The sequence below is a fragment of the Candoia aspera genome, chromosome 1, assembly GCF_035149785.1.
Source record: "Candoia aspera isolate rCanAsp1 chromosome 1, rCanAsp1.hap2, whole genome shotgun sequence".
NCBI classification, from domain to species: Eukaryota; Metazoa; Chordata; class Lepidosauria; order Squamata; family Boidae; genus Candoia; species Candoia aspera.
Window position 1 is genome coordinate 319,356,010 of NC_086153.1, and position 72,089 is coordinate 319,428,098.

A 72,089-nucleotide genomic window follows, 5' to 3' on the forward strand; every position below is an offset into this window, starting at 1 on the left:
TGAGATTGTTAATGTTTCTTCCAGCGATTTTAACTCCAGCCTTGGATTCCTCAAGCCCAGCATGTTGCATGATGTGTTCTGCGTACAAGTTGAATAGGTAGGGTGAGAGTATACAGCCCTGCCATACTCCTTTCCCAATCTTAAACCAGTCCGTTGTTCCGTGGCCTGTTCTTACTGTTGCTACTTGGTCGTTATACAGATTCTTCAGGAGGCAGACAAGATGACTTGGTATCCCCATACCACTAAGAACTTGCCACAATTTGTTATGGTCCACACAGTCAAAGGCTTTAGAATAGTCAATAAAACAGAAATAGATGTTTTTCTGAAACTCCCTGGCTTTTTCCATTATCCAGCGGATATTGGCAATTTGGTCCCGAGTTCCTCTGCCTTTTCTAAACCCAGCTTGTACATCTGGCAATTCTCACTCCATGAATTGTTGAAGTCTACCTTGCAGGATCTTGAGCATTACCTTACTGGCATGTGAAATGAGTGCCACTGTTCGATAGTTTGAACATTCTTTAGTGTTCCCCTTTTTTCGTATGGGGATATAAGTTGATTTTTTCCTATCGGATGGCCATTCTTGTGTTTTCCAAATTTGCTGGCATATAGCATGCATTACCTTGACAGCATCATCTTGCAAGATTTTGAACAGTTCAGCTGGGATGCCATCATCTCCTGCTGCCTTGTTATTAGCAATGCTTCTTAAGGCCCATTCAACCTCACTCTTCAGGATGTCTGGCTCTAGCTCACTGACCACACCGTCAAAGCTATCCTTGATATTGTTATCCTTCCTATACAGGTCTTCTTATATTCTTGCCACCTTTTCTTGATCTCTTCTTCTTCTGTTAGGTCCTTGCCATCTTTGTTTTTGATCATACCCATTTTGGCCTGGAATTTACCTCCAAGGTTTCTAATTTTCTGGAAGAGGTCTCTTGTCCTTCTTATTCTATTGTCTTCTTCCACTTCCGCACACTGCTTGTTTAAAAATAATTCCTTATCTCTTCTGGCTAACCTCTGGAATTTTGCATTTAATTGGGCATATCTCCCCCTATCACTGTTGCCTTTTGCTTTCCTTCTTTCTTGGGCTACTTCTAGTGTCTCAGCAGACAGCCATTTTGCCTTCTTGGTTTTCTCTTTCTTTGGGATGGATGTATTTTGTTGCCGCCTCCTGAACAATGTTGCGAACTTCTGTCCAGAGTTCTTCCGGGACCCTATCTACTAAGTCCAGTCCCTTAAATTTATTCTTCACCTCCACTGCATATTCCTTAGGAATATTAGTGAGCTCATATCCAGCTGATCTGTGGGTCTTCCCTAATCTCTTTAGTCTGATCCTAAATTGTGCCATAAGAAGTTCGTGATCTGAACTACAGTCAGCTCCAGGTCTTGTTTTTACCGACTGTATAGATGCCCGCCACCTTTGGCTGCAAAGGATGTAGTCAATCTGATTTCGGTGTTGTCCATCTGGTGAAGTCCATGTATAAAGCCGTCTCTTAGGTTGTTGGAAGAGATGTTTGTTATGCAGAGTGAGTTGTCTTGGCAAAATTCTATCAGCCTATGTCCTGCTTCGTTTTGTTCTCCCAGGCCATGCTTACCTGTAATTCCAGGTGTCATTTGACTGCCCACCTTAGCATTCCAGTCTCCCGTGATGAAAATAACATCTCTTTTAGGTGTGTTGTCCAGTAGGTGCTGCAGGTCCTCATAGAACTGCTCTACTTCAGCTTCTTCAGCATCTGTGGTTGGGGCGTATATTTGGATCACTGTGATGTTAGATGGCTTGCCCTGAATTCGAATTGAGATCATTCTGTCGTTTTTTGGATTGTATCCGAGCACTGCTTTAGCCACTTTACTATTAATTATGGAGGCTACTCCATTTCTTCTGTGGTCTTCTTGTCCACAGTCATAGATCTGGTGGTCATGTGATGTGAAGTGGCCCATTCCAGTCCATTTCAGTTCACTGACGCCCAAAATGTCTATCTTTAATCTTGACATCTCACCAATAACCACATCCAATTTGCCCTGGCTCATAGTTCTTACATTCCAGATTACAATGGTGTGTTGATCCTTAGAACATCGGATTCGCCGTTCACCACCAGCACCGTCGGCCGCTAGCCGTCCTTTTGGCTTTGAGCTAGCTGCGTCATCATGTCTGGGGCTAGTTGAACTCCTCCTCTCTTCCTCCCCAGTAGCATTTTGACCATCTTCCGACCTGGGGGTCTCATCTTCCGATGGTATACCGACATATCTCTGGTTGTACTGATCCATTTAGTTTTCACGGCAAGAATACTGGGGTGGGTTGCCATTACCTTCCCCAGGGATCGCATTTAGTCTGACCTCTCTGTCATGACCTTCCTGTCTTGGGTGGCCCTTCACGGTTTAGCTCATGGCATCATTGAGGTGCTCAAGCTCCAGCACCACGACAAGGAAACGATCCTTTGCTGAAGGACAATTGCATGCAGGTATTCTATTTCTCCATGCAGAAGGTTTCCTTAACCTGGCATTGTCCAGTTATATTATCTTCAAATCCTAGAATTCTCAAGTATTCTGGTCATTTGACTGATGGGAATTAAAGTTCAAGATATCTGGAAGACAACAATTTGGGGAATCTGGCCTCAGTGTGTAGAAGACAAAAATGAAATTCAGTAAAAAAAAAAAATCTGCCCTGTGTAAAATACTTGTGCTAACATTATTACATTTTAAGAAAGGCACATTTCTCAAGTCTGATGTTTAATGTTTAATGTTAGCAAAGTACAAGTGTCTGTGGCCATGTTAACCAACTGGTCCTTCCATCCGGGAGCCTCTTTTACAGCCATATTGTCCACATAAGGCATGAGACAAACATGCAGAATGGATTGATTGCATTTTTATTCTGTAATTCCAAAATCATGATAGATTCAAGAAAGTTTCAAAGAAGAACTTCATGTTCTCTTAAAGCACCTTAAGAAGAACATTGTTTTTCCTAGTTGAGATGCAAAAACATTAGTTCCAAATACTGCAGGGATGGGGCAGAAAATGTCTGGCTTGTGGCTGACTTTATTTACTTATTTATTTGGCAGTTTTATATACTGTTATAATTACATTACTGGTAGTTAACTATAAAAATATAAAACATAGCAAAAAAACAATAACATAAAAATTGATGATTGACAGCTTAAGCCACCAAGTCAAGAGCATCCACTCCCTCATTCCCCAAAAGAATAATTTTTAATGCGCACTCTGAGTGGGAGGCTATTCAGTGAGGATAGTAGACATCACTGGAAAACATTGCACCTGAGCCCCTGCCCCCTCACCACCTCAAATAATTTCTCCTGTGACAAGCATGTTGGATGGGTTGATTTCATTTCAAAGAAGAGGTCCTGCTAGTATCTGGGAGTCAATCCACATAGGATTTTATAACCAGTGCTTTAAATTGCATCTGAAACCTACTGGAAACAAATGCAAAGGCTACAGCATAGATGTAATGCACCCATAGTGGCTTTCACCAACCAACAAGTGAGCTGTTGCATCCTGCACCAACTGCAATTTCCAAGTGATCTTCCAATACAGCCCCATGTACAGTGCACTGCAGTCATTTAGACACTTGGTAATGGGGACAAATCACCATTTCCAGGGCCTCCCAAGTAGGGCCACAATGGAGTGAGTCCCCCCCAGCCACAGCCCCTACCTACCTATGCAGAAGTAACGGTGAGTCTAGAAGTTTTCCCAGGTTGCAGAGCTGCTCCTTCATGGGGAATGTCTCCCCATCTATAGTTAAAACTGGAGATGTCAGAGAACTTCAGTGGACAAATTGCAGCTCTGTCTTGCTAGGGTTCAACTTCAATTTGTTTTATCCTACCGAACTCCAAACATACTGATGATAACTCACCCCAGACTGACAGATTACCTCTTCCAAGGGTTTCATGTAGGTGTTAAAAAGGAGGAGAAGAGGAATGAACTGTGTAGCACTCCTAATTTCATGCAGAGTGATAGCAAAGAGGGCGGGGGGAGGTGTGGAGAGATGACATAGCACTGAGGGGGAAAGAGCTATTAAGACCTGCAAGCTCTGTCCACTTCTTGACGTTCCCTAGATCTAAATCTATGCCCAACACTTTAGGCACAAGTCTAGCTTGTTCAGCTAAAGATAGCCAAGGCTGTATGTCAAAGTACCCTCAGATAGTTAACCTGTTGAACTCCTTGGATGTCACCCAAGCTAAGTTCTTCATCTATACAGACTTGCTCAATTGTAGTGAAGTGGAATGCAGTACTGGATCAATGCGGGAGGGGTAGTATCATGTGTTTACCCCATCAACCCTTGGGGGGTTTATTTAACCTAAACAGACCCAACACATATGGAGTTAAACTAAATCCAGTCATTCAGTTGTGCTGTGCAAACTTTTAAATCCAGTCAGCCAACCTATTCTGCCTACATGGTTGCCCAAGAAACAGCCTGAAGAGAAAGGGTGGTTGGAAAAGCAAGCCTCCTGATTACAGAGCTGACACTGAAGAACTTGCTTCTCAAACACTGATTGACTGCAGTGGCAGCCACACCTGCCTGGTTAAGGTGGAAAGGCTAGTGATGCCCTGCCAGTTCTTTCCTCATTCAAGGACTCATGGAATACTAGGCCCTTCCTGGAGAAAGTGAGTAGGGAACTGCTTTCTCAAAAGGGTGGTTTTGATCCTGTTAGTGTGATTGTGTGCTACTAGAACCACCTGACTAGAAATCTGACTGGGTTAAACATAGAACCAGTGCCCTTATAAATCACTCTGTAAACTAAGAAGGGCTGCAGAAATTATTTCTAAAAACTATATGGCCAATTCTTTGATATTATCTTTAGTATGCAGAGTCCTCTGAGGTGTAGCCACCTATAATTCTATGAGCAGGCAGTATACAAACATCTGTAATAAATAAATGAAGATCCATGGGAGGGATTATGCAGTGGATGAGCACTCAGTAACTCCCATTAAGTTTTATCAGATAATTAGAAGGAAGGCAATTTAAAGCAAAAGGAAGAACAGACCACACTCTAAACCGCTTTCTCTGATGCCAGGGTGTATGCTTTCTCCCATAACACAGAATAGCTGCTCTTTCTTACTATGGTAAAAGCTAAGGGCCTCTACCTATGAAATTGCATCACTACCACCTCCACTGACAACACTCTTCTGGTTGTAAGCCTGGTTTCAGGTTTGAAGAGACATCCCATAATGAGTCCTCTAGTCTTACCCTTTCTATAGGCTATGCTGAGGGCATGATTGAAATCTGTGCCAGGTGGCATTAACAAATTTAGAAGTGAAAACTATGGGAACTAGTAGGAAGAAACCTAGCTGTTTCAAAAAAAAAAAAAAAAGTACCCTGAAAACAAGCTGGCTGTGCTTCTTTATTCCTTTAAACCCTGAGCATTGTTTTCAGGTACACACGAAGAGTAGATAAGCTACTCCCAGCAACACACACTCAGCAATGTGCAACATCCAAGACTATTTCAGCTGCTCCAGGAAACAATATTTCACAAGGAATATTAAGTCTGCATAATGAGAAGAAAGGCTATTTGGCCTATCACAAAGAACCAAGTTGTTTGGATAAAAGACTCATCCTATTTAGTCTTGGCCAAGATACAAGGAAAATGTCACCTTGGGGTTTCAGCAGACACTGCCTAAAGGACAGGTGCAAATAGCAACATGTTTAAAACTTCTGAACCAAAAGGAGATGGAGTGGGCAAAGACAGCCAAGCAGATATTGAAGGCTGCAGTCCCCTTGCTTTAAACCTGTAAAGTCTACTGAATCCAGGAGGACTTCATTTCTGAATAAACCTGCAAGGGATTGGGTTGTTCAATGAATGGCCACCAGAAAAAAAAGACCAGAGAGAAGTTGGCTAAAAAAACCCGGTTGTCCTGTGTCCTACTTTACAGTGGGTTGGCTTCTTAGCCTGTAGGATTTGGCTAAAATTAAGAGCAGGCAGCTGTGGTCCAGTGGTTTTCAATAATGGTTTCCCTCATAATTACAAACAATGCGTTCAACTGCTGTTGTCCAAATGTCACTTAGCCTGGTAAAAATGAGAGTCCGTGTGGTATAGTAGTTAAGGTACTGGATTATAAATGAGGAGGTGAAGGTTCTAGTCCTTCCTTCAGCATGGAAGCCAGCTGTGGGACCTTGGGGCCAGTCACTGCCTCTCAGTCCTAACCAGTATCAGACTCTGCAGCAAGCTGACTGATAGACAGAATCCCTTGTTGCATCACACATTGATAGCTTTGCTGTATGAACTAGACAAGTGCAATGCAAACACAGGCAAACCCTGCAGTCATGTGGGACAAGGGCTAAGAAAAACAACCCGGCTTGCTAAAATGCAGTTTATTCCATTGTGCTGAAATCTGAAAGAGCAGCTCTAGTAATGCACCATAACATAGCAAACATCCATCTTGATTTCCTCTCTCAGTTCATTTCTTTGCTCTGCTTTTAGAAAATGAAAAAAACAAAATGCCTGTTAATTTGTGCCAACATTCAGTGATTCCCAAAGGCAAAATGAAAAACTGGTTGCAGGCAAAGGCACTGGCCACTATATTCTGCAAGGCCCTTAACAGAAATCTCACATTCAGATCCTGAATCCTAACATTCGTGCCATCTCTTGCTAATGATGTATGAATATTGGGACTGTCAGTTGTTGCCTAAAGGGCTAGTAGTGGGGGAATTGCCCAAGCTTTCTCTCCCTCAGGGCCATTTATTTATTTATTTTTATTTTTATCCTCCCTTTATTATTTTTATAAATAACTCAAGGCAGCGAACATACCAATTACTCCTTCCTCCTCCTGTTTTCCCCACAACAACAACCCTGTGAGGTGAGTTGGGCTGAGAGAGAGTGACTGGTCCAAGGTCACCCAGTGGGCTTTCATGCCTAAGGTGGGACTAGAACTCTCAGTCTCCTGGTTTCTAGCCCAGCACCTTAACCACTAGACCTGCTACCTGAAGAAGTCCTCTTTAGACATTCTCCAATAGGCTCCTGAGTCTTAGATATTAAATCAGAGGAAGAGCTTAGGCCAGTGTTTCTCAGCCTTGGTCACTGGGAGATGTATGGACTTCAACTCCCAAAATTCCCCAGCCAGCCAGAATTCTGGGAGTTGAAGTCCACACATCTTCCAGTGGCCAAAGGTGAGAACCACTGACCTAGGAGCAAAGGGAACAGACTTTTTTAAGCCAGGGGTTGGAATCTAATTTAATTGGGGCCAAGATTAGTGGGTCCTGATAGCAGTAGAGGATGACACTCAGTTACCTGAATAAAGAGCCTAGCTGTGGAATTTGCTGAACATTGGAAGGACTGGTTTCTTGGTCCAGCCCTCCCTTTGGATTGCTCCTTTTGGCCTCAAGGTCAAATTCCAAGATATGGAAAGTGTAGGACCAACACCTTCAGAACATAAACATGTCTGATGCCTCCCTGCAATTACTTCTGCATCTCTTCTTATGACCTTCAGTCCTGTGGGATCAATAACAGCCCCTTTCTCTCTTCCTCCTAAGAGCTCAGAGTCTTTCACAGCTTTGAAAGCCAGAAATCTATGCCTGCACAACAGATCAATACCGTCATGGATATGTGCACAGAATACCAGCCAGACTGAGTGGTAACAAAGTCACAGGGGTGGGAGGCAGGGAGGAAGATCTTTGAAGGTTGTCTGCCACTCAGGATGTTAAAAAAGAAAAAAACCTACATCCCCCAAAGCATGATGGCCAAGAACAAATCTTGTGTGAATCTGCTGTTTCCTTTACTTTAGGACTGAAGAATGATTGCAAGGCTTGATTTTACAAGTAGCAGCCATTACCAGTTTCAAAAGAGATGTACAATTTCTAGGAGAGGCAGGTGGTAGGATGCAGCTGTTGAATAATCACACACACATACTCACCCCAAAAAGCCCTCATCAATAGTCAATTGGGTGAAGCGAAACATTGCAAGCAGGGAAAATACTGGTAATGACACAGATGAAAAGAAACATAAACAGAGGGGATTGAAATTGCTTGAGGAATCAAGCAAATTTCCTCTTCAATTCTATTTGATACTTTAAAAAACATTAAAATGGTGTAGTTTCAGAATGAGAGACGATATTCACTGGGAAAACTAGTATCATTCTCACAGATTTATCTGACTGCTGAACAGCTTGATTTTTATTTGTATTTATTTTTATGTTCTGTATCTCTTCTTTTTGCGCATACTAAAAAGCAGAATACATCAAACCAGAGGCTCAAACCAACGAAACGCCACAGAACAGCCATATATAAGGAAGCCTAATCTGTGACTGAGAAGTTTAAATCGTCCTTGCTCTGGAGGGGCTGTTGGTCCCTCCATATCTACATTTGTAGCAATCCAGGAGAAGCCCCTTGCCCATGTCCTCGCGGGGTCCTGGGGTGTCTGTAGCTGTTCTGCAGCTAAGCCAATTAAGTTCCAGCTCATCTGCAGTTCAGGGGGAAATGCTGGGGAAATAGTTCTGCAGCATCATGTTCTGAGCTAAGTAAGAGGTGGTTTCTCCATGGAAAGATCACTTGCTCCATCTTTGATCCTTAGGTCTCCAACTTCTCCTTGCCCCATGCCAAAGACGTTTTGCCACTGTTTCACCAGGTTTCATTTCTACTGCTTGAAATAGTAATTGAGGTGCCATTTCACCAACACTCAAATTTAGCAGAAATCCAGCCTTTTCTTTCTTGCCATTCTTCTTTCCTCATAGTGGAAACAAAGACAGCAAGGAAAGGATGAAGAGGAGGGGTGAAACGGATTGACTGTTTAGGCACTCTCCCATCAGTTAGCAGGGAGGTGCTTTGGTGGATTTGTGGAAGTATTGGTGTCTCGAGGGTGGCAAGAGTGAGGGCACAAACTTAGTGCTGTAAGGATGTTTCTAAGGGTTTGGGGAACAAAATAGGTGGCTCTATAGAAGAGCCCCTTTCTTTTACTTTCCCAGCTAAAAATAAGGTAGTTACATTTTTGGTCCATCTCTTGTCTGTTGAGCTTGTGGCCTACTGCAGTCTTCAAAAAGTTAATGGACCTGTCCTACTGGCCCTATTTCCCTATTTCCTGAGCTGCCTCGCATTCTGCATAGCTTTACCATATCCACCCTCCTATCATGTTGTCAGCTCCCATTCCTGCTGATTCTTAGGAGATAATCTTGCATTCCCTTTAAGCAAGGAACACTGAGGATATGCATAAATATGTGCTTTCCCCAATTCTTTTGCAGCTTGTCTTTGAATTTTATTAAACAGCGATGAATCACCTGGGAGATCAAACCAGAGGTCTATTTAGTCAGGAATTCTATTTCCACACCTAGAAGAAAACAGTAGGCCTGCTTTATGCCAATTGCTTGGCCTGAACACCCAAAAACATACCTATTTGTAATTACCATCTGAATACCATTGCTCTAACGGCTTTTGACAACTCTCTCCCCCTAAATTGATGCTTGGAACAGCATATAAGCCTGCCTGCCTAAAAGCCATTTAACCAAAGTGTCATTGTTACATTTTTGGTAATAAATTCTGGTCATTAATTATGTACTATGTGGATCAATTCTCAATAAGTTATTGGGTATCCCACCAATCTCATATTATGTGAATGGGTTAAATATATTTTTATTCATATTTTTCAAATGTGTATTAAAATTCCAGCATAGTTCAGTAGAACATCACCTGCTTTACATGCAAGACACCCCAAATTCAGTCCTTGATATCAAGAAACAATTAATGGGAAACATTTATTTCTGAGAGTCCATTAGTCAGATTACACAATTTTGGCTCAGCTATACAGACAAGTATATTCCTACCACCCCTTCCTCTCTCCCATTTTTATTCTAATATTAAAAGTTGAAACATGATGCAAAATGTATACGATTATGAATTAAACAGAGAAAATGAAAAAAAGAGGAAATTTCTTGCCTGCAGAATATTGTACTTCAATTCTGTGCATCAGAACCAGGACTGTTATTTATTTTCCCATTTTGTTTCAAATGCACTAAGCAGGGAGCAGGAAGGATCATGGTCAAGTGGCCCAACATAATGAGAGTACTGTATTTTAGAAAGGGAACAACACAAGGGTTGTTTCTTGCTTTGTACTATAAAAAGCAGATTGGTCAAGTCCAGGGTCAGCCAGTTAACTTTGACATCAACTATGAGGGCACTGTCATTCTCTCCTTGCTTAATCATCTGTGGATGTATGGGAATATTATTTGTGAGATGCCACCATCACCTCTGCAGCACAGCCCAATATGAGGTCCTGGCCCAACTATTTTTGCTTTATGCAGCATATGCCCTCTGGAGTGAAGACCACCCCCCAGGTTTGAACACCCCCTCCCCCCAGTATTTTGAAGGGGTCTACAGACCTGTCTCTTCACCCAGGCCTTTAGCAAGGACAATTCACACCCTTTCCTCCTTTTTGCTTCCCATCCAGGTTTGTTTTCTTTGCCATGGTTGTTCTTTTTTCTTGTGCTTTTTTTTTGGGGGGGGGGTTGTATTGCTCTTTGTTTTTAAATATTTTTAACAACTGTAAACCACCCAGAGTCGCTGGGAGTCAGGTGGCATATAATGTTAATAAATTATTATTACTAAGATACGCGGAAGTATATTGTGAGCTTCCTAGACTCATCATATGGGATAGGTGGCCATATAAATCCTGTAAATAAATAAGTAGTAAGTAAGTAGAAGTGGGTCTTTCTCCTAAGGCTTGGTGTGGTCATCACCCCAATAACTCATCACCCCAGTTATTAACCTACAGAGTTTTTCTATCCACTGGAATGAAATTTTAAGCTGCAGGTACCAATTCAGAGTCAGTATTACTTGCCTGGAAACATTTCTGTTTTTTCTACAATGTCTAGTAACATGTACAGTGATAAACAGACTGAAGTCAAGGGTCTCCTCCCATTGAACCAATATTAGTGTGACATTCTTGCTGATCAGATCATCATCGCTATTATATGGAGGGCCAAAATGTTTTGCAATTCTAGTGAATTTCCAAACTTTACAGCATTTTATGAAGGTTTGAGAATTGTGTAACACATAAAAAGCGGCATTCCACTAGACAATTAACACAAATGTTGTAAGTTTAATATTGCACATTTAGATACATCTTTCACAAAACAAAAATTTGAAAAACATCAAGATGTACATTTAGTTTTCATCTGTAAAAAGTAATATAACATTTAATCAAGGATATTTGTATATACCAGAACACAAGTACATTTTGGTTTTTTTTAAAAAATGTATATTGCCAATAAACTGTGCTTTTTTAATCTTGAAGAAATTATCTTTTAATAATTCAGGCTTCTATTCTTATCAATCCACTGCTCAGCTGTACTTGAATGAATGTACTTTAAAAAACTTGAATGAGAAGAGGTTGAATCCATACATGGTCTGCTTGGACCACTCTGCATGGGAGTCAGCAGAAGCATGAAGGATATTTAAGTAAAAGCCTTTGCAGGCATCCAACATCCCCCTTACTCTCACTCTACCTGAGTTGAGGATAGTACCATATAGAGCAGTGTTTCTCAACCTGAGCGATTTCAAGATGGACTTCAACTCCCAGAATTCCACAGCCAACCCACACATCTTGAAGTTGCTCAGGTTGAGAAACACTGTTAGAGAGACTTACATGGGACCCAATATTTATGTAATATACTTCAACCTTCAACATGCTGTTACACCCTTCATATATAGAGTACACAGTACACTGGGAGATCTGTTTCCAAAATTTTCTACACATTTGGTCTTGAAAAAAGAGTGTGAAATCTAAAGCCTTTTTGGCACAGACAGGAATATGATACCTAAAGAATGCCTCCACTCAGGCCTCCCCCAAATGACAGAAGTAGTTGTTCAGCATAATCTTATGCAGGTGTTCTCAGGAACACATCTTAAGATGCTGAAGGACTGGGGCTTATTCCTAAGTAAGTAGGTAAAGAACTGCTGCCCTAAGCAGCAGCAAAGGGGGTTATAAGGGACTGTAGAATGTAGGCACAAAGGTGAGCTCAACATCTTTTTTGGTATGGTCAAGGCTGGGTTTTCTGTTATGCTAAGAGATTCACACAGAGTTTCCACCTAGCAGAACAGAGCCTCTTACTCTCAGATGGTTTACCTGGGAACAAAACAGGACAGTTCCTTTGAACCCCACAAAATAAGGAGGAGGGCCAAGATACAATTGCCTGGAAAACCTTTCTCTAGAATAAGAATAGCATGGCAAGGTGGCATGCCAGTCCTCTGAGAAGGCCATTAACTATTTTTCTGCTGTTCGCTGAGCTGGTACGCAGTCTGAGTTAAGCTCAAATAACTATTTTTAATAGTGTTTGAATTCTGGAAATCTAAGACTGACTGTCTCTGACTGCCTTTAAATTTTTTTGCTCAAAACTCATTTGCAAAACCTTTAAGTCTTGAGTGCTCATCCAAGCAACTTAATAGAAGTATAAAAAGTATTGTTTTAAAAAACTGTCCATCCTTTTTTATCTCTATAGTGCTTAATTTGAGACTCAAGACACTTTGTAGAAAGAATCTGCAGTTTGTCTATTACAAATCCCATGTAAACTGATGGTAATATATAAAGATATGTCTCCTTCAAGTTGAATTCCTGTTGATAATACAAAAACATCCATATACTCTTGGCAACAGTACTGAAATCAGTTTGCCAACCCCTTCTTCCTAGATGTTTTTTTCAAGTTTCTATTGACCTACAGCCCAGGGATTTCCTGGGGTGGTCTCTCATACAAGTACTAACCAGAATCAGTCCTGCCTAGTTTTCTGAGATCAACCAAAGTCAGCTTGGTGGTTCCATGAGCTTAAACAAGTACAGTTTTCCCCCATGCTTTTAGGTAACTCAATTGCCCGGCAATCTCTTCCAAAATTTCCATCTCTGCCCCTCCTTCCTTTTATTTCAGATCTTTCTGTGGGTCAAAATGAGCAAGATGGCAAATGAAATGTCATAATGCAAGTCCCACCCCTTTTGTAGGGGTGTGCCTAATGTCAATGCAAGTACAAACAGGGTGGGGTTTGCATTGCAATGCTACAATCACCATCTTGCTCATTTTGAACCCCACCCCAAGAGATGCCACTGCTTATATTTATCTTTCCTGATAAAGACTGGCAAACCCACAACAACCGCTGTTCATTAAGTCCCAGTTTCTGTCATAGCACAGAATTTAAGTTAGTTTCTGTTTCTGGACCAAGTTACTTCCTATGCAGCTCCAAACCAAAGTCATTTCACTGGCTACACTCAAACACTATGTTTGTCCATGGTTTCTTAGGTCATAATTGGCTGGGTTTATACTAAAGCCACAAATGATGGTTTACACACCTCAGTTGTCTGGCTTTCTACAACACACTAAAGCCAAAATTAATTAGTGTGATACATAGCCATTATGTATGGCCAAAGATGCATTTGAAGGATCTTACTGAAGGCCTATGTCCTTTTACATGGATCCATCATTGAATGAAAAGGTGTGCTTTTGGCATTACAAATTAGCAAGGCTTCAGAATGTGTTCCAACAGAAGCCCCCTTCATTATTTGTTGTATCCACCCTGGCTTTGGCACTCTCCCTAGTGAATCTGGCAAGCAAATAAAACAGGAGGTCTATGGAGATGGGTTGCACAAGCTGTTTCCGTGAGATGGATGCCAAACAGGAACCTTCTCATGCAACCTTTTGAACAATTCAGGAAAAGAAAAGCTGCCTTAACATGCTGTATCTGCTGTTGTTAAAAGAGGGGCTCTTTGCTGCTTTGGGATACATTATTATTTCCTATTTAATAGAGCGTGTCACAGATTATTCATAGCCGATGGGCCCTTGGTAATTTCCAGAGGAAAAAAATGCAGCCTATAACTTTTTAGCATGCAACCTGCAAAGGAAGTCATGTTGGTGAGATGTCCTCTCTGACCCCTAATCTGGAATGGTAGCAAGCTATTTTTTTTCCACAGAAGAAACAGATTTTTAAAAAGAAAAAACAGATGAGCAGCATGTAGTGCTAGACTAATGATCTCATCTGCATAATCAAGAAAACTTGATCCCTCTTCTCTCAGAAGTAAAAAAAAAAAAAGCAAGCAGATCTTTGGACCCTCAGGAAAAAAGGAGTATTAAAAACTACTTCAAAGCAATGAGACTCTAGAAATACATGCGTGGTATTAGAGATGTTAGAAATCTTAGGTAATTGATTATATGAGTTTCAGCCTATAAAATCTGCATACGTTTCCATATAAGGAAAAAAATAATTCTGAAGCAAAGAAGCATTCTTAATTTCTAGATAATAAAAGGATAATCCATGGTATAAATTGTATTTCAAACGGGAATCCTCTATTCTCATATATAGAGATGTAGTTTTTCAACCAACCTGTTTTAATTTTCATTGTTGTTGTTGTTAGAGAAACCAGCAAATGATATATCTCTTTATAAAATGTTTGAGCAAAAACTTAAAAGGGACATTCCTCTAGAAAGGCCATCACTTAGTTGCAGTGTATATACTTTCCAAGCAGAAGGTCCTTCACTCTTCTCCAGCACTTTAGAAAAGAGCTTTGAGCCTGGAGAGGAAGGCTTTAGGTACAGACAACAGCCTACTGACTGATGCCTAAGGGGCTCCAGTGTACTCACAGACACTTCACTTCCCTTGGCATCTCCCAGGCTCCCTGCCCCATTTGACCTTTTTTTTTTTTTTACATTTAAGAACAAATATTTTATGTAAAATACGGGAACAATATACAATGCATGAAAATAAAAATACGGGGGAAGTGTGAAAAGATACGCTATTAAACCAAGTCCCAGCCTCCAGCCTAATTTCTATTTTCTAGCATGTCTCTGAAATTCAAATGGTCCCTGTAGGCATTCTTAGAATGTAGAAACAATAAGCAGCTGCACAACTGTGCAGCAGAAAGTGTGCCAATCTGATCCTCAAAAGGACAAAGATAAGCAGGACACTATATGGTGTCCTGCAGGATGGGATGCCTAGAAGAACAGGCAGGCAGTATTATGGTAAATTGGTGTTCTGTAACAAGTTTTGTCCCCCATGGTGGTAATCTTGTAAATAAGGAAGCCCCCATCACTAGCACCATATTATAAATGTACTCTCTGGCCATTTTCTAACATAGCTTTGAGGTTCATTTCCAAATTATTTAAAAGCATGTGTTTCTCAAAACATTCCATATAAAGTTGCGCACATTTAGATGGCGCCAGATTAGGGAAAGCTGCTATCAATACTGCAGGCATCCAATCTCATAATTTCTTTTACAGAACTCACACAGTACAGCTAGAATTGCTAAGGAGATCCATGGCTCCCATGGCGATAACTTTAATAATGCATGCATGACTGTGGAGGACCTAATGTAAAACACAAGTGTTTGGCTGCACCTAAGTGAAATGAACATTATATATTAAAAGACATAGAGGGAGCCCAGATCCACATGTTGTCTCCTTGCTGTCATGGAAAGCTTGGAAGACACACCAGCCAGCAGCTAGGCTAAAATATAGCTATCTTCTTCCAGAACGAGCCAAATAAATGCAGGACACTCAACACTCCGAGTTCAGTGCCATCTAATGATTAAGTCACATAATGATATTATACACGTATCTGCTGTTTTCTGGATACATGTGTACAAGGTTCAAACTAAGCCTTTTGGAAGTCTATATCTGTAAAGAGAAAAATTTAATTGACCATTTGTCAGGAATCAAATTTTAACTTATTTCTTGCAGTCAGAGAATTAGGGCTGAGCCAAATATTCTTAAGTGATGTTTCTGCTGTGAAAAAGTGGATTAGGGCCCCAAAGCGTCCCAGAAAACTATACCATTTTCACAATCACTATTTCATGATCACTATTTGAGCCTTTCCTCACAACAATGGCGCATACCTTGGCTCACCCAACCAAATCTGGCTCTACAGTAACATAGCCAAGAGCAAACAAAGTCCCATAATCAGTGAAGACACCAGGATAATATTGAACAGTCAATATAAATTCTTGATTGGCACAGGGAGAGCACCGGATTCTAACCCAATTTGCCTACCTGTTAATTCAAGCAATTTCCTGTAGCTAAAAATAAAAGGACAATAACTTAACAGACTAATTGCATTAGTAAAGCTCATTAGAAGTCCAATTGTAATAGACACCAATGGTCCTTTATATGTTAAATGCTGGGAAGACGAATGCCCTGCACGTATGCTATTGGAACTGAGATTTCCATTAGGCCTCTAGGAGCATATGCCACCTACACACTTGCTGCATTTTAGATTCTTTCATCTCCTGCCAATGACTTAACTCTTCTTCTCCACTACTGTTCTGACCCATAGAAAGCCAGCCAATCATCTCCTTGCGCTTTATGCTGCGGCGATTGTAAATGGAGATCATCAGTGTGACATCTGAGAGCTGGAACAAGGCAACTTGGAAGATGAATGTCTCTTTGTAGACTGGATTTGGCTGTCCTCGTCGGACAGATGTCTTGCAACGAGACATTTCTTGACCAACTGAGTTCAGAAGGCAGAGTTTCCCATAAGTATCTGCAGGCAAGATTAAAATTGTAAAAATATTATTTAAGGAAAAGTATGCTTGCTCCTTTCTCTTTCTATCACACATATAAGCCACCAGGTTGCTTAAAGCATATGGCTTTAGCTGGTTGAAATCATGGCATAATACAAAAAGCAAATAAATCAAACAATGTTTAGGAATACGCAACAATGTTCCTACAAGCATTTCCTAGGATGTCCTCTATAACATGCAGCCTGTAGGCTTCTCATTACAGCATATGGCTCTTTTAATTTATGGATGTCTTTTTTTAGTATTGTGCTCTGCTGAACAGAAGGCATGAAATTTCATTTCAGGTATGAACAGGCAGGCACAGTTTAAAAGCAAGGACGTTTAGGACACAAATGAAGTACCTAAGTAGAACAAATACAGATGTTTGATAATAATAATAATAGCACCAGGTGAACTTTCTCAGGGAGAACTTCCAGAAGCATCGTAGCACAAAAGAGTGTTAGTCCCAGGGAGCCAAAGGAGGTAAGCCTGGTCTAAAAAAACCTGGGATCTTCTACGTTCCAGTAGGAAGTTTAACCAAAAATAATGTATAGACCAACTCCATGGAATCTATTCTGTGCAGGACTAATTTTTCCATATGGAAAATTAAGAAACAGATGCTCCCTGGCTAGAAATTCCAGTCTGAATATGCTTGCAATATACCAAGATGGGGGTTGATCTTCCTCACAGGGAGTGAAGCAGAAATCTTCAGCTGGGGCTCAGCAGAACACCCACTGCTTGCTTAGTGAACACAAGAACTTAGGCCCTCACACTGCTGACTCAGTCAGCTCCTCAGAGCATCACATGCCCTGACAAAAAGCAAACAGAACAGAAGCTAAACAGAGGAAATAAAGCACCCATATATGATATACTGAGGAAACTGAATTTGCTTTGCAGGGCTGAACCGATAAGTGTTGTTAAATCCATCTCACTATCTCAGTACTTGGGGCAGGGCGTTGGTCCTTATTTTCCATGCTCTACCTAATGTACCAGGAAACCTTGTCAGAAATCAAAAAACAGCCATCCGTCCACCACAATTTTACTCCATACTGAAATATATACTCTCTGTATTATTCAAACCCAGCACACACAGAATCCATCAAGTGGTGGGAAACAGATTCCAGCTGCAAATCTCCTCAAAGTACCAGGGTGTAAGGTAAGTCCTAGAAATTGTATCAGGACATAACTTACAGCAGACCCTGAAGCTTAGGATTCACCCTTGACAAGGTATGGCAACAATGACAGGTTGATTCCCTTTGTAAGTCCTGCAACAATATTTATCCTGGCACTTCCATTCAGGCTGCCTTTCCTGTGACAACCATGGAAATTTAGGCCACTGGTCTCCTAGCAAGACTGTAAGAAGCAACTACTGTCCTCTAAGCCAACTAAGGGAGAATCTTTCTCAACCAGCACAGTACACTTGCCAATTTTGAATTCCTTCTAACCTATGGCAACCAGACAAGTAGTTAAACACAAAGCTGGACTGAGTTAGCCTTTATTCCATGGCAATGCTACCAAATTTTCAAGAAAAGGCCATCATCTAATCCAAAAATCTACTTGTGGCAGGCAGACTTTATTCTGACTTCTAAAAATGTGGACTACTGCCCTTACAAAGAAAATGAAACAAGAGCTCAGCTGGAAGGCTGCAAGTCAGTCTGATATGGTTCAAACCAGCTTGTTTATCTTCCTGTTGTTCACATTCCAGAAGACAGTTGCTTTACTGCAACAAACTACTGGCTGCAATGGAAGTTTGGCTCATTGAATCTCCCACACATCCAACCTTGTGATGACTTTGCCAGGTGGAACATGTCTAATCATGCCTTCTGCAGTCAAGGGTCACATCTCAGTTATACTCTGTTTCTTTCAGAGGTAGTCCCATCCTTAGCCCAAATCAGCATTCCAGATTTGTTTGTCACCGCACAAATGCGCTCTTTTGTTTATTATTGTTGTTGTTGTTGTTATATTTGTGTAGTGGAGGTAATAAGCTGGGGATATCATCATGAGCAAGCAAGGCTCTCACTGTCATATGAAACCTGTTCTTTTCTTTCTGAAGAGTTGTGAAGCCTGGGGCTTGGTTTTCTCCCCCTCTTTTGGCAGAAATTTATTTTTTCCCTTAATCAGTGTCTTGTTGCACTGTTAGGCATGCACCTTTTTTGTTGTCTCTTGTTTGTTTTTTTCCTAATTAAGCCCACATTTTTAAATAAAGCATTTTCACAGTACATTTCCATATGCATTAATAAGAATTTAGCAATGCAGGAAATCATCTCATTTCAAACCTATATTGTGCACTATTTTGCATTCTTTTGAGGGGAAACAGAATAATAAAAAATACAAGCTGAAACAAATACTAGGTTGTGGGGAAACTGAAGTTATACTAAGGAAAATAAACCTGCTCCTACATTTGTGTGTATTCCTTAGGAAAAGTGGAAGAGGAGAGATGGGATTGACTGGAGAGCAGTCAGCTGAGGTTGAGAAACTCTGTCCTAGAGCCTTCAGCCCAGTAGGATCAGGTAAGTTGAGGGGCCAGAAAATTCCCACCTGATCTAATGTAACAACCAATTCTGGTCTAGCTCTTTAGCTACCTAAACAAATCATTACTCAGGAATGTCAGAAATACCCCAGAAACCCAACCTAACTCTACTGAAACATAAGCAGCTTTGAATGACTACAGCTGGAACCTACATTTCTCAAAGATCCTGCAGTGAAATGCCAACAGAAGAGCCCAAAAGGCAGCAAAGAAGGGGATTTGTGGTTCTGGAAGAATATAGATGACTAGGTCCTCGAAAACGAAAAGATTTTATGCATACAACAGCAGATGTTGTGTCCTCCTTCCTTTCTGGGCCTGAACTGGTCTTGGGGAGCAGAGCAAACACAATCCTAAGTTTTTCAAGCCAGAGGCCAGGAAAAAAAAGAGTTTGCTTCCCACAAGTAGATGTATTTCTATTATTTCCAATTAAACATTTCAGGTTTTTCAGACCCCCTCCCAACAACCTGTTTGGATTCACAAATGGAACACGCACACCCCAAGGTTAGGCCTTTCTTTCAAAATGCCTTCAAGTATTTGTAGGCAGGTGATTTTTCATATCAAACAACCAAGGCATTGATAGCCCAAGTTCTACATCCACAAGACCAGGAGGTCAGATTTTTATGTACCTGGTGGTCTGTTAATGGCAAGGTTCCGGAAGTGGCTGCCTTTGATCATCTCAACTGACAACCTGCCTGTTGTAGCATTGTAGGACAGTCCCACCAGCAGTTCTGGGACCCCTCCATGTGACAGGGACTGGGTTGAAGAAGCACTGTCACTGTGAGAGATGGCCGAGAGACTCATTTGGGAGCCTCCACTCTGTGGATGGGGAGAGAGAGAAAAGCCAACAACAACAGACTGTTAATTAGAAGGAAAGGTTCTTCAGTATTATATACAGCATTCCATTTAAACAGGCAGGTAAAGTTCAAAATATAGAAGACTAGCCAGGTTATTCTATTGCAGCTATGATAAGTATGTCTTGCATGAACTTAAGAACAGGGAAAAATGGCAGCATGAGCTTTCACAGGTAAATACCTCTATTCTCAGATGCCTTCTACCAGGTTGCAGTTACTTGTTCATTTAGCTAGTGAGGTGCACACATTACTTTATTACAACCTAATGCATGTTTTATAAATTGCAATAGCTGGATTCACACAGCATGCCAGACCACAAACAAGCAAACTATATGATGACTTAGCATGATGTGTGAGGCAGTCCAGTACAAATCAGTTTTCTACATCTTCAAATCTGCTCTTTGACCTTTTAAACAAGAAAGGCCAAGCAGATAACATTATGGTGAATCAGCGCTTTGTAGCTGGTTCTATTTGCCATAGGAACCATGTAGTTCCCCATAGCCACCTTGCAAGTATACCCCCAACATGTTCTCAACATTCGTAATATGCCTCCAAAGAGTGGAGTTTCCTAGACTAGGATGCTGGTGTGGAACTGGAACACAGCCTGGAAGGGGGAAGAGAATGGATTGAATAGAATAGCAAATAAGAATATTGTAATATTTTGTTGTAAGTTCCATTTATTGAAGAGAAGAAGTGATAATGATAATCCACTGAACTGTACCCGGGGGAGGCGGGGGAGGGTCATACTATTTCATAACTGATCTTGGTTTTTGCAAGTAGTCCTAGAGCGAGCAAGTGAGCAAGCAAGCAAGCAAGCAAGCATTCATGCATGCATGCATGCATGCATTCATTCATTCATTCATTCATTCATTCATTCATTCATTCATTCATTCTGTTACTGTCATCACCTAAATAGATTATGCAGTGCATTTATTTTCCTTGGTGGAATACCATTCAAATTCTTAATGAAACTTTATTTTTATGAATGGCTTTTAAGTCCTCACTGGCTTCCTTAAAATATTATCTCACTCACCATGTGCCTTTGGGAAATTAAGATCCACTGAAGCAATCTTATTAAAAAAGAGTCTTGCAGTGTGAATACATGGAAATGTTCTACTAGCATACAGAATGATTAAATTATTTCATCACTTATTCACATGCACCACAGGATGTTGAAGATGATTCCCTTCTTGATGGAGTGGGGGGTAGAGGTCCTAGGGGAAAAGATATTTTCTTGTACTGGAAACCAGTTTATTTGAAAATCTAAATATTCAAGAGGCATCTCTGACTCAAGTAAAGGAGAAGTTAAACCTGAATTTAAGATGACCCGCAAAACAGGAAGATTAGATAACATATATTTTTGGTTTTAATATTTTTAATATAAACAGATGTTTTATTTTTTGGTTGTGAGCCACCCAGAGTTTGGTACAAGATGGGTGGCTATATAAAAGACATACATACATACATACATACATACATACATACATACATACATGTATTCCTAGCTAACGTAAGATGATCTTCTCATTTATTTATTTTATCTGTTTGGATAAAATGAGTATTTAGTGGAAAAGGAAAGTTTCCCCACATATGTTCTGGGCTATTTGTGTTCTAAACCACTTCCTCTTCTAGAGGAATATTTACTTCTGGAAAGAGATGAACACCACCAGAATTCAATTTTGCACTTCCCGATTCAAGGCTTCTGCTTTTCTCTGTTTACGTTTCTGATGTCAACCATTAATTCTCGAAGAGCAGGTAGCAGTCGTGGCCAGGAGGGCCTTTGCTCAACTTTGGGTTCTGCGCCAGTTATGTCCCTTCCTGGAGCGAGAGGCCCTCCGAACAGTCACTCATGCCCTGGTCATCTCCCATATAGACTACTGCAATGTGCTCTACATGGGACTACCCTTGAAGAGTATCTGGAAGCTTCAGCTGGTCAGAATACAGCCGCGTGGGTTATTCTTGGTGCCCCAAGATCAGCACACATAACACCTTTACCGCGTGAGCTGCATTGGGGGCCAGTTTGCTTCCAGGTCCAATTCAAGGTGTTGGTTCTGACCTTTAAAGGCCTACAATGCATGGGGCCAGGTTACCTGAGGGACCGTCTCATCCTCTCAACATCGACCCATCCCACCCAGTCATGCAGAAAGGGCATGCTGTGAATCCAGCCAGTTAGAGAATTCTACCTGGCGGGGTCCAGGAGGTGGGCCTTCTCTGCAGTGACACCTGCCCTGTGGAATATTCTGCTCCCAGAGGTAAGGCAGGCTCCCACGCTCCCAGCCTTCCGGAAGAACTTGAAAACCTGGTTCTGCTGCCTCGCTTGGGGTGGGAGAGGTAATAGCTCATCTTGGGGGTGGCTAGCACCATAGATCCTTCCCACCAAATAAGAACGTTGCCCCTTGGGTTTGGTATTTATCTTATTCTTATTTATTGGTGTATTTATTGTAATTTATATTTTATGATTTTAATTCTGGTTTTATTGTAAACCACCCAGAGTCCCCCTTCTTGGGGGAGATGGGCGGTAATAGAAGCTTGAAAATAAATAAATAAATAAATAAATAAATAGCCATTATTATACTTACATTACCATTGATTTCCTTTTGCTTTTTAATTTAAATATTTCTCAGCAAAAACTTAATCAAAGTAACTATTGCAGAGAAGGTTGTCTGCTTACTTGGCCTCATTTAACACCCAATAAGGGCTTTTTCACTGATCTTAAAGTCTGGGCAGTTGTATAAAGGTGAAGGTGTAAATTCAAGTCACTTTCCTCTCTGATATTGTTACTATTTCAGTTAAAATGCTTCATCCTCTCCTCTCAATTTCAATCTGCCAAAGATCAACTTCTCATCTCTCCTCATAAGCCATCTTCTAAAGTTTTCTTATTGAGTAGTAAGATTTTCATCCACCTATTTGAGCAGGCTTGTGGCCATGGATTTTATCTTTGATTCCTCTTTCCTTGATTCAGTGTATCATCTGCATCCAGAGAAGATGTACTCTGTTACACCTCTCTTCGCAACATTACAAAAATATAGCCCTTCTTCTTTGCCCTCGCAGCAAAATCTCTCATACATGACATCTTGACCGTATCTTATTCAGATGAATAGAATCTGCCCTCTCTGTTCTTCTTCTCACTTTGGTCCTCATGCTAAAATCATTCACTTTTTTCACCCTCTTACTATGTTTTGCCCATCCTGAAAACCTTCAGTTGGCTTCCTGACCACACCCAGCTCCAGTATAAGTTCTTTGTCATTATTCCAAAACATTTCTTGGTCTTGCCCCACCTTCCCTCTTTGCCCTTATATCCAAATACATCTATGATATAATCTTTGTTCCCCTAATTCAATATATTTCCATTTAGAAAGTCCAGCTTTTCCTCTTTCTACCTTCATGCATAACTGCCTCTAAATATCTAAACATGGCATCATTCTTGCTTTGTTCAAGCTTCTCCTCAACACCCACTTCTTCTGTGAAACCTTTGGCATGTCCCGATGGCTTCAAACCAGCCTATATGTAAGCCTAAGCATGCATTTTATATTACAGGTTAGGCAACCCGGTGCCTTTTGGATTTCATATGTTTTGTAGGGAAGTATAAAACTTCTGGGGGGCACTAGGTTCCTTACCCTTACACTATTCATAGCATTTCTGATTCAAATTCTTGAAAATTATTTTATAGATCAATCTTGACTATGCAGTTTTCCTTTTCATGGCTGTAAACCCTCCTCCTTCATCCAGGACAAAGGAAATGCAACAAGAACTTTAGCAGTCTGCCCCCAATTTAATTGTACTTACACATAAGTTGCTCCTTGGTTCCAGAACCAATGTGGTCTTCATTTCCCCCTCTTGGTTGAGGTGGCTGAGATAAAACAACTGCTCCCCCATCATTCTCTCCTTCATCATTTTGCGCACAGAATAGAGGCGGAATCGGAGGGCATAGCTGCTCAGCTGTTCAGGTGCCAGCTTAGTGAAGGTCACTTTGTCCTTGAACATTGGGTTGGGGCCTTTCTGGACACTTGTCTTTCCTCGTTGTTTCTTGCTGGGCATCAGGACTGTGTGCACCTGCCAGGTACTTGCTCCACTGCGGTCCTTGTCTGGGATATCTTTAGCTTCAAGAATAGTCACCAGCAGCTTCTGGCTTGATGGTTTATAATCAAAGATGATATCCAAATCACCACATCTTGAAATTGGTTCATAGGTACTAGTATGAGCTGGAAGGGCACTTGCTCCTTCGTGTTCCTTTAACAGGAAAAATACAAAATTTGAATGGAAAAAAAACCCTATTATTTACTAATAGATCAATAGCAAATAAATAATAATTGCAGTTCAGCAATTCTAGACTGTTGACTAATTGCCAACCAGAAATGGAAATAAAAATGTTGATTTGGAAGAAGATGGAAGTCAAGAGGACACTTCTGCCTTTTTGGTAGTAGAGAAAATAGAGAAAAGGAGGCAAGGTCTAGGAATTCAAAAGGAATAATAGATGATGGACAGGAGAACATATCATGGCCTGGAAAGCAGGGAAGAATGGGTAAGAGTCATGAGCTTCAGAGAAACATAGTTGGGTGATTATTTGTGAAAGACAGGAGGCCAAACAGAATGGCAGGGGGGAAATCCCACGCTGGCCAATTACATGTTAAGATCAAAGGATTGAAAAGTTCAGATCTAAGAAGAAAACCCTTCATTACTGAAAAATGTGAAAGATATTTAAGTATTAAGTTTGACAGAAAGATTTGGGGACAAATTCTTGAATGCCATTTATTATCTGTACAGTAAGAAATGCATTAGTGGGTTCATACTTGCAATCTTCACTTTTCTTACAAGGTTCTTGTCCTGCAAAGGACTATCCCAAGGACTATCATAAAAAGCAGAATATTCCACTTATGTCTTCATCCCTCACGAAGGCATAAACATGTTTCTAGTCTTCCCTGTGCATTAAATCTAACCCCTTTCATGCCAAAAGATGACATCAAAACACACAAAATACCTTCTTTCCTATTTTTCAGTGCATTTTCTAGATAGATTCATCTACCTTTCTTCTTCTTCTTCTTCTTTTTTTTTTTTACAAAGCATTACTTTTGATAAAAGAAAGTCTAGGGAGAGGAAAGAGGGAAGAGGGAGAATCAGGTGCTTAGTTTCCTGGGTGTGTATTTTCTGTTCAAAGGTGCTTTTTAATCTCAGATTAAAAAGGGTTGCTATAGAGACCTTTCCTTTCTATTTAAACATGAACATGCTGTAAAAGAACAGGATATTCAAGGAGTTAGAGTGGGTCTGCAGAAAGAATTTAAGGATTTTCTCCTATAGCTGTTTTTCAGAACCCTTCTAGAGCACCGATGTGGGATATTTTATTTATTACTCTCTGACTTCTGGTCACTGTTTTATTGCTTTGAATTGCCTTGATTATATTTTTATTCAGAAAATAGCATAGAAGTGCCAGAAAGAGGAGATGATGATGATGATGACAACGACAACAACGACAACTTGTTAATCACACAGCCAGACACAGGTCTCCCACCATGCCTTGTATCCTGCCTGCTGCTCAGTACCCTGTCATGTCTCCAATAAAGGACAGAAAATTTCTTACATCCTTGGTGCCCCCTTGCAAAACTGACTGGCTGCGTTGGACTAGATATGTCACATGGTACACAAGCCCGATCTCACTAAAAGATGACTGAACGGCCTAAGAGTCCAGCCAAAGCAAAATGGGTGATCTAAGCAGATTGAGTTCCAATGACTTCAGTGGGTTCACTGTTGCTTAATGGGGCTCTTAGATAATTGCAATCATTCTTCCCTAGTGGCATCCCACACTAGCAATTGTTCTAAGTGCTTCATGGACCTTGGTAACAATGCAGTAGCTATCCTGGATATGCAGACTAAGCCTGCATCTTACTGGCCAAACAGTGTGGTGACAAACAGACACAAATTTGTTGTCTCTAGGAGTAAGACAATACCTGACTACATGTGAGGAAACTAAGCTACTTATCTGGATGTGGAAAGAGTTCCGCTAGGTCCTGTTTGCCAGTGGAACCTTTAAAAAGTATACCTGGGTACTTTACAATGAGAAACATTTCCTCCTGTGCTTGCCACAGAATGCAACAAGGCAAGTATAGAGTCCATTTAGTTAATGTTTATTATGGTCAGAGGTCAGCACTGGGTTTAGAGCATAAATCAGGGGGTGCCTAAGGCCTCCAGAGACGCGGTGGCGCTGCGGGTTAAACCGCTGAGCTGCCGATCGGAAGGTCGGCGGTTCGAAACCGCGTGGCGGGGTGAGCTCCCGTTGCTAGTCCCAGCTCCTGCTCACCTAGCAGTTCGAAAACATGCAAATGTGAGTAGATCAACAGGTACCGCTTCGGCGGGAAAGTAACAGCGTTCCGTGTCGTTATGCTGGCCACATGACCCGGAAGTGTCTCCGGACAACGCCGGCTCTAAGGCTTAGAAACGGAGATGAGCACCGCCCCCTAGAGTCGGACACGACTGGACTTTACATCAAGGGAAACCTTTACCTTTTTTAAGGCCTCCAGAACAGATACACAGAATGCTGCCTTACTCAACACCAGCCTTTGAACAAAAGTCAACTACTTTGTCTTTCAGCAAGAGGTATAAGAATAGAGAACAGTGTTTTAAGTTTCTTGTCATCCACTGTTTATGGGGGTTGGAGTCATCCTAGAACTATCTGCAGTTCAACACATAACTTACAAAAGTGGCACATGCTGAATAATTCCAAGAACAATATTCTTTGTTTGAAGTCAGGGAGAAAGATATCATAAAAGTTAAAGAGTTTGCTGAATGTGGTCTTCAAAAAAAGGCACTCCTAATCCCAGAAAGGATTTTATACAAATATGGAAGATGGAAGAAAAAAGAGATGTAGGTGGGCAGGTGGGATGGGGTGAGGGGAACAGTATCAGCTGGACCAAACAGGCTATTAATGGGAATGGTCCTATGGGAATGTTATTTGCAGCCACATTGCCAAAGTGAGGTTTCTATTTCTGAATAGGTGAAAGTCTGAACAGAATTCAGAGATGATGGAGACTTTTTAGAAGGTGAGAAAAGGAGAATCAGTCTTTTACACCTGGTACACAGTGTAGCTGAAGGGGAAGCACTCAGCACACACAGACTGAATGTGAAGACTGAAATTCAGCAGAATGCAGTTTTTTGAAGCAACTGTGCTACTTTGTATGGTCCCATTCAGACATAATAGTTCCAGTGCAACATACTCTGTTGGAATGAGCCAGGAGATAAGGTTTAATACTGCCTCCCCTTTTTATTTCTTCCTCTTGTAGATCTCACTTGAGAAGGAGAATACCCTGGCTTGTAAAATCACAATTTCCTATGATGTCCAAATGAGAAAACTGTCTGGCTGCTCAAAAATCAGGATTACAACCCTGCATTTTTAAAACATTGTTTATTTCATTTTGTTTATCAGAGTTATAAACTACTTTTCCTCCAGAAGTACAAGGTAACCTTCCCTTCTCCATTTTTTTTCTCACAACGACCCAATGAGATAAGTTGGGCTGAGACAGAGGGACTGGCCCAAAGCTACTCAAGGAGTTTCCATGGCTGAGGGTTGACTTCAACCTGGGTCTTTCCACTTCTATTCCAATATGTAAATACAGAGAGAACACACACGGTGTTATCAGGGGAGGGAGGCATATAATTAATATGTACTGATTTACTCAGAAAGCTCTGCTTTGAAGATACTGAGTATCTTTTTAAAAAATCTAAAATCTTACTATTCGTAACAGAATGACATGCATATTAATGGGGTGGGATGGGAGAAACTGTACCATCCTAATTCTGCAATCAATGGAGATGATCAGAAGACAGAAAAATGAAGACGGGGATAAGATGGAGGAGGAGGAGGAATCTTTATATGGGAGGGGTTCAAAATGAATGAGTATAGTCTCCGTCATTTCAGCTCTGCTCTTGAGATAAAAACCCAGGTGTCACTTTCTCTAAAAACAGGAAGAAAATGTAGATGAAGAACACAATGAGGACCAGATGATCAACTTCCTCTGAGCTCAGAAGGGAAGGAAAAAGAGGAGCTGCTAAGAGAAAAAAGTGCATAAGTCTCTCTAATCAACTGTCTGATTATGAGAGTGGCACTTGGAGTGGGGAGAAGCACAAGCCACTTGAGAGTACTAACCTATCAGCCGTCTGATGAGTAATCCAGGGTCCTAGAAAACTAGATCTACAGACAGAGGCATCGGAGGTTGTGCAACTCTATGTTAGGGGTGTGGTGGTTGCAAAGCATACAGAGGTCCAGCCTGCCTTGCTTTGTTCAGTGCTTCCAAATGTAGCAAGGTGCCCACTAGTCACCACCTTGGCCCATGTTTCTGCATGAACAATGGGTTTGTTCATAGTAGTACTACTTTGGCAGCACAGCTGCTATTATGGAAGTGGCCAGCAAACTAAGGGTAGCTAAGCTGCTTATGGACAACTGTGTCCATGGAAGGCTGAACAGAGGATAGGCTTTCTCTGTGATGTTGCTGTAGGAATGTATCACCTCTTTTCCTCTTCAGCAGAAAGTTTTTGTGGATTGCCTGTGCAGATCACCCTTCTACCTCAGCTTCTTTAGACCATCATCCTTTCCTCCTGTGACAAGTGCTGGGGAGATGCAGGACTCCAGGCATATTCACTTGTTTGATACTAAACTATTATTTTAGTTTGTCACAAGTCTCTGCCCAACTACCAAGTCCTTTGGTATGCTCGGGCAATTTGAGAAACATGCAAAGGCTTCCTTCATTTGAGCAATGATTTGGAGACGGTAAGAAGCTGGAGACTGCTGAGAAGCAACACCCATGCTTTCTTACCTTCACCAATGAAGGTAGACATGAGAGTCCAGGAAAAGGATGTGGGTTTGCTAAACTCCAAGAGACCTTGTCCTAGGACAAAGCTTGGTAGAACTTGCAAGGAAGTGAAACAGGGTGAAAGCCTTTTCTGCAAAAGAACAGAGAAGGGAAGAAACATGCATGCTTTTAAACCTTTTGGAAGTGGATTATTTGAGCTGCCCAAGTTAGAAAATATCTGGATAAGGGGTAACCATAATGAACAAACTGAGATATGTGGTGGCCATCCTTTCCTTTCCAATTAAAAAAAAAGAGAATAGGGAACTGTGAAGCTCTAAGTCAGCCCAATTGTTTTGGGAGGGCTGGATAGATCACCTGGAAATCCTGACCACAGGAAAACCTTTTGATCAGAGATAGCAGTGCCATTTCGACCACCAGTCTGCATCGCTATGACAGGGATCAGCAACTTGGTTCAGCTGAGGCCCACATCACCTCATGAGTAGTATGCTGGGGACGGCAGGGTGTGTTGAGCTAAGGGATGAGGGGGGTGCAGCCAAAAATGGGGACTATGTTCACTCTCTGCCACATCCCTTTAAAACAAACAAACAAACAATGCCCATCTTATTCTCTTTTTCTCCAAAGCTGTAGGAAAAGACAAGAGAGCTTCAACCCAAAAGTATACATTTATAATGAGCACTTCCAGAGAGTCATCTGCAGAATCTGTAAACCCTTAAAAATTCTCAACTCCCAGTGCCCCTGACAGTAATTACATCATCCTGATGTCTTGGATTCTGGCAAGCAAAATTGCTCTGTTAGCATTAAATGGAATGGAAACCACAAGTAAGACAGAGAGATGGATTTTGAAAGTAAGAAGCAGGTGACCCTCTAAAATAAAACCTTAGTTTCCCATTTCAGTTTGCAATTTGTACAATGGGAATAATAGCGTGTGTATACACATACACGCAATCAAGTAACTATGTAGAGCAATTCCGGTTTCATATTTCCTGTACATAGTCCAAGGGATTGTCATGATGTTTAACAACAACTACTAGAGGTACGCAGCCTTGCACGTGGAACTACAGTTTGCAATAATGTCTAGAGAAAGGGATATGACAGTCAATTTAAGTCATCTGTGTAGACATACTCAAGTAATGAAGTTATTCATACATTTGAGCACCAATTATTGCCAGCCTGACTTCACAATTATACTCCAAACCATGCGTTTAGATAATGATCATACAAATCCAAGAGCATTCAAATATGAACCTCTTACATTTGCCACTACACCCTGGACATGATCACATGCAAACTGTCCTACTAAATAGGATAATACCCACAGTCCAAAGACTGTGAGCACATACATATCCAAACTTTGTGACTCACTTACTATGTAGTCCTAATATAGTAAATACAAAAGCAGCCACTGCTGACGAGACCTCAGAGAACCAACCACACTCTTACGTAAGAATACCTTTTCTTACCTCTGGGCTCCAGGCCGATGAACTGTCAGTTCCATCATTCCCTTCAAATCCTTGGTTGCTAAAAGCCGTCTCCATTTCCAAACTCCCTTCAGTTTCTTGTCGACTGAGGCTGGGTGTTGCGCTGACTTCCACCTCAGAGTCTTTCGGTTGTTCAGAGCCCCTGCTCTCCACCACGATTCTCGAACTGATGGATAGAAGGTCATCTTCATGAGAAGAGAGGTTGTCCTGGTAACTCAGTTGGCTGAACCCATCTAAATCTAATGCATTTCAAACAAAGAAAAATCATTTGGGGGGAAAAATTCCTATCATTTTTTTATCCTTCTAGTATAAATATGCAGTATTTGTGCATATATGTTTTAATACACCCCAGTCCAAATTACACTATATAGACTTCAAATTCCCAGCATGAAATAAAACTCTTCCAGTTCAAAAAAGTAATGTCATTCTGAGAATTTCTTCCCAAGAACAGATTTAGTTATAAATGAGGAGGAGGCACCGACCTCATTCAAAGGAATGGCTGTAGTTAGTCCCACGCTTGAAATAAGAGGTATGTTTCCTGTATGCATTCTAGTGCTTCCCGATGATGAACATCACAACCACCTATTTTCTATATCAAAGGTGTGCAATTTTTTCAAGCTGAGTCTTTCATGGGCCTAAGGCCAGCATGCAGGGCCAATCCACAGAAGTTGGCAGGACTAGGTCACATGTATATTTAATTAAAAGAAATGACAGATTAAACAAATGTAGATTTAAATTTAATTAAAATAAAGTTTACAAATTGTTTATTTGCAGTGTTATAGCCTTCTCCACTCCTAAGGCTCAGGGCAGGTTACTACCGAGTAAAAATATAAAACAATGAACAAATATAAACCAAGTTTCTCCACAATGGATGCCACTAGCAAATAACTACAGCTGAAGGCTTGGTGGAACTGAACCATCTTAAATAACTTCTGAAATGATAGCTTTATGAAACTTTGGGAGCAAAGTGTTCCAAAATAAGGGGTCACCATAGAGAATTAAATGCTGTTAACATGACTTTTCTCCAAATTATTAAGGATTTTAATTGAGTGATTATGTGCCATCAAATCAGAGTTGACTCTCAACAACCTCATTGACAGACCTTCTCCAGGATGATCTGTCCCCAGTGTGGCCCTTCAGGTCTTTCAACTATGCACTCATTGCCACAGTTATCAAAATAATGTTTAAAAAGTTTAATCAGTTCAATTAATTTTAATTAATGTAATAATTTTCCCCTTCTGTTATTAAAAATTACAATGGAAGAACAACTTCTGAAGGAATTTTGGAGGACCACAGTCAAAGTCCTTCAGAAGGCTATGCTCCTACTCTAAATGATTCCTTCTGCGCTGCAACACCACTGACATCCCTATAACCAGTAGAGAAAAAAAGGGAAATGGAAGCAAAATTGGCAGAAACAGGAATAACAGAAATTCTTCTATAAAGTTCAGATGTGCTGCTGAGATTTCTGAACATTTATAGACCATTTCTTTCTCACTCAAGTTTGCAAACTATTAAGTCTTCCTGAAGCCATCACTGCTTATCATTTGATTTCATGTGCATTTAACTGAAAATCAACTCCAATCTACTCCCAAATAGATTGGCATCCTGTATACAATTCTCTACTTGTTTGTTCAGAATCAGTCTATTTGGAGGGCCCTGGGATTTCCTTCCTACAAGTGTGCTGTAGGATGTCTTTCATTCCGCTATGAAGGCTCTGAGTGCCACTGATGTTGAACAGAACATGGTGTACATCACAGATTGTAGCTCTAGCATAATCACTACAAGTTTGATATACACTTGGCACACACCCGAGCAGTAGGCTGAAAGACAGGTTTTAAAATTTAAAATAAATAAATAAAATGCCACAAGCTTTCAGAATAGAAGTGGTTCTCTAGTGAGAAATTATTTTACACACTTCCCACACACAGCCTCCCCCAGCACACATATTCAGTGCTTTGCAAATCTGGCCTGCAGCCAGAGTATCAGTTAAGCGTTAAAATCTCTTTGAAGGTTAAGAAATGTAATTCAAGGGAATCTACTGACTGCCTAAGGCTGTAATCTTATGCCTGCTTTTGGGAGCCAGCCTTACTGAAACAAATGGGACCTATTTCAGTATACAAATAATTCAGTTTCTTTTGAAATTGGTGCTCTGAAAAATTATGGAGTTCTCTTAGAAGTTTATTGTAGGATTCCTCAAAAAGAATTTCCAAAAGTTTAAGTAGCTGTACTGGAAATAGCCATGGCGAAGACTGAGATACATTCCAAGGTGAATAGCACAAGCTACTTCAGCTTTTCCAGCCTGGCACTTTCGCTCTGGAGGGTGCTGATTGGAGAAGTCTGATCTAAACCAGTGTTTGTCACCCTCAGCAACCTCACCCTCAGCATGCTGACAGGTGAATTCTGGGAATTGAAGTCCACACATCTTAAAGTTGCTGAGGCTGAAAAACATTGATCTAAACCACCTGGTAAAAACCACCTGGTCTCATTTTCTGAAGTTATACCTTAGGGTCCTATGCCGTTCACAGGGTTGTCACCAGCAAAGGCATCTTGATAAATAAATCTGTCTTATCATAAAAAGATATTATTTGTGCTTTCTTAAGGAAAGTGATGGCTACAGCAACCATTACTACAATTTACACAAGTCAGATATTCACTGAGTCTGTCTATTAAGGTGTGAAATATAGAAGTTGTGGGAGGAGTTAAGAAGCTTGTGAGTGTATACCTATTTCCCAAGTACTCCTAAAAAATATTGTATTTTTATTTTTAATCCTTCTGTCCATTTCATTTTTGAAGTGGTATGTTGATTTTGGATGAACATCATGAGCTTCTGATTTTATGGTTTGTCAACTTTACAGATACGTTTTGACTGACTTTTAAGAGGTTTTTAGCAGAAGCTGTGCCAGCCATAAGACTATGTCCATATGCCTTCAGCCCTGGAGCAGATTCTAGTCACGTTGTTCGCCACTTGGCATAGCCCTTGACTGAATCAAACTGGATGTATTTTTTGTCTGTCTGTCTGTGCAATTTCCTTTGATGCAAATTGTTTTTGGAAAGAGAAAATACCTTCACTTTCAGAGGTCTCAGTACTGTATTCTTCATGATTTGACAACAGGCAGTTAAATTTTGGCCTGCGCTCCAAGCCTGCTTGGATTCCTTTTTCAGAAACTCCTGATCGAAAGCTTTGTGAACGAGAAACTGAGAACTCAAACTGCTTAATCACCTCCTCATCACTGTCTGAGGACGTTGTTAGATCTTCATCATCCCCATAACTGTTCACTGGGAGAAAAAAGACAGACACAGAGGATTTTGACAGCCCATGGGGTGGAACATGGATACAACCTTGTCTTACAAGCTCAGAAAAACAAAACAAGGCAAGAGCCACCAGATGCAGGATCTCCAATTAGCCATTTGTGTTTTACCAAGAGGTGTCCCAACTTTCTGCTAGTGATCTTCATGAAAACAATGAATGTTTCTTTTTTCCCCCTCTCCCTATTTCTCATTCCATTTTTTTCTTTTTGTGAAGAGGATGCTGATGTTTAATATTTGTCATGTTTCACTTATTTAATTTGAGGTAGTTGATCTTCTAACATCTCAGTAATTATAAGTAAAAGTAAACTTTCAAGAGTTTTCTACTAATCAACTTGATCCTGAAGGAAGATGTCAAAAGCTACAGCAAACAAAGAGAAAGGACTAACATTATATCCCTGAAATGAGCAATGAAATTAACTTTGCAGCTGAAAATGCAGGTATAGTACAAGTAGTCCTCGACTTATGACCATTTGTTTAGTGATCATTCAAAGTCACAACGGCACTAAAAAAAGTGACTTATGACTGGTTCTCGCACTTACGACCATCACAGCATCCCCCATGGTCACATGATCAAAATTAAGGCGCTTGGCAACCGGCATGTATTTACAATAGTTGCAGCATCCCGGGGTCACATGATCACCATTTGTGACCTTCCCAGCCAGCTTGTGACAAGTAAAACTAGTGGGGGAAGCCAGATTCGCTTAATGGCCATGTGATTTGCTTAAGACCATGTGATTCGCTTAATGACTACCGCTTAATGACTACCGCAAAAACGTCGTAAAATTGGGCATGGGCACATGATGCCTCACTTAATGACTGCAGTGCTTAGCGACCAAAGTTCCAGTCCCAATTGTGGTCGTAAGTTGAGGACTACCTGGTAACTGTTAATCAGACACTGGCTCAACCTTGCTCCACATATCCTCCACAATGTTTTATGAGAGCGCTACATGATGGGTAGATATTTATAATGCTATTTGGCTTAAACATTTATTTATCCATCACTATTATTAATATTTTAAACATAGTTCAAAAGTGCTATAGGAATGGGAAGGGAAATATTTATTGGAGATAAATGACTATCATCTGACCTTAGTTACAAATGAAAACAGCCTCCCCACCTATTCCAGTCTCCACTCTAGTCTGGAAAGGGATACTCATGTCATAACCGAACCTGGATAAGTGTTTTCAGATCAGTTACAATACACAGTATCAGTTATTTCTGACTGCTGTCCATGTATTGGGTACAGGCAATAAAATCCCAGCATAAAAATTCTGTCAAAACAAGATAAACATGTGCCTAATGCCACTAAAAGTCCCTGCTCCTTTGCTCCTTGGTCAAAGTGATCATTTGATGGCACACAAGATTCACAAGGGCCAAAATTCTCCTTCTGAATATAGTTAGTTAGCTGAAGATCAAGTCACTTTTGATTCTCAGAGATTGCATGGACAAATGCTTTTCATCTTGACCTATCTTTAATATAATTCATAACTTTTCTAAGAACATTGCAGTAGTCTTTTAAAGCTAATCCATCCACTTTATCCATTGGCTTCCCTTTCTATTTCCCTCAACCTTGCCAAGATCATAATTTTTTCTACTCCATAATCTCCCATCGCATGCCCAGAGTATGTGAATTTCTGCTTGCTGATCATCACCTCAAGGAACAGTCAGCTTTTGATCTATGACTGATTGATTCTTCCTGCAATGTATACTTCATAAACATCTATTATTTTTCAATTGTTGTGATCTTTGTTGTCACTGAAACATCTTTTACAGTCTTACCGAAGTTCAACATTGCCTTCCTGCCTGAAACTAATTTCATGATATATACTTCTCAAGCATACTAACCAACATTAACTATTCTTGATCCCAAGAAAACAAAACTATCTGTCACCTTAACGTTATCCCTATTAACAAAGTTCATTAAGCATGCAGGCTTGCAATGCCCTTGTCTTCTTAATATTTAATAGTAATCTGGATTTTTAACTTCCCCTTTTTACTGAACGTGACAAATCTAAGAAGAATCAGATCTGGTTACTACTTCCAGAAGTGATCATGAAAGAAATTGGAAAAAGAAAACATCCCAGAAGAAAGCAATAGCAAATCATTTCTGTTGGTGCCAAGAAAAACCTTTAATGTATACAGTATATTCTTTAAAACTAAGCACTTGCTATGCATTCAGGATTAAATGTTAAAAGATAGAGGTTATTTTTCTTTTTGCACCTTCACTAAATAGAACTGTACAACCCAGTCTAAAAATTAACCCTGTGCAAGATGACATGGTTGTCGCCTATAAACCTCTGCCCTGGGGACCATGTTTTATTGGAAGCAAGTATCACTTGAAAAGGACATCATGTTTGGTAAAGTCGAGGGCCAGCGAAAAAGAGGAAGAACTTCAGTGAGATGGATTGATACAATTACAGCAACAATGGATGAAAACATTGGAACAGTCAGGCACATGGCGCAAGACCAAACAGCATTTCGTTCTGTTATACATAGGGTCGCCATAAGTCATAAATGACTTGACAGCAACTAACAACAACAAACACCCTACTTCTCCATCCTATCCTACACTCGTTTCTGTGTCAAGATCTTCAGTACTGCTTGCACAAATGATTCTATTTGCCTCTGATCCAAGTGAGATAAGTCTTTTCTGGTGACTTCATAGGCACGTCCATCCAATTTTCCTGGTGACATTAAGGAAGTGGTTTTTCATTCTGGGTATTTTTTACTTCCTCGTATGGTCTGTACCCCTGATATTCTCTGGAAGTCTCCCATCCGAGTGCTAATCAGGCCCAAGCTGCCTAGCTTCAGAGGCAAGACAGGGTCAGCCAGGTGCTGCCATCTATTGAGAAGCCTCTGACAAAAATGTGTAGTAAATCTAATAGCTCAGTGACAGAAAGGATGCTCAGCAGCCAGAAAGTCCCAAACCCAGCCTCTGGGAACTCCTATTAAATTAAATATTTCTGCCAGAGACTGTAAATGGTCAACGTCAGAAAGAGAAGATGAAGCTCAGCTGGAAGCCCAAATAATCTGAGACAATTTGTTCAGCTCCTGGTGCAAACTTTTGCCTTTGATCATGCTACTTGCCTTGGATTTATTGCTTGTTCTTTTCTATTATCACCTGGGATGGCCCAACCCCACATGGTCACCATGAAGTCTCATGCTACTACTGACTAAAGCAGCAGAACGGATGGGATTGTGAAGAAAGAATGCCTGACAGATCTCCAAATCCTCTCTGGGCCACCAGAAAGAAGGCAATCTCATATGTTGGATACAAAATACATTAAGCCTAACAACATATTTATACAAAAGAATAACAAGCCTTCAAAGATATGGCTCCATATTCTTCGCATATATTTCTGGCAATGCTGAAAAAATCTGTGTTGCCAGAGCTGTATTCTTTTATCCTAAAAAAAAAAAACCAGTACAATATAGTAACACACAAGACAGCTGGTATATTCAAATGCATGTGACTATGCGTGTGTGTATGTGAAATAGAGAGAGAGAATAAGCGTGCACGCACACAAATTGTCACTTATACCCATCACTCCCCCAATCCCATCAGTTCCCAAAGGAATGATTCCTCCTGTTGTTTCCCTGGATGCAGATGGCAAAAAAAAAACTAAAAATAAAACTAAAAATCAAGAAGTGGCACACTCACTCTTTTTTGTACCAATTAGTAGGGATGATGGCATTGAAACACCTGCTGTTTCATAGCCAGATTTGTGAGTTTAGCTCATACCTCAAACTCACTCTGGAAATACCCCAAAGCTTAGAGGTGCAGCTGTGGGCACAGGAAAGTCAAGCATTTGCAAGCCTAAAATAATGTAGCAAAGGCTTCAATGTCAGAGTCACAGAGCTGATCTTACACTAGGCAAAGCAAATGGAGGACATGCACAGATATTTGGAAGAATCCAATCTCTATCGGATAGTAGAGAATGCCTATTTCTAACTTCCACACCCATGCATTTAGTGTATGTACATACTGTATGTAGATGTGAGTACATAGAGCATTAAGATTTCAGCTTCCTATTCTGTTCACTTTATATTCCCCTATCCATAATAGCTATATAATAATATTGCCTTAGTTCTCCTTTATGTAACAAATCTCCCTTCCTTGAAGATGGAGGTCAAATTTAGAAATGATTGCTGTAATACTACTTATTATGCTTTCCATTTTATATGAGAAGGATCCAAAGACTAAAAGAAAAACAGGGTTCATACAGAGTGCTAGGTATCTAGATTTAGGTGCCTTCAAGCTTATGCAATTGGGCATTATGTAAATTAATAAAGAAAATAAATGAAAATGTTGCATAAACCTTTTGGCTTACCATAATGGGTAAACTTAGCCACTATGACTTATTCAGCAAACCGTGTTAAATAAACTATGGCTTAATGTGATGGATGAATGGCACAAGGCCACTCAATAGTGGTTAGCTAAAATGGAATTGCATTTCCATTCCTTCATTTCTTAGATTTTGTTTTGTCACAATAAACAAGAATAAAAAATAACTGGGAAGAATCAAACACGGTACGTAAGGTAAAAGCTACGGTTTCCTACAATTAGCTACCCACTGCAGGAAACAGGGTGCTCGGCTACCTCATTCTTTTGTCTGATATAAAATGGTTTTTCTTGCATTCTTATGGACGTATCTGCTGCATGTTCACGAACCCTAACCCTAACCTTCACTCAAAAGATTTATTGTGGATGAAAACAACTTTTTTTTTTGCAATACTGCAGTAATAGAGGCTTCCTTACAGAACCACTGAAAATATTACCACTGTGGCATACTGTGCACTGTGATTTGTTGTGCACTCTGTCAATAAACAAATATGGTCAATCATTTCACTTCCAATTCTTTGGGAGTGTTTAACAAGCTCTCTTTACTTCCATTTGGAAAAGCCATGTTGCACTCATGTGGCCAAAACCCCCACCTCTGTGCACATCATTGAACCAGCTAACAGTATGTCTCCAACATGATCATCATTTTACTGAAGCAAGGCAGAGAAGTGGCCCACCAAATATTATTCATAAAAATTGCTCTTCTGAAGATTTCATACTATTATCAACATCCCTAGAGACTTAGGAAGGTCATGGATCCAATCAAAGCTGTGGCTCTGAAACAGTTGTTTCGTTGACAACAGTAGCATCACGTAGTTAATACAAATCTGGCCACTCAAGAGAGTGCTAAATGGGACAAAATTTTTATATACAGTCTGGCCAGAAAATTAAACCTACCTTATGAGACATCAGCCTCGGCCTAACTTTCCTCTGAAAACATAGCCTATCAAACCTAGCACAAGCATGGAATGCTAAACTTTATTAAACCTTGATTGCTTCTTGCTTCTCCATGGCCTGAACCTGGGATCTACTGCTGCACATAGATGCTCTAGCACTATTCCATGTTCACTTTTGCAGAAATTAAACTAAGATATTGGTTTAAGAACCACATTACCCATTTTAGGATGAATACATACTGTACAAATTCCATAAATGTTTTAAAAAAAGACCTATAGCTTTCAACGCAGCACTGTAAAAGCAGTAGTATACAAGCAATCCCCCCAGGGCCATATGCAAACCCTGAAAGCCTTGGGTGGACATTTGGAATGCCCCCAACCGTTGTTGCTAAATTGTTGTTGTTAATGGGAGACAAGGAGAGCATGATTAAATGCATGGTGAGTAATCATATTAATGGAATTTAATTTATTTAATTAAAAGTAATTTCAGCTTTTATCCTATGCCTCACCTACTTTTTGGAGTGTTTATTGGCCCAAGAAACACTGTTCATGTATGCTGCAAAGCATTCTTTCCACACTTTTATTTATTCATTTATGCTAGTCCATTTTATCTTAGTGGGGGAAGCCATTTATTTAATTTGTTATAGCCACAATTTTTCCATTACAGAATTCAAATGGGCCAGACCAAAAGCTGCCTAGCTTAATCAAAATAACTGCATGCTGTTGGATGGGTAAGGATGCAAAACAGTTAACCAAAATGCTAAAGTCTCTTTGTTTCTTAACTGAGATGCTAAAATCTAACACTTTCTGTTCCAATCTGAACAAAGTCATTAGCTAGCACAGATCTCATCCTAGTCACAAGGATACCTTCCATTTTAGCTATTTTAACTCTGCCAACTTCTCTCATGCATGTCAGGCTCAACTATATCTCAGAACAAGAATAACAGTGTCAGGCTGAGAGGCTGGACTGTTTCCTTAATCGCACACACAAGAATTAAAGTACAGAGGATGCTTTGATTGTCATCTAAACTATTCAAGGTGAAGTTACTTCTCATTCCCACTCGTCATGCTTTTATTCATACTATTATCCCCCATTGCAAATGTCACATTTTCAGCTGCTCTACGGAACAATCTTTGTTCACAGTATGCAAGTAAATATTTACCTCTTGAGATGAACAATCTACCAAAGAAGTCACTTCCTTAGACCATATTTGCATATTATGAAGACATACTTCACACACAGGCACTTATCTTGATCAAATTCTCTCCTCCTCCTCCTGTTTAGCTTGCCTACCTCCTTTAGTGCCCAGTCAATACTATACCCTGATGTATAGTATTGCAACTCACAGCACCAGCTTCCAGTCTAGATTTTATTTCTTGAGGTCCATAGGGATGATCTTGGAAACTAAAAATCGGAAATGGTAATAGCTTAATACTTTTTGTTTTCAAGTATGTCCTTCCATATGAGAAGAAAGAGCAGGATAAGCTGGGATAAAAGAACATCTGGAATGGAGGCTAGAAATAGTAGCAAGGAACAACTACACTATTGGAGTTCTACTGCAAGAGAAGCCACAAGATTACATAGCCAAACCTTAAGAAAAGTCTGTCCAAATACTGGGATTTCTCTCTCACACACAGGCAAGCTTCCACAGGACAAGTAAACTTTAAGAGCCTATACTAACCTGCAGTCTTCAGATGCCTTGCACATGATGAGCTTGGTTTGGGATGACAGGACATCTGAAGGGCAGCACCCTAGAGAAGCCTGATCTAAAACTTATGGAGATTTAACCAGTATTAACACCCCTCCCCCCCTCTTTATCCCTAAGGAAACTAGGTTATTGTTATACCCCTTCTTCTAGTGAGAACATTGTTTTTTTTCCAAATCTGCTTATGAGCTGGAGAAAAGGTCAGAATATCTACTCCAGAATCAACATACACAGCCTTATCATTTATCACTTCTGTTTATACAAGCTTTGGAAGGATATGTCACTGGACCTGGGGATCTGGATGTGTGGCAGAGTCTATGCAATGGTTGCATTGATTTGTCATTGGTGCTTTTGTTTTTTACCTTGGCTGCAGATTACATGTATGCTCTTGTTTCTATTGTTTTATGGTTTTTATGCTGTTTTAATTAGCCCCCCAGTTGAGATAATAAATTAAATAAATAAATAAGTCTGATTCTGTGTATCTTGTGAAAAAAGTTTTGGGTGCCCTATCTCCAGAATCTGCATAACTGCATTATATCAATCAAACAGCTTCCTAACTATGGAACTTGCCCGGGGCAGCATAAGGAGAAAAGAAAGCAATCTCGGGAGGGAAGGAAGGAAGGAAGGAGGGAGGGAGGGAGGGAGGGAGGGAGGGAGCAAATTACTTTATTCTGCTTTGCACCATGAGTCTCCTACCTCAGTCATGACTGTAATAGTCTTTCTCCAGTTCTTGAGCATTCTGGAAGATGTAATCCAGCCTGTAACAGTTGGCTTGATTGTGAATTGTATTGTTACAGGTTTGTAATGTGTGTTTTCCATATAACATACATGTATCTGCTGGAGGGGAAGTGATTGTCCTGGCCAGAAAGTAGTTGGCAAGAAAAAAACGTATTTTAAATGACAGAGATGGAGCACTGATTGCTAGCTGCTGAAAGGGAGTTAAGAGTGTTTAGTCCAAGAGAACCACCGTATAGCTAGTGAAGTCAATGTGTGAAGAAAATGGAAGAATTAAAGAAAAAGAATGTATAAAATCAGAAACTCTCAAAAGAATGGAAGTGATTCTAATTCAGAGAGAGAATGTAGGAAACCTTGTGCTAATAAGCAACTCTATGTCAATTAACAAGACACACCAATAAAGAAAACACTGTTAAGAAACATAATGAAACCATAATCATAGCAAAACATTATTAAATTATTCCCATCAAGCAAAGTAAACTTTGAAGTAAACTGAACTGGCAATCTTTTATGCCCAAGAAGCTTGTCAATATCAAAAGTACAAAATACTGTTTGCTTCTTACTGAAAGTTAATAGCTTTGAACCATCTGTTCACCCAAATGTATTTTCTGCTACCATGTAAGAATTTTAAAGAAACAGTTGATTACTAAGTGCAATCCCAGAATTATCATGCATTTCTGACTGGTGGCAGCAATACTTGAAGAAAAAAAAACCTTTCAGGTACTATGAAGAAAACACAGAAACTGATATTGTAGAAATTAACAACAAAAGGGGGTGCTGAAGTTCAGAACTACTGCCTTCAGGATTAACAGTGACAGCCATGGATCTGGGACAGTGGGTCTGTGACAGGCAGATGGATGATTAGTCTATAGTAACTAGAAGCACTTCTCCTGGATTTCATAGACAATGGGCTCTCCCAATCCTATCAGAGATACTACAGGCTGAACTTGGGATCTCATAAATCCAAAGCAAGTCTGAGGATTAGAAGGGCCAAGGTCAGATGCAAAGAAGGTGAGTACAGACAGGCTATTACAATAACAATGCACAGATGTCAACACCCCTCTCACTGAGAAACGACTGGCTCTCACTCATTTTGGAAGCACAGGAGGAAAAAGAGATGTACTGTGACATTAAAACATGGAATATATAAGGTTTGACACTTAAGAGTTGTACTATGTGGTAATTTATGAGTATTTCCGGAAACCATCTCTTGATGGTAAAAACCATCTCTTGATGGTCAGCTAAGTGGTAGCATCTATTTGGATTTGGCTAGTATTTGGGTGGAAAACCCCTAGGAAATACCATTGAGTCTACATTGGGAAGTAAAAAAAAATCTTGGAAGAAAGTAGCAATGAACCACAGCCATTGCTGTTGCCAAGAAAACTGTGTGGGCTTTTCAATGACATCATCAGGAGTCAAGCTGGACTTCAAGGAGACTTTAAATTACAGGCTCTCAGACAGCTTTAGCAACTACTATACCTGTATGTCAATTCGCTGAAAGCTATGGCTGCCAGTGATTTTATGGTTCATATATCACAGGGTTGTTTGGCCATTAAAAGTGCAGTTCTCAGAAACAAAAGGTGTCAATAATTGCCCTTTATATAATAACACAGATAGTGGAATTGCATTTCCAGCTGCAACTGCAACTGAAGGCTGGTGTAACACCATCAGTGATCACAGTCATTTTTGAGTGTTCAGTGAAAGTCTGGCATTAACCCAAGACCACACTTTGCTTTGCCTACATACATGACAAAGTAAATGTTGGTTTAGTTCACATCTGTGTTTTTGTGGACTGTGCACTCCTTTGCTATTTTAACTCAGTACATGCACTGTACATATCTATGCTTTGATGTGTCTGATGTATGCCTATGTCCACAAATACAGAGCACAAACATTTTTTTAATGCAAACATTTTCCCAAGAATTGGCAGAGAAATGTAACTTATCTCTCTTCAAAATGAAACGCTTTTAAAAACTGCAAGATGATTTTTCAGAGCTTAGAGAAAAAGAGAAGATTTGGGGTTAAATATAGCACTGGCACTTCTAAACTATCTCCAAATATTATATTTCTCTTGATTTTATGTTCCCCTTTTGTTCAAGCACAGGATGAGAACTGTCATCATAAAATATTAATTCTCCTGTTGTTTCCTGCCCCTTCCAAAAATGAAACACATGTACATCAAGTGAAGACTATACTGGAGTAAGAACGCAAGGCCTCTTTGCTTTTTCATCAACAGCAATTATTTGACAAAGAGTGTCTATTTTCTTCTCATACTTTACTATTAGCAAAAGGGTTCTTCTGTGATCTGCCAGAAGTGCTTCTATGGCAACAAAAAGCATTCAAGTATTTTTCTTGTTTTGTGTCAATTTATCATTAAAAGCCTCTATTATATTTTTGGGAGCTGGGTGAAAGAGGGCACATTAAGAATAAATAAACGTTGAGAAAGCAACAGCCCCCTCCCCCAAAAAAGCAGCAGCAAAAAAGAGAAAATAGACACATAGGAAATGCCAAAAAACACAGTAAGACAATTGTTTACAATTTTGAGGCAGGACAGCATATTTATTCTACTCATAATCTCTCTTCCATTACCAAACATTATGTACCAGACTACCTCAGAGAGATAACCACAAAGACAGTGTCAGTCCTCTTCTTCTGAGTTTTGAGTTTGAGAAAGGACTTGAAGAGCTGGGGTTAAGATATTAAAAGTAGCCTTCCCCAACCCAGTGCTCTGCAGATGAGGGGGACATCAATACCCTTAATTCCCTAGCCAACATGGTCAAATCTGAAATCTCACACATCTGAAAAACATCAGGTTGGGAAAGCTAGAAGACAGAGAAGCCATCAGCTCATTTTAGAACCACTCCTTCTGCCTTTAGGAACAAAATATGTTAGGTATTAAGTGTATGCATTTATCTTATTTATTGCATTTCTTCACCGCCCATCTTGATAACAACTCTGGGCGGTATGCATGTACTCAATATATAAATGACTACTCTAACAGCAACTTTCCTCCAATGGCAAACAGTAGGCACTGTGGGAAATTTCATCAGAACTGACTTTTGTTGGGAATTTTTAAAAACCCTCTCCTATACCCCTGGCCCATAAGCTGTTATTTCAATAAGAAAAATAAAACATATTAAAAAAAATACCCTGTATTGGCCCTGTTCCCATGACAGGCTTTTTACTGGTTCAGTTGGAGTCATTATGTCATGGGAACATCACAAAGGTATCAAGAGACCTAGTCAACTAACTCATAGGGAGTTAGATTTTGCCCCATAAAGACCCAGTCTTGAAGTCCCATCCATTTTGTACATGCATCACTCTTGAAAAAGGAGTGGGTCTTCATTCTTGCAGTCACTACCACACTGAGTATTTTTACCCCCTCCCTCAATGCCTCGGAGTTTCTCACCCTAGACCTGCCTCATAGGATTGGCATGTGAATAAAAATGCTCTTTTCTATGTAAATGTAGCATGTAAATGTTTATGAACATCAGTAAAACAACCAATGTATCAAGATCAGTTGTCAGTTACTGTTCTTTCATTATGTCCTATACACAAATTTTTATTTTTATGCCCTCTGCCTTGTTTTCATTAACAAGATGGCTTATTTGCACAACATACCTAACTAGGTCGAGTGTCAGAACCAAGCTTGCCACTGACTCAGAATTAGTTCCACTTTCTGAGTCAGAGGAGGAATTGGCAACTTACCGGGCTGGAATCGGAGAAACGAAACTCCAGCATGACTCAGCAGAGCGGGAAGAACCTACAACGCTGATTGGGCGAGATCCGGAGGGGGATTTGAATATACCAATCAGTGCACGCCAGAGACCGGCTGAAAAGCACGTGAAGGAGAAGGCAGTTTGATTGGCTGCAGGAGACTCCAAGCATGCCAAAAATCGGGATAAAAGGCAGCCAGCCAGACAGCGAGCTGCCGGAGACAACCAATCCTCTAACTCTGCAGCTTCAGGAGAAGAGTCCTTACCGGTATCGGAGTCAGCATCTGTGGCCAAAGAGGAACCAGCACTTGAGCTCCACTCCAAAGATGAATCGAATCCTGCATCCACTGCCAGTGAGGAAACAGCCATGCCCAGCAGCCTTTGCCTTGCTTCCAGCCGTGAATTGCCATGATCCCCTCAGCAGCGTGAGCAAGCCTCAGCTTTCCAGCGCAGCTGTTTGTCCATAGTTCTATGCGATCACGCTTCGCAGACTCCAGCGTGTTTCGAAGTTTCACACCTACCTTGTTCAGGATCTGGGTTCGTGGCCCACGCAGTCCTTCCAGCCGAGTCCAGCCTAGTTCCGAGTTCCAAGCCTTGCTCCAACCCTTCAGTCCAGAGGATCCAGTCTAGTTCGGGGCTTCCAGCCAAGTCCAGCCCTGCTCCAGTTTCAAGCCTTGCCTTCAAGTCTTCAGTTCAGAGTACCCAGCCTAGTCCAGAACCCCCAGCCAAGTCTAACCTTGCTCTGAGTTTGAGTCCTTCTCCAATCTCCTTCAGAGATTCAGCATCAGTACCGTTCCAGTCGAGAAATGTTACCTCCAGTTGGCCCAGCTGGGCGTGTTTAACCAAGTCTTGCATATCAAGGACTTCATTATTGTAAATAGTTATTTAATAAAGATTATTCTCTAAGAACCTGTCTGGTGCTTAGTCTGTAAAGGACATCAAGAACAGGATGCATGTGGTGTGTGGACTTGAAAACTCAGTCAGCACCAGAGTAGACGAGAGTCATATTTTATCTAACTCTAACCCCAGGTTTAACCCCAAATAATTTTAACCTCCCCTGGTCAGCTGTGTATCCCAAACATCAGAAGATTTAACTTATGGTTAAACTTATTTTCTGGCTTCCAAATACTAAGACAGGAGCCTAGAGCAGTCCAGGAACAGCAGACAAACAATGGGGGTTTCTCTAGGCATTCAGTCTCTGGGGGTTTTTTGGTTTTTAGCCCTCCCCAAAACCTCTATGGCAAATCTAATCCTGATTTGGCCACTACAGATTTTTCTTTTAGTTTCTTCTAAACTGAAATATCAAGCACTAAATTCTGCAAATGAGGCAAGGATACTAGAAAGAAATGCTGCCTCTTCATTGAACTGGGGTAGTTTTGCTGCTGCTTCATTGTGTGAATCACTTCTCTAGAGATAGCAGCATACCAAGTTAGCCTTGTTATGCAAACCTAACATATATGTCTGTGAAAAATTATTGTCAGATTTTCTTTAAAAAGAATCAAGCTGGAAAAGGAGTTGCAATATTGAGAATGGATTTGAAGAAATAAATATCTGACTTAACAACAGTGGACAAAGCAAGTGCTTTAATCAACCTGGCACAGGTTAGATAAGAAATTAACAGAATGAAGTTGATGGTATCAGCACAGTATATCATGGAAGTATCAGCTGTGCTCATTTTCCACATTAATTGCACTTTCAAGAAAGTAACAATATGAAATGATATAGAGTTACAGTACACCATTTCAACAGGGCTTGTTTCAAGCTCAGAACCCTGAAAGCAAGTTTCTTATTTATGTCCAGAAAAGAGATTCCATCAAATGTGGAAGTGTCTTCTCTCTCAATTTCTTATTGAACTTAAGGAGAACTGGCTCCTGTCTTCAGGCACAAGGCAATTCCATCTGACAAGGTGATGTGAAGATCAAGGTGTATTTCAACATTCGTGTGAAGATGTACAATTTTTCCAATATGTACTTTCAATATTCACATTGAAATAACTTCTGCTATGAAATGAAGCCCAGTCTCTAGTTCTACAAACATGGAATAGCAACTGAGAATTGGAAAGTGCTTCTTTGATGGAAGGTTCAAAAAATGGAAATTGATTCACCAAGGTATCAAAATTGTAGGAGTATTCCATAAAGGTTAAAAATGGATATATACTTATGTTCGATACTCAAAAACAGGGCTTAGTGTCTAGCAGTTGAAATGTATTTAAGCATTGTCCCTTGAAATAGCACCTAGTACTTCAAATAGGAGCAATCTAAGTCATGTATGCACCCAAGTGGATATAGGCAGAGTTTTCCATTTGCCCAGAGAAAGCGACAAGAAGAATATTAGCAAAGTTCTGCAATGCCAGGCTCAGAAAAAGAATTTTTGGAATTTATTCAAGCCTGTCTCAAAATGAGAAGTGAATTTTAACAAAACCCCAAGTTGTTCAATAGTTAAAGTAGAAATCCTGGAGAAGAATTATTGGCCTTCCCTTTGAACTATAATTGCAGCTACCTATCTTAGGAACCTGCAAGGGACTATCTGAGAGACAAGACCCTTATCCCAATCATTCTTAGGCTTTTCTTTTGTACATTCTTCATTTTCTTCCATTAAAAATAACAGAGTTGTCAGACAACTGCATCCTCCATTACTAAATGCTAGCTTTCCAAAAAAAAAGAGCAGGGGATGCTAACGGAAACATGTACTTACAAACTGTTAGCTCTCCAGAACTCACTGACAACACATTGCTAAGAACAGATATCTTATTAGGTATGTAGCTGCCTTAACTGATCAAGCCCAGAGTTCTGTGGCCTCTAAAACTGTTTTGGGCAAAGTCCTCTGGATGCCTACTCTGTAAGGAGTATTTGAAGTCAACTCCCAGAAAACACATATATAATGCATGCATATTTACACACAGTACAGAGGGCAACTCAGAGAATGTAACATATTTCTCAATTTCTTCTCCCATCTGTGCTCTGAAGTCAGTAAGAATATGAGTATACAGGCAGTCCTCAAGTTACAATGGTAATTGGGACCAGAATTTCCATCACTAAGCAATGCTGTCATAAAGCATGATGTCACATGACCATATCACTTAGTGACGGCAATCCTGGCAGTCCCAGTTACCATCGTTAACCAAATCCCACCAGTCGTTAGGCGAGGACCTACCTTGATCCAAGCCATTCACAGCTTGGTCCCTCCCAACCCAGAACTTCAGTAAGGTAAGGGACTGCCTCCTTCGCCTCCTCCTCAATTCCCCCCACCTGCCTATCTCCCTCCATCTCTGCCCTTTTGGCTGTTCTGCATATCAATACTCCTCGGCAGCAGCAGTAAGTACCATTTGTTCAGCACCACTGTAACCCTAACCCTTAAGTCCATTAAGCAAGGACTACCTGTACTGGTGTGGAATTAGATACAAATTTAAGTCTTTGAACCTAGAAACTGGTATGCAGTTTCAAAGTTTCCTAATAGCTATTATTTCTTTAATTTCTTGGAGTATTTATGATCTTTATTATCAAGTTTTTATTAAAGAAGAACTAAATTTTCTTTCTGCTCTCAAATGAAGTATGTCTCATGACTTAGAAAAAATATGGACATTAAGTATTCCATACCCTGAAGAAAGTGGAAATTAAGCCCCTCAGGTCTCATAGTAAAGTGTCTAATATGAAGTAATTGTCTGCTGTGAGACTTACACACAGGATACCCTGATCTGATATATGACAACAGCAGCAAGACTTTTATATGCCCAAAGATGGAAAGATACACTAATTCCCACAATGGAAGAATAGATGGTTAAGTTAATGGAACTGACACAAATGGCAAAACTGACAGCACTGATAAGAGAAAATACTGTGACTGGATTTGTTTCTACTTGGAAACTGCTTTTGGACTATTCGCTTGTATCTGAAAAAAATGAAGCTTTGATTTTGGGTTTTGACAATTAAATGGTTTGATTTTAGAGAAATAATGTTACTAAAAGTTTAATGGTAAGAGATTAATTTTTTATAATATGCATTTATATTAGTGTTGGAGAAGGTCGGAAGTCACCTGTGTTTTGTGTTTTCTATCTATTTCTGCACTGTTTTAGTTTTTCTTGTTCCTTTTTTAGCTCTGTACTCTCTTTTTTGTATCTTGTATTTTAATTATACTTTGAAAAACTTAATAAAGCTTTTTTAAAAAAAGGATACCCTGATCTGCAGTAAGTGCTCCAAGAAGGGACAGAGAAGAGGCATATTGTTCAGTCTGTAACCTGACAGAGTAATCCCCTCTACAACAAATTGAAAAGTGGGAACTTTCTTTCTACGCCTTGTAATAGCTCAAAGACAGTATATACAAGATCTTCCAAATATTTTTGGAATATCATAATTTCCAAGGTAGTCCAAGGTGCTTCTGAAAAACTTGCCCATTTCTTCTATAGTTTCAGATTGTGGAGTGTTAAAGTGCACTGAAATATCAAGCTCTTACCTCTGTTACTCAAAATTCAGAACATGAAACCTATCTAAATGTACAGATGATCAGTCCTGCAGACAAGCAAACATAATGCTGTCAAAGGAGAATAAAAACTTACCATCCCAGTTACGTGAAAGGTTCTTAATTTGCTTGGAGTGGAGATGTTCCTCCTCCTCAGGGATAGTAGGGAGAGTTTCAATAGGTTGATGGCCTTTGTAACTTTGGTAGACTCCAAAAGAAGCATCCTCAAGGTACTCCTCCAAGGATTGGGGGGTGGTTCTTTTCTGCTCAGACCAATACAACTCAAGATCTGAAGATTCAGGTGAAGCAAGGTCTTGAGAGGATGATGAAGAATGATGAGAGTCCTCACTGTCCTGACTTGACGTACTGTTATCATCAGAACCTACAGAGTAGCGTTCATAAAGCCCGTCACTGTCTTCTAAATCCTCATCTTTCCCATCAAATCCATTTTGATCTGCTTTGCTTCCCAGATTATTCAAAGAAGAAGATAAGGATTCTCCTGCTTGCTGGAGAGCCTCATAGACACGAGATATCCAGGAGGAAAAAGGCTGGAAGAAGCTTAGGACATCCTGTGAAGCCATGTTTTTATATATTTAATGAACAAAAACTGTGATGGTCATAAATTCCAGCTGTTCATCTTTGCCAGTATATCAGATTCAGTGCTCTGTGAGCTACAGAACAAGCATTACAAGAGATTAGTTTGAATCATCTGTCCTTTTTAACAATGGTCTTTGTTAATCACTACGTCTAGCTAAGAAAGAACCCAAGAAAGAGAAGAACATGGGCACTATTTGATTTTACCCACAAGCTTATCAGAGTGAAAGCAGATAATTATTATGAAAAATGCTCATAACTAAATAACTGGAAAGGCCAAAATTAAATCTCACAGCACATTTTTTTTTTCCTATGAAAGGTCCTATATTCAAATCCTAGCAGATCCAGAACGGGCTAACAAAGTATCTTGATGGATTATTGCAAGTCTGTGTAGATAATATAGAGACAGGAAGCACTAGTAGTCAGATTAATATAAGGCAGACTCATAACTTCCTAAGTGGCAAGCACAACGAACTCAAAATTACTGGAATAAATCCTGAATCAATGGAATACCGCATAGTTTTATATTGCTATCTGATAAACAAAATACCTACATGTCATGCGCTGCCTGCCTCTGAATAATACTCAGACACTGGTTCGTGGATCAGGCTCTGATTTATTCACAGCGCAGTTACAGCGTTGGAAGAAAAAAGCTGAGAGTGACAGGAGCGCGCCGGTGCGGGGTTTAAATACCCCGCGCCGGTCAGCGCCCCCTCACTCGCGGTCACGTCACCCCCCTTTGTCCAATACGTTGCCCTGCCGGTGGGTGAGGGGTTCCGGGATCGCCCATCATCAGGTTTTCTATTCCTCTGCTGATTGCTGTCAGCTGGGCGATCTCCGTTGTATTGGCGCTGATGGCTTGGGTGTGCTCCGTGATCCGTTTAGTTATTGTTTGTTGGCCGTTAGTCGTTGTGGGTTGATGGCTACTTATCTTGCACCCCTTCACCTATTTCCTTGCTATTGTCATGTGTGCCATTGCGCTGATGACTTCAGCTCAACGGCACTCATGACACTACATCAGTGTATTATTAAAACATTGCAGGAGGAACAAAAGAAAACTTCTAAGCATCTAACTATTTCTTACAATGCCTATCCTTATGGATACAACCTATTAAATCACCCAAGCTGTCAACTGCTATTATGAATCTGCTTATCTGCAGCATTTGTACAGGGAAGTTATTTGCAGCCAAGAAAGCAGCAGCTGAAATTATTTCCATGACAGCCCTCACACAGATGTAATTCAACTGGCATTAAAGATTGACACTGAATGAGTTCATATTTTGTATTAAGCCATGATTTATCTAATGATGGTTTATAAACCACAATGGCTGCATTTACATGATATATGTATAATTTTGGATTAAGAAGTTTAGTACACTTTACTGAAAACTGGTAGGATGAAACTCACTAGTAGAATACAAAGACTGAAGCGTATAATTTATTCAAAAGAAACAGGCAAGGAGGTGGAGAGGATTGGGATTATATGTGAAGGAAATGCATGTACTGTATATATTAAGATCCAGGAAGCTTAGAGAAATTTGAGGGTCCAGTTAAGAGCATCTGGATAAGAATACAAGGAAGAGGAAACAACCAATATATTATTGTGGGATATATTATAGATTGCTAAGCTAGACAAAAGATCTGGATAATGCTCTCCTTGACCAGGATGTAAGACACAACAACAATAATAGCAGTCCTCAACTACCTGGACCCCTCCGGGAAAACAAACTCAGCCAAGAATCCAAGGTCCCCAAAATTCTTTCTGACTGGTTCATTTTCTAGAAGGTTCAAGAAAAGACAAAGGGATAAGTTGTTCTAGATCTGATCCTAACCAGTATGAAAGACTCGGTTGAAGAGGTAAAAGCAGCAGGAACTTTGGTAGGCAGTAATCATGTCATCCTGGGGTTCAGGCATACTCATTCATGCATTCTACATTTCAAGAGGTCAATTTTAACCAGCTGAGAATACTAGGTACACAACCATGCACAGAAATCCTCAGGTCAAATGAAAGGAGAAGAGTTGGGCTGGAAGTACAGTTGCACACAACTCCAATGATAAAATGGGAGCAGGGGGGGAGGCAGCTTAGGATGTTTAATATACATATTATACATATTAAGATGGGTATAATCCCCAAGGTGTATCAGCAAGTAGCTATTATCTTCAGAAAGAAAATTAGAAAAATTAAAGCACAAAAGGCTCACAGGGGAAGCTAGAAGCAATGAAAGAAGCTTTTTGGCTGTTAGTAATAAAAGGAAGAATAAGGAAGAGGTCCTAGGAGAAGATGGTAGGATAGTAATCGCTGACAGAAAAGGGGATAGAACTTCACAACTCCTACTTTGCTTCAGTCTTCTTCCCAAAGGAGTGTACCTTAATTTCAGCAAGTATTTGATCATGTTTCATATGAGAGTCTAGTATTGAAAATGGCAAAACATGGGCTGGAGTATTCTACATAGCTGGTTAAACAACTATACCCAACAAATGCACATCACTGGCTTCACAACAAGCTGAAAGGAAGTGTTGAGTGGTCTGCTGTAGGGCTCCATGCTAGACCCTGTGTTTTCAAAATATTTACAAATAATTTGAATGAAGGCAGAATTATTATTATAAATTTGTAGTTAACACAAAAATGGGGAATAGCAAATACCTTAGAGGAAAGTATCAAGATTCGGAAAGATCTTAACAAGCTGAAACCATGGACAGTAATCAGCAAGATGTATGTCAACAGGAACAAACTGCACAGTCATACGTTTGGATAGGAAAAATCAAAGGCATGAGTAGAGGATGGGGAAGGATCCATACTGGGAAGCAGCATGTTCAGATAAGGATCTGATTATCTTGGTGGATCCCAAATTGAAAATGAGCCAACAGTGTGATGCAACTGCAAACCAAAACCAATCCTAGGCTGCATCAACAGAAATACAGAGCTAAGATCAATAACAACTATTATTCATCTCTATCCTGCACTGGTAAGCACATATCTAAAATATTGCATCCAGTTCTGAGTATCACATTTAAGATGGAAACCAACAACCAGAGTATGTCCAGAGCAGAGCAATCAAGGTGATAAGGAGCAGGGGAGGAAAACACTGTGGACTATTGGAGGCATTTCAGTATGTTTTAGCTTTGAGAAAAAAAGATGATGGGGAGGCATGTCAGCATTTGAGGGCTTTCATGTAGATGAAGATGGGGAAAACCTCTTCAGAATTATTCTCTAAGACAGGACAAGAAACAATAGCTTTAAATTATAAGGAAGCAGATTTTGGTTGGACATCAGGAAAAAATGTGGTAAGAGGTCTTTAACAATGAAACAGGAGGTAACACACACAGCTTTGCTGGAGTAATTAAGCAGGGGCTAGATGTTCATCTGTTGGGGATACTGTGGCAATGGATTCCTGCACTGGATAGGAGCTGTATTAAATGATCCCCAAGGTCCTGTTCAACCATTACAATCTATGATTGCATGAACAGAGAGCTACAGAGATGACCTTGAAGAAACTATGCAGCAACAGTTACAAAAACTCAGACTGGTTCCATCCTAACTCCCTGGGTTATAAGAGGGAGGGAATTACAAAAGCCTGTAGCAATAAAGCATATTTCTAGGAAAACCTGCAGAGTCTGTTTCCTGACCTGGACTGTCTCGAAGGGCTGACAGAAAGTTGCATGAACCCACTTGCTATGGTTTATGAATCTCACTCAAACAAACTATGGCTAAACCAGTACATGAACCCAACCATTATGTCAACATTACCTAGGCAGCACATTCAGCACAATGTCTAGGTTAGCTCACTGTGCTATGCCATTATGTGGGTATTCTTTTTGTCTTGAATGTAATATGGGAATGTCCCCATTATGGTGCATTAGGTACAAACTTAAGTATGCTTTAAAAAAAAATCTTAGCAGTGTGATGTATGAACCCAGCCTGTGCATCCCTGTTCTAGTCCTATGCAGGTCTGCATCCTGCAGATCTCTGTAAATAACAGGCTGCTTTGGGTGCAGTGCAGCCAAGGTGAAGGGGGAAATAGAACATTTAAGGTAGGGAAGTGGTTGCTCCCCAGAAATCATCCTGATTTTGATAGAAGATCCTCTCTGCTTTGTTTTTAGTGCATGGGCAGGCATGTGAACAAATAAAACGTGACTGCCCATCACATTTAGATCTTGCTAGACTTGACTTAGAATTTCAAAATTTTGAAACTACTTTCAAAATAACACAGCCCACCCACACCTAGTTTTTCAGCCAACTTTCCTTTTGCTGTGGTACATTAGTTGCAACCCAATTGGAGCTATGCTTTTCTGTGCCCCATCCCCCAGCCAGAATAATCCACCTGCTTTCAAAAGCTGTGGTTAGAATCAATACAAATCTTTCCACTATAAGTACCTTATTTTCAAGGTTTTACTTGTCAATCACACAAGAATCACTTTCAAATGCAAATCACTACAGCTTGGAAGCAAATGCTTCCCCCTCCTCCTTCCCACTTTACTTGATTTTAAAACTCTCCCTGTTTATTAATCATTCACTTTTTAAAAAGCTTCAGTAAATATATGTTTGCAAGATCATCTCTGGCAGCTCCAAAAAAATGTCAACACCCACATAAAGGGAAGGAGAGATGTTGTCATTTAAAAAGGCCCTTCTACTGTGCTATTTGTCAGGAGGAAGAAAGATTTTACAATGCTCATACAAAAGGGATTTTTTAACAGAAGAATATCAGTGCTTATGTAACTCTGGAAGTATGGCAGAGAACAAAATAAAAGGAGCAGAGCACAAGTACTATAGAGCTGGAAGGAAGTCTAAAGCTATGGGTGGTGATGAGCAGGATCATCCCGACACACACACACACACTTTTCAACATCTACACATCTACAATGCATGGAAGGTGCCTCTTTCATGCACTCTTTTAAAAACGTACACCAAGTTTTATATTTATCAGGCTCACATATGTTAGAATTAAACTATACTATTTTTAGCACATGAATGCAAAGTAGACAATCTGCTTTGCAGAATCTGTCTACTGTTCAAGCAATCTAACTGCTCTTTCCAAAAGCAAACACCTATGTTCCTCTGAAAGCACTTCCAATCAGGGAGGGTTCAGAAAAAATGGACCACCCCTACTGCTGCTGCACCCTGTCTCAGAAATCCAACTAGCTATAGCTTTCCATTTTACTTTAACTATTATTAATCGACTTCTATCATTGGTAATTCAGAGCAAGCTAGTATCTTAAGCGTTGGAGTTGATTTCAGATCCTAGCTTGCATCAAAGTTAGTAACAACTGCTTACTCGTTTAGATGTAATAGGAAACTATGGTTACTTGGGAGCTTCTAGGTTGCAATTGCCTCATACCACAAAAAGAGGACAGAAGGGTTATGCATTTGATCTATCATTTATTACTCATACTGTTCCCATCTTCCTGACTTTTCCCAAACTGCTTAAGACCTGGTTATTCTCCCAGGCTCTGTCATGAGTACTGATGGTGAGCAGGAGGGGGCCCCTATCCAGGGGGGAAAACGCATGCGTAGTTTAGAGAATTTGAGCTGTCATTCAAAGAAACCCAGAACAGACCTGCCTTGACTTTTGGGGTTTATCTGTCTGGGTTTTCCCATGCTTCTTCAGTTTGGTAGGATTTGCTGTCTACAATAGCAGTAATAAAACACTAGAGACTTCTTTCTCGTCTCGGCGTGGTTCTTGCTCAGTCAGGACAGGCTTTGAGCTAAGATGGGGGCTGAAGCCCTTTGGTTAGCTCTTGGAGGGGGTTGGTTTCCAGTCACCTTGTTCTTTTTCTTTTTGATATACTTTGTTTTCTTTTAATTTTCATCTGTAAGCTGCCCAGAGTCGCCAAGAAGTTGGGCAGCCTCAAATTGAAACAATAAATTAAAAAATCAAAATATGATTACAGGAACACAGATAATCCTAGATTTGTTTCCAACAGGCTCAAGTATCTGGAACCATGGGACTACATTCTGTGATGATGCCAAAAACAGCCAACTCACTGCAGCTACTTTTTCTCCATCACTACCTACTGATAAGATTAAAAAAGACACCTGCTCATCATCATCTTGCTGAAGCAGAGGAACAGACCCAACTAACAAAAATCATTTTCCATTAGTTACCTGAAGAACACAAAGTTGGTACATCTTATAATGCTTTCTGCTTGTCACTCAGAGGAAAACTGAAATGTTGTATTTTCCGTATCTTACTTGAATATCTAATCATGTGCATATGAACATATTTGACATACTAAACTAAACCATTCCTGTAGAGGTACCATATCTGAGCTGCTAAATTCAGATACTCACTAGATGACAAAAGAGATATACTAAAAAAATCTGTTCCTTTGCTGCTATTTACTGGTTGTCAAATTTTGTGGCCCAATATGGTACCTCTATGCCAGGTGAGCCACTACTGTCCTGTGTGGCTTTTAAACCAATCAATGACTTCCTAAAACTAAGTATTCATCCAAATCCAGAGCAACCACCATTTAAGGATAGCATTAGTCAAAATCTAAAACCAACAGTTAATCATGGTTTCAAATTCAGGGGTGAGTTAAGAAAATTCATTCCCATTAACTGACCAGAATACCTAAGTATGCCATTACACACTTTATACGAGCAAAGGTCTTACATATGTGAATGAATCACAGGATTTGTCCCATCAACTCATGTAATTCTTCTCTATACAGATACAGTCCACACATTTATCAACAGGCATAAATGTGCATATGAATCCATATCTGAAAAGTTGTATACATGTGACCCAGCTATTACACAGGTGATCTATTCTGAATCTGTTCCTTTTAGACTCTAGGCCCTCAATTTCTTGTCCACATTGTTGAGTTCACACAACAACTGTCCTCTTAGCTACTTTCTAAGCCAACGCAATCATTTATTACTTCTGTTACTTTATGTGGGAGAACTTTCTGGCAAACTACAACCTGTAGCATTATTCATGCTCAGAAAGAGACATGGAATAATTAAAGCATCTGATAGTTAAGAATGTTGTATTAAGACTGAGGTGATTGAGACTCAAATTCATACTCAAGCCATAACATTCACTTCTTAGCCTTATCTACTTTCACAGAATTAGCGTGAGAATAGCATATCAGGGGAAAAGAACCGTGTACACCTCAACTGAAGTTGAGATATACTGTAAATGAAACAAATACATTTTTCATGTGCTTCACAAACAGTTCCTGCCTTTATCTTCTGGGTTTTATCATACAAGTAACTAAATAAATGCACCAGAATAAGCACCCATCCCAAAGACATTGGCTGTTTACAGGCAGAGGACTGTAGAAGACTGGATTCATGGTGTTTTCTTTTTGATTTGATTGTGTTTCTTGTGCAATCCCATTTTCTCTACTTTTTCAGACCTAATGACAAATTCTTAATCAAATTAAGCATTAAATGACCAACTTGTCTGTCCCCCATCCCAATAATCTGCAAACAGACTATGTACCTCTTCCTTTTGTTTTTAGCTAGTATCTTTATGTTCTATTGGTCAGGGATCAGCATTTCAAGTTTTTTTTTTTTAATGGTGAAAAAAATACTTCGTTGTGCAATTCTACGATATCAAAAGCAGCCAGTGAGGAAGTTCTGCAAATGGGCAGAAAAAAAACAGTAAAAGTGCTGCAAGAATATAGTGAGTGTGCTGCCAGAGGAAAATATATGTATATATACACATATATATGCTAAATATATCCTTTGCATACATCCTAAGCCAAAGGGAGCTGAGAATCTATCACCAAGCAGAAAGCACACACCAAGGAAAATTAAGAATCACCCAGGTGGCTCATGCCTTGTGTCAGAAGACATTCCTGCAGGTTAAAAAGTAAAATGGATAAATTACAATTCAATATATGTTGTGATTTATTTTTGGAAAGAGAAAAGATTGATTGTAATGCAAGCAAAGATAATGGGCTTAGGGGAACCTTAAGGCAGCTAAAGTTTTGCATGCAAACAGTATCAAAACAGAAATAGTTTATTCAAATCAACAAGATGACATTGTTCTTGCTGCTGATGCTGCTGTTGCCAGAATACTGCGTATTACTTACCAAGACCCTCCCGAACCCCAGATTTTTCTTTGTAGTGCTTGCGCTTCCCTTGTTGCTCCAAGCAAGGAAGACCTCCAATCTTTTCAAAACAGAGTTTCTTGTTGATGAAGAGGGAGAGGACTGCAAGGAGAACTATAAAGACCCCAACAGTGGAGAGGAACCCAATTGCTTCAGGAGTAACTGGGAATAAAATGAGAGAAAGCAAATAGAATAAATGGAGGTCGCATGGAAAATGGCAGAAACGCATGACACCCAAAGCTGCATTTGCTACATTGTGAGCCTGCAGAGACTGGGGGTGTTTACAGGGATCGCCGAGAAGGGAGAATGAATATAGTGTAGCAGTTAAGATGTTGGCTTAGGAGCAAAGGCTCTAATCCACCCTCAACCACAGAGGCTCAAGGGTGTGACTCCAGGTCGTCACTCTCTCTCAGGCCAACTCACCTCACAAAGTTGCTGCAGTGGGGAAAAACAGGAGGAGGGAGTGCTCTGCGCTCCTAAATGAAACACAAGATATACAGCTAACAAATAAACAAATAAATAAATATTGCTTTGGCTTCATGATGAGAATAGTCACATCTGCTGCCCCATCATAATTTGCAATGAACAATGAGAAATGGAGAATGCAACCTCTGAAAGTAGGCAGCCAGTGGGATACAAGTAGCACAGTCTTCCCCAAACTGATGCTGTCCAGGTGTTTTGGACTTCAATTCCCATAACTCCACAGCTATTGGATATGGTAGCTGGGGAATTAGTGGAGCTTCAGGAGGGTGCATGTTGGAACAGATTAAAAAAGGCAACGTCTCCTTCAAGCAGAGCTTGACTCCTGGTCATTCACGGCTATGTCCATGTTCTTTTGAGGGGCAGCAGTACAGAAATGGTTTGCCATTGCCTTCTTCTGGGATTTTTTTTTAATTTCCCATCTTATTTTATAGTTTAGATCAGTCTTTCTCAACCTTTTGACTCTGGAGGAATCCTTGTAATATTTGTCAGGCCTTGGTGAACCCACGGACATTCAGTCTCAAATATAGGCCAAAAGTTACAAAATTATATTCATCTCATGTGTAGGCCTGTCTATATGCATTAACAGTGTTCTTAAACTAAAAATAATGAAACTTACCTCTTTATTTGAAGTTGCCCAAATCTGAAATAATTTTTTAAAGAAATCATGATCTCCCAGGGAACCCCTAATGACCTCTTGTGGAACCCTAAGGTTCCACAAAACACCGGTTGAGAAACCCTGGTTTAGATTAAATCTGTTCAGCTATGTCACTGATTTAGCCTTGTTAGACTAAACCAGGTTTAAATCTCCACTCAACTGGATTATCTTGATTTGGTCTAGGGATGACAAATGTGGCTCTCCAAATGTTCTAACTTCCTGCATTCCTCTTCACTGGCAGTGACTTGGGCTGCTAAAAGTTTAAGCTGAAGTTGAACAATATCTGGTAGCCACAGACAAGTACAGGTAGTCCTCGATTTACGACCACAATTGGAACAGGAATTTCTATCACTCAGCGATGTGGTCATTAAATGAGTTGTGCCCAATTTTACAACCTTTTTTGCCGTGGTTGTTAAGCGAATCACATGGTCATCAAGTGAATCACTTAACATGTGGTTGTTAAGTGAATCATGTAGTTCCCCCATTGATTTGACTTGTCAGGAGCCAGCTGGGAAGGTTGCAAATGGCAATCATGTGACCCCAATATACTGCAAACATTATAAATACATGCTGGTTGTCAAGTGCCCAGATTTTGAGCACATGACCGCAGGGATGCTGTGATGGTCGTAAGTGCAAGAAATGTTTGTCAGTTTTTCAGCACCATCATAATTTCAGATGGTCACTAAACGAATGTTTGTTAAGCGAGGACTACCTGCATACAAGTTAGTTCTATTTTTCTAATCAGTGCACTGTTTCCATAGCAATCCTAAAATATAGCTCTGGGTAATGACCCAGAACCTTCACTCTATTTTCATAACAGGAAGGGCTAGGCAAGCTTCTGAAAGAAATGTTTCACAATGTTCATCAGTGTTTCTCAACCTTGGCAGCTTGAAGATGTGTGGACTTAAACTCCCAGAATTCTTTCGCAAGGCTCATGCTGTCTCCAGCCACCTGTGCACATATGTATCAGCAGCTACTGTCAATGCTACTATAAAGATAGTGACCCATTTGGGGAGCAGGTCCACCATGGCTTCCAGCCAAAAGAAACTTTAGAAATAGCTAGCTACTGACAGATTTATACAGCCCCTGCCTTCTGTACTGAAGGCCGGCAGAAGACGCATCAGCATACATGGTACATCTCCAGAAGACTTATGGTACATCAGAAAGCATTTCTGACTCCCTATTGTTAAATGATATCAGCAACATCAACAAAAAAAATTCCTGGCTCATACATTATACTAGACCATAATGCATGTTTGGTTTTGCTGTAATCCCTGAATACAGACCTGCAAGGCAATCCAATATTATCTATACATTTTGCACTGAGGAAAAGGATACAAACTTTAAATAGAACAAATAATGATTTGCATTCCGCTGGGAGACTAGTGGACTTCCTTGTGCAGTTGGCTGGCCAGTGTGAGAACAGACTGCCGGACTAGATGGCCAGGGGTGCCAAGATGAAGTGACGTATCAACTGAAAGTACTTGCTTTTAATTACAGCAATGTTGGTCCCTTAGAGGAGTAGTAGTTTACTGATTTAATAAGGATAGAAATCAAATTGTCACATCTTAATCTCCATCTGTCCATCTTCTGTGCCTTAATGACTTCATGTCATACTGAAATACCAGTCATGTATGTATGCAGTACAGGGAAATCTGCACCTAGTGAACTCTTGCCCACTATACAGTACAGTGGTGAAAAAGTGAGAAACCATATCAAGTGGTTTGGAGCTGGTGAGAAAACAAGAGCTGTAAGAATAAGTTTACATTTCTTTCAAGAAAGATTCAAAATCCTCTTTTGGGGCCATCAGCAAAATTCATTAGATTGCTGTGCAATTCAGTCTCAGGCTGGTGCAAAATAAGAACTGTAGAATAATATATGCAAAGTGCAAAAAGATGGAACCATCTTAATAGCATGCCTTGCACTGGCTACAGAAATCAGCAAGTAGTCATGTCCCAAGAATGCTAGCATACACTCAGCAAAAGACATATTCTCTAAGGCACGCAAGTGAAAAGCATCAGTGACATTATCCAGACATTGCATATCCCCAGCATTTGCTTTCTAAACAGAGCAGGTTCTTAGTATCACCAAACAAGAGGAGGATTCACTGCAAGGTGGCCTCTTAAACTGTTAATTCTCAGAGACAGCACTGTTCTCAGCAATTTCTTTAATTCTAATTTATTCCTGACATTTGGGTGGGAGGTGGGGCAGAGATAATAAGGAAGGAGTCACTGGTACTTTTCCAATTATAATTCTGCCACCTCCCAATCAGTAGTCCATAAACTGCCTCTGTTATACCATTTGTGCTAATTGAACTTCATTATACATTTGAAGCAATGTGTTGTTTTCCTACTGATTCCTATGGCACCGTTTCTAACCAATGGCTAATTATACCGCATGTACATGCACACATACACAGAGGACATCACACCAAGAGAGCTGGTGCGTGGGCAGAAACTCAGAGGAAAGCTGCATGTGGCAGACTTGTACGACATTACTATGGGCTCTGCATGAGCATTAGAACATTACCTCCCACAATAAGGCCCCAAGTACTTCACAAAAAGGGACGCGGTGGCGCTGCGGGTTAAACCGCTGAGCTGTCGATCGGAAGGTCGGCGGTTCGAAACCGCGCGGCGGGGTGAGCTCCCGTTGCTCGTCCCAGCTTCTGCACACCAAGCAGTTCGAAAACATGCAAATGTGAGTAGATTAATTGGTACCGCTTCGGCGGGAAGGTAACGGCGTTCCGTGAGTCATACTGGCCACATGACCCGGAAGTGTCCTATGGACAACGCTGGCTCCAAGGCTTTGAAACGGAGATGAGCACCGCCCCCTAGAGTCGGACACGACTGGACTTTACGTCAAGGGAAACCTTTACCTTTACTTACTTCACAAAAAGTATTTCATTGCTAAAGAACCTTGCTGATATTTGGAGATGTTGCCTGGGGATAATGGGAGTTGTAGTCCAACATCTCTCCTTGAAAAAGGCTGATTTAGACCTAGTCACTGAAAATGGTCAAATAACTTTTTCTGAAGAAAAACAGAGAAACAACAGGCTTTCCAAGTTGCCTATGCATCTGAGCTCAAGCAATGCATATAAGCACGGCAACAAGACCCAGCATGACGCCTTCTTAGGAAGAGAACCAGGAAGAGCTGACTCTGGAATATGGGAGAGGTAACAGTAGGCAAAAGTGCCTCAGTCCTGGCCAGGTTACTCTGGGAGGCACTTGAAAGTGGGTTGGGACTGTTACGGGAGATGCTGCTGCTGTCAGCACAAAGGCCATTGAAGGCTCTGGCCCCAGGAAAAATTCAGACTACAATCCAGCTTGGATACTCTAGCCTGCTTTGAACATATACACACAGCTGAACCATGCCTCTATTCCGCCTGGGCAAGACAGCAGAAGCCCTCTCAGAGCATGGCCCGACAGTGTCTTGGGTGGGAGGTTCACATAATTTCATGTTTTACGTTAAGGGATGGGGCCAGCACAAGGACTGAGAACTCGTGCAGTGAACCATGGTTCAGTTCCCAGGTACAGGGATCTTGGAGAGAACTGGGAACCTTGTGGCCTTCTAGATGTTGTTGAATCCCCGTTCCCTGCAAGCATGCCAACAGTGAAAGTTCCTAGGATGCTGTGGATCAGCACCATCTGAAAGGCCACAAGCATTTTGCATGGTAAGCATTTTGCAGAGAATTTGCAAATCACGATACGTATCAGTAGATTTCAACCTATTTTCTGCCATTTCTGATACAGACCCCCGAAGTTCCAAATCCCCCCCTCCTGCACCTATTGGGATTCAGTAGGCTCTCTCCAGTCCATTCAGAACCTCCACCCCTTCAACTTGCTTCTTTCTACCAGGTGCTGACAACCATTTCCAAGCTTATCTCTGTAGCAGGAAACATAAGAAACTGTTTTTGTGCCAGCTCTAAAAACCTCAGAGGCTTATTAAAGCAAACTGAACAGCAGGCAGCTGTTTTAACAAAATGTGGGTCACACCAGACCTGCTTGTTGCTACAGCAAGCCAAACTGATATGTGCACTATGAGCCATAGTTATCAGCCACAAACAGGTGGTGCTTTTATTGGTGTGTGAGGCTCACGCAATGTGCAAACACTCCAGAAATAAAATGTGTGTGTTTTCGCAGGACAGCAGGTCTCTGCTGATTATTTCAAATAAGCCAGAGAATGAATTATTCCAACTGCTTGTATGCTGCAAGGAATAAAACGATTGTGTAACGTGTCCACTGTCCCAAAGGTGACCCTGATCATCGATCACTTGGAATGGAATGGGAGGGAATGAGCTGCTTGTCAGCCCTGAACAGAAGCCAGCTGCAGCTCAAGAGTGGGTAGAGACAGGGCACTTTCCATCAACACATTTTTCAGTCTCCAAGGGCTGCAGGGACATGTTTGTGGTGTGATGATGTCATGATCCATGGCCTTTTTAATGCTCCTTGTTGTAAGCAGAGTGCTCTGGGGACCGGAGAAATGAGACTAGGGATTAAGCATCTCTGCTGTAGTTCTTACTCAAAGGAACAGCTCTGTAAACTGCTTATGGACCTTAATTCAACGTGCCAGGCATTATCTTGAAATTCACACTGCACCCAGGCCTGCATGCTGAAGGATAGCCATTTTTAGATTCCACAGACTCCCAAACCTTTTGGATTTTTGCTTACTCGTACTAGCATGAAACGTCACATCTGTATAATGGATTCTGGCCACTTTCATGGAGAAATATTATCCCGTGCAGGCCCCTTCAAGTCTAAGAGCCCTTCTATGTCCAAAAAAAACAACAACCCCACAAGCAGACACTGAAGATCTCCAAGTAAGGCCTCATCTCCGCTGGTCTTTTGTTGGCAGGCAACAAGTAACTTTTATTCAACAACTCTTGCAGCAGCAGCAGGTTTTAATTATTACTGTGCCAGAATCAGCCTTATAATTTCTAGGGAATGTTCTTCTCCTGAGCTTCTGTTTTCCTCTCTTAGGCTCAAGGTGCTGGAGAATGACTTCTGCCTTTTTCTTGAGAGGTTTTCAGCTCATTGACCTTGGATGTGGGAAGAGTGCTACTGCTGGTGTTTTGCTTTGTTTCTATCATACATCTTTCCAGCACGCTGCATTCTCCTTGGCTGCCCACAGTGTCCTATCCAAAAAAAAGCTAACAGGAGGGATTCTCTCCTAATCACCTCCTCTTCAGATTGATGGGAAGTGGGAGAAGTCAGGGAGGCTGCAGGTCATTGGAGAAAGGACTGTGCAATGAAAGATGGGGCATTCACACACATCCCACAGCCCCTTTATGTGTATTTATTTGATAGGTTTTTTCCCAATTCTTTATTATATATTTTGAAAGATTATAAGAAATAAATAGCACAAAGAAGAAAATCAGGTACAGGAACCGAAATATGGGTGGATAAACAACAAATCTGAAATATCACACAACCAGTATAATTCAAAACATCATTAGAAGTATATATTATAACAAGATTTTCATACCCATTTTCTAGTCAAAATCTACATATCTCTTGAGCTTAGTTAGCATTATTCAAATCATTACAAGAAAACTATAAGCAGTAAATAATGCATTCCACCAATTCTATAAATTGTACACCAAATTAAAGTATGAGCTCTAAAAACCAAATTTTGAGCACAATTCTATGCATAAGATTGTAGTCCAAGAATAGTTTCCAATTTAAATTAAATTCAGTGTCCAAATTTTGATAGGTTATTAATTGATAAACAGACATATTTTATTGCAACTCTTTTTTGTCCTGCATTTTGTTGAAAGCTGCCTCTCAAGTGCTATTTTTGGTGGAAACTTAGGATTTAAATCTAATGAATAAACAGCTGCAAGTTTTACACGTGCTTTCCCTCTTTTTCTTTTACGTTTTCTAGAGTGTAAACCTGAAAACAGTAATTAACTTGCTTATTATTTCTCATCTACTTCCATGGATAACAGGGTAAAGCATACATACATCAGTGTAGAAGCAACCGCAGGGGAGTCAACTAGCAGGCAAATATAAAATATGGAGCGGAGGTCTTTTCTGCAGAAAAACAGATCAGAAACTGCAAACCAGCAAAAAAAAAAAAATTGAAAAAATGTGACATATGTTTCTCTTGCTGAGGCCAGGAGAATGTGTACAACGAGAACGTGCATTTAGATATCTGTTTTACAGAACCAAATCTTTCTCTCCCCTACAACATTGGCCATGTTCGTGCATATGCACAGACCACTAATCTTCAGTATTCATTTCATGCATCAGGTGAAGCAGGATATTACAAAAACTCATGCTACTCTATAGGATGCATCTGCCATAAAGGTTCCACTGGGATGCTCAACAGGATCACAAGAGTCCAAACCTTCCTTTCTCTTCTGTACTTTCCACGCTAAACAAGTAGAGGCAAAATTCATGTTAAAAAGAAAACAAAAGCCCCCTGCTTTGAACAGTGGTTCACACATACTCATAGATGAGTAGACTCTTGGAATAGCAGTTTCAAATCTGTGACATGCACCTAAATGAGAAGATATTTAAAAAAGCATTAAAGGCAAAAAAAAAACCCACCCTTTGCCTTGTATGCCAGCACACTTTGTCAAACTCTCTTAAAACTTTTTTTTTCCTCATCATTATGATGCACTTACCTGTTGCTAAAAGTTCAGTATGGTTGGGAAAACCCAGCCACTGTCTTACCACGTTGTGTGAACCAAGCTGTTATAATGAGCCTGCCCCCCACTTTTCAGAGTCTATCTTTTCCATGAAGCTTCAAAACTTTCTCTCAGAATCGAAATGAAACATTAACTACGTTGTTTTCCATTTACTCACATTATACTCAGTTTGAATTTAAACTGGACCCTGAGTTCTATCATTGCTTCCTGCCAATATGAGCAATCACTTGTTTTATTTCGCACACATTTGGGCTACAGGAAGTGACAGCTGCCTTTTATATCCTATGGCCTTTTGCCCTCTTTACAGAACCTCTCTCATATACACACAGAGGGAGGGAGAACAGGAGTGAGAGATATAACACACATAGCACTCTGCTGAGTTTAACACTGTGCATCTGCCAAAACAGGCTCAAGTCCACAAAAGCTTATGTCACAACAAATAAATCTGTTTAGCCTTTCAAAGTATCACAAGAACTTTCACTCCCCTGATGAACTTTCAGATCCCTCTTGGGCCATCCATGCACCTTGCCGCCTTCTCAAAATGAAGATTGTGAGGTACTTTCTGGCAGGCAGCCAACTCCAATCCATGAAAAATCCATTTGGAATGTTTCTTACATTTTTTCCCTCAAAGAGATGTGAATGCAACATCTTTGTTCCTATGACAACATACTGATGAAATATTTTGACTTAATGAAAACGATGTACATCATTGCTAGGATGCTTCCGCACAGCTGGCATCTGCTAAAATAATATAGCCCTTAACACTCTCCTGAGATGTCTACAGAATCCAGACAGGTCCTCAATCAGTAGTTTAGAGTAACAGCTACTCTCTGCTTTCACTACAAAGAAATAAATTCCAGAAAGCAATTCTCTAGCTTAGAAAAGAATTAACCTTTGGAATTTCAAAGGTGCAAAGAGAACATCCATCAGGCTTTTGGCTCACTTTCATTGTTGTTGTTGTTTATTCGTTTAGTTGCTTCCGACTCTTCGTGACTTCATGGACCAGCCCACGCCACAGCTTCCTGTCGGTCGTCAACACCCCCAGCTCCCCCAGGGACAAGTCCATCACCTCTAGAATATCATCCATCCATCTTGCCCTTGGTCGGCCCCTCTTCCTTTTGCCTTCCACTCTCCCTAGCATCAGCATCTTCTCCAGGGTGTCCTGTCTTCTCATTATGTGGCCAAAGTATTTCAGTTTTGCCTTTAATATCATTCCCTCAAGTGAGCAGTCTGGTTTTATTTCCTGGAGGATGGACTGGTTTGATCTTCTTGCAGTCCAAGGCACTCTCAGAATTTTCCTCCAACACCATGGTTCAAAAGCATCGATCTTCCTTCTCTCAGCCTTCCTTATGGTCCAGCTCTCGCAGCCATATGTTACTACGGGGAACAACATTGCTTTAACTATGCGGACCTCTGTTGTCAGTGTGATGTCTCTGCTCTTAACTATTTTATCAAGATTGGTCATTGCTCTTCTCCCAAGGATTAAGCGTCTTCTGATTTCCTGACTGCAGTCAGCATCTGCAGTAATCTTTGCACCTAGAAATACAAAGTCTTTCGCTGCTTCTACATTTTCTCCCTCTATTTGCCAGTTATCAATCAAGCTGGTTGCCATAATCTTGGTTTTTTTGAGGTTTAGCTGCAAGCCAGTTTTTGCACTTTCGTCTTTCACCTTCATCATAAGGCTCCTCAGTTCCTCTTCGCTTTCAGCCATCAAAGTGGTATCATCTGCATATCTGAGATTGTTAATGTAGCTCACTGACCACACCATCAAAGCTATCCCCGATATTGTTATCCTTCCTATACAGGTCTTCTGTATATTCTTGCCACCTTTTCTTGATCTCTTCTTCTTCTGTTAGGTCCTTGCCATCTTTGTTTTTGATCATACCCATTTTGGCCTGGAATTTACCTCCAATGTTTCTAATTTTCTGGAAGAGGTCTCTTGTCCTTCCTATTCTATTGTCTTCTTCCACTTCCACGCATTGTTTGTTTAAAAATAATTCCTTATCTCTTCTGGCTAACCTCTGGAATTTTGCATTTAATTGGGCATATCTCCCCCTATCACTGTTGCCTTTTGCTTTCCTTCTTTCTTGGGCTACTTCTAGTGTCTCAGCAGACAGCCATTTTGCCTTCTTGGTTTTCTCTTTCTTTGGGATGGATGTATTTTGTTGCCGCCTCCTGGACAATGTTGCGAACTTCTGTCCATAGTTCTTCTGGGACCCTATATACTAAGTCCAGTCCCTTAAATCTATTCTTCACCTCCACTGCATATTCCTTAGGAATATTAGTGAGCTCATATCTAGCTGATCTGTGGGTCTTCCCTAATCTCTTTAGTCTGATCCTAAATTGTGCAAGAAGAAGTTCGTGATCTGAACTACAGTCAGCTCCAGGTCTTGTTTTTACCGACTGTATAGATGTCCGCCACCTTTGGCTGCAAAGGATGTAGTCAATCTGATTTCGGTGTTGTCCATCTGGGGAAGTCCATGTATAAAGCTGTCTCTTAGGTTGTTGGAAGAGAGTGTTTGTTATGCAGAGTGAGTTGTCTTGGCAAAATTCTATCAGCCTATGTCCTGCTTCATTTTGTTCTCCCAGGCCATGCTTACCTGTAATTCCAGGTGTCATTTGACTGCCCACCTTAGCATTCCAGTCTCCCGTGATGAAAATAACATCTCTTTTAGGCGTGTTGTCCAGTAGGTCCTGCAGATCCTCACAGAACTGCTCTACTTTAGCTTCTTCAGCATCTCTGGTTGGGGCGTATATTTGGATCACTGTGATGTTAGATGGCTTGCCCTGAATTCGAATTGAGATCATTCTGTCGTTTTTTGGAGTGTATCCAAGCACTGCTTTAGCCACTTTACTGTTAATTATGGAGGCTACTCCATTTCTTCTGTGGTCCTCTTGTCCACAGTAGTAGATCTGGTGGTCATTTGATGTGAAGTGGCCCATTCCAGTCCATTTCAGTTCACTGATGCCCAAAATGTCTATCTTGAATCTTGACATCTCACCAATAACCACATCCAATTTGCTCTGGCTCATAGATCTTACATTCCAGGTTCCAATGGTGTGTTGATCCTTAGAACATTGGATTCGCCGTTCACCACCAGCACCGTCAGCTGCTAGCCGTCCTTTCAGCTTTGAGCTAGCTGCATCATCACGTCTGGGGCTAGTTGAACTCATCCTCTGTTCCTCCCCAGTAGCATTTTGACCATCTTCCAACCTGGGGGTCTCATCTTCCGATGGTATACCGACATATCTCTGGTTGTACTGATCCATTTAGTTTTCACAGCAAGAATACTGGGGTGGGTTGCCATTACCTTCCCCAGGGATCGCATTTAGTCTGACCTCTCTGTCATGACCTTCCTGTCTTGGGTGGCCCTTCACGGTTTAGCTCATGGCATCATTGAGGTGCTCAAGCTCCAGCACCACGACAAGGTAACGATCCTTTGCTGAAGCTTTCATTGTTAGTTCACTAAATAATTATAATAGATTTTGAATCCAAAATCAACAATCTGAAATCCACATTGAACTGGTAGATCAACTGAAAATTTACAATGTAGCATGCAAGCTTTCAAGTATCCAAAATCCCATAATTAATTTGTGGAATTCATTTGATGGCTTAAAGAGGTATTTGGATAAATTCACAAAGGTCAAGTATTCTGAGGGCTATTAGTGTCAATGTTTCTTGTAGGGTGAGAGCTTCTTGTCTCCAAATACTAGGTCCATGGTCCCTCATTCTTTGTGTTGAATCTGAAGCAGTACAGTTCTGATCAGTTTTAGAACTTGCAACAAATCTTGACCAGTCCTTAATTCTCTTCTCATGTCTCCTAGTAATTTTTCACTTGAGTGCACTGACTGATTCAGTCCACACAGGGTCTGCATCTTGATTTGAGTACTTCATTTCTTGCAAACCATATTTTGTTTTGCCTTCTTTAAAGTGTGCATATTTTTCCACATGTCGCATGCTCAAGGCTGCAATTTCCACATTCTTCCAGAACAATTCTTTCTTGCTCTATGGCCTGTTTGAGTGAGCCTAAATGTTCCATCCTTCATCCACTCACAACCTCACACAAGTACATGGCACTAGAGGTCTATGTCAGTATATAAATTATGTCTATGTGCTTATTCTATAACCTGAAAAGCTACAAATCAGTATGTTAACTAGATAGTAATAATCATTTTGAGCAGCCTGACTGGAAAATTAATACAAATTTGCAGTCTTTCTCTATTCTTTTTCTCTGACTGTAGTTTAAGAAAACTTCTCATACATTTTGATTCCCAGTGTAACTTTCAAAATAGAAATAGACAAACATATATAGTAATACACTGAACATTAAAAATATGTAGGTTTGGATCATTTTCCCCAATCAATAAATGAACAAGTATAACATTTTTTACTCATTTGCTTAATTGGGTTCTCTTTATCTAATTTTAGGACTTGTGTGGAGAACAGATCATGTTTTAGGTCATATTTATGCAGAAATATTGAAATACTGAAAATTCAATATTCAAAAGGGTTCACAAACTTTTAAGCATCACTGTATACAACTAGTGAACAACTGCATTAAAAAGGGTATTCTTTCCTGGTGAGAGAGAAGTACAATCTTTACCCTGAGAACCATTTTTAATGGCAACTCATGAAGATTTAATTGATACTGAGTTTCATGGGCATCTGTAATTAGTAACTTGAAGAAAGATGCAACAATAGCTGGGTGTCTTTGCAATGCTGTTCTTCTATCATTACTAGACAATAGTATTCCCCTCTAAAGAGTAAAATATTGCAGTTTTTTGTCTTCATTTCATTCATCCAACTTTGTCTTGTCTAGTCCTTTCATTTTAGATCCTGCATGCCATAATTTACCAGAGTCACAAGTTGGCCTGCAGATTGATCCAAATGCTATTTATTTATCTATTTATCTATTTATTTTTTATTCCACCTTTATTATTTTTATAAATAACTCAAGGCAGTGAACATACCTAATACTCCTTCCTCCTCCTATTTTCCCCACAACAACAACCCTGTGGTGATACAACTCTAAACCTTTCCTCTCAAGGTTATGCGTGTTTCCTTGGCAACCCACTGGACCTCTATTACTCCAGGGAGTTACAGTGTGCTGCCCATGAGAGTCTGCTATTTAATCAACCCTCTCCTTTAACAGTTATTTAGCTTCCCATGCATAGGCCATGTGCCCAGATGGAACAGGGTATCTTGCAGATCTTGTTTCCCCTTGACTTGCAATTATTTATGTCTCCCTTCAGGACATCTGCTTAATCAACGGTGACATAAAATGAAGTACGCCAACATGTACTTAACACTTGCACTCCAGGCAGCCTTTCTGTTCCCTGAATTTTGATTTGTTTTGCTCTGGCAGGGACTGCTCACTACAAGAGTTATTTTCGGAGATGTAGGTAGAAAAAAATAATACAAGATGGATATGCATTTTCAGGACCTTAGGCCTCTACACCTCCTTAATTTTAAAGCTTTCTGCCAAAACCACCACTAGTGTTGTTTTTTATGTCTCACCAGATCCCTGTCCATGATCCAATGTGCTAAAGTTATTGCTTGAAGTTCTTCTACTCTCACAGAGTGAAGACAGCCAAACTTTAAAACATAGTAGACGTGGAGCCTTGAAAAACTTTGAGACAGAGTTCAGCAAGGATCTATTCCAATATTGTTACCCCTGTTTCAGGATGGATAAGCAAACAATATGGTAAAACATAATGTGGTTTGTTTGCTTTCGTTTAGCATGTAAATGCAACCATGCATGGTTTATGGTTTAGCAGTATGTGTGACTCAGGCCACTACAGCCTGTGTAATTATCCACAGTTTAAACAAAACCTAGTTTCTTGTGATGTAGAAATCCAGCCATAACAGCACTTCTCCTTTTCCATCTTCTTATATTGCAAATAATGCCCAAAAGGAGATGATGACTCAAGATGCAATGGCAAGAAGGAAAACTATAAATTGCAGCCAACCTGAAGTGGGAGCAAGATCATTAGCTGAGACCAGACTTTCTGATCAAGAGTTCAATAGTTACGCTTCAAACCTTCAACAAAGCTGAGACCTTACTTATCAAAGACCAGGAATAAAGGCCAACTGTTATCAGCTAGTCATGCAAATCACTCCAAGGCCCCACTCCTTATGGTGCACCACCTTAAAGTATCTGTTGCTTTTTAGGAAGTTGTGAACTAATTTTGGACAGCTTCTCCAAAACTTGGTCTACCACATGTATTCCCTCTTCATCCCAAAGGGTCTGCTTATGGGATAAAATTATGAGATTTTCTTCTTCCTCAGAACTGAGTTCCTGCAAAAGGGGGGTGAATAACTCAATGATTCTGAACAAAATCACTGGAAGGAAGATGGAAGCAATAAGGCAAA

General features: G+C 40.4%; 1 protein-coding gene across 1 annotated transcript; it reads right to left on the reverse strand.

The window, feature by feature from the left end:
* Nucleotides 1-11,301: 11,301 nt before the first annotated feature.
* On the reverse strand, nucleotides 11,302-57,999 carry SYT16 (synaptotagmin 16). Its single transcript, XM_063290441.1, has 6 exons — nucleotides 57,912-57,999; nucleotides 49,372-49,945; nucleotides 30,097-30,353; nucleotides 23,625-24,068; nucleotides 19,614-19,803; nucleotides 11,302-16,444 (listed from the first exon to the last, which is right to left on the reverse strand). The coding sequence occupies exons 2-6, from the start codon at nucleotides 49,853-49,855 to the stop codon at nucleotides 16,131-16,133; spliced, it is 1,689 nt and encodes a 562-aa protein (XP_063146511.1). The 5' UTR covers nucleotides 49,856-49,945; nucleotides 57,912-57,999; the 3' UTR covers nucleotides 11,302-16,130.
* Nucleotides 58,000-72,089: the final 14,090 nt, after the last annotated feature.

Bases quoted from the DNA above. Each gene is read 5' to 3' on its own strand.
- SYT16 (XM_063290441.1), bottom strand. From the start codon at position 49,855: ATGGCTTCACAGGATGTCCTAAGCTTCTTCCAGCCTTTTTCCTCCTGG. The intron at 19,804-23,624 runs GTAAGTACAATT...CCCCATCCACAG, and splicing joins AACCAAGGAGCAACTTATGT to AGTGGAGGCTCCCAAATGAG. The intron at 16,445-19,613 runs GTACATAAAAAT...TCTTGCCTGCAG, and splicing joins TGCCATTAACAGACCACCAG to ATACTTATGGGAAACTCTGC.